Source organism: Cryptomeria japonica, chromosome 9 (genome assembly GCF_030272615.1).
Source record: "Cryptomeria japonica chromosome 9, Sugi_1.0, whole genome shotgun sequence".
In the NCBI taxonomy this organism is placed as follows: Eukaryota; Viridiplantae; Streptophyta; class Pinopsida; order Cupressales; family Cupressaceae; genus Cryptomeria; species Cryptomeria japonica.
Window position 1 is genome coordinate 713,723,614 of NC_081413.1, and position 72,089 is coordinate 713,795,702.

The window sequence follows — 72,089 nt, forward strand, 5'->3', positions numbered from 1 at the left end:
TTGAACTATAATAAATGTAGCTTCAGTTCATTTTTGAATTTAATAGGTTTGGTTTTGCTTTAAAAGGTGGAATGACCAAGAAAAAAGGTTAAAAGATGAATTGACAAACCATATGGTTGAGTGGTTTGGAAATGACACCTTTGACAAAACCAAGCTCCTTGAAAAAGATGGCACATATCAAAAGTATGTGAGGGACCAATACAAGACCCATTTAGAGAAGAACCTAAAGTATGAGCGTCCCCTAATGACTCTAGAAAGGGACTGGAAGGACCTGATTTTGGATGGCAAGGAGAGAATTGAAAGGGAAAAAAAAAATACACCACCAGATGCCAAAAGAAGATATGGGATACTATTAAGAATGTAATTATGTACTAATTAATTACTCTTTATATTTATATAATCTAACATATTTCAAACTTTTCATAGACTGAGTGACACGTCAAAGGCAACCAAGGCAAGACAAGAAAAGCACAAGCAACACAAACTCAGCTCTGGTGGTTATATGAAACTTGCCGCACGAATTGTAAGTGTCTCATGTAAATGAAATATCGCATCGAAATATTTATAAATTACAAATAATTTTTTTTTTATCAAACAATGCAAGCAAAATTCATGATACCAAGAAAAAATGCAGGGCTCTGAATTCAATAGAGTGCCCACAGAAGATGACAAGAGGATTGCCTACTAGCAAGGCTATACAACCATGGTTGATCAGCTAGGAGAATTGAGTGGGCATACACAATATTCTGGTGCATCCGTCACACAGGTAAATATGCTAAATGGAAATTGTTTCAAATTGAATACTTTACCAATAATCTAATTGATGTTGAGTTCCAACATAAAGTGACTATATTTGTTTTAAATAAGCAAGCAATGATAACAATGTGCATGACATTGGAATGCAGCTTGCTAATCGTGAAACACCACCTGCACATGAAGGTCTGGATGTGCATCCCAGTAGTGGAGGTATTCATTTGCTATTAAAATTTATTTATGTAGTTATTAATATAATTAAACATCTTAATTTGTAATTAGAGTTGTAATTAATGTAGCCTTTTTTGTTAATATTTTAGAGCATGTAGTCGGTGGTGACCAAGTGGAGCATGATCTGGTTACACAACATCAGGAACGTGATGTTCCCCAATCAGGTAAAGAGGACCACTGTTATTCCTTTAAACATATATAATTGGAATTGGTGTTCAGCATTAATGTAACCTTTAGTATTTCAACTCTAGATGATCTAGAGGGTGTTCAGCATGTTGAGGTTGAGGCTAGACAAAATGATGTGGCCCCATCAAGTAAAGAACGCAACAGTTATGTTCTCTAAATTAATGAAATACTTGTAACAATAATAAAAAATGTTTTGAATTTAACCCATTTCTTTGTTATTGCAGAGACCCCCCTTTGCTTCAGTGTCCTCATCCTCAGTATAGGACTAGGCATACATCGAGATCACGAGCAGAGGGCGGAACAACTGTAGAGGGGGGAAATGATGAAGAAATCGATGTTCCACGTAGTCTTTTCATAGCTTCAAAGAAAAAAGAAAAAAAAAGAAATGATTGTAATCTATCTTATTTGATAATGACTGATTTTATGTGTTAATGAATGTAATTATGTGCTAATGAATGGTTATGAATGATATGTGTTAATTAATATTGATGAATGTTTCGTGTTAATTAATGTTAATCAATGTTATGTGTTAATGAACGTTATGTGATATTAATGAACGAATGTTATATTTTATTAATAGTAGAAAGAATGAATGAATGAATTTTATAAGATGTTAATGGGGAATTTAAAGTGATGTTAGGAGGGAGGGGTCAAATGAGCTTCCACCTTCACGTGGTTGGCCCTGTTAAGTAGAGAATATTAAACTATTCTTGAAACCAAGCGAAGCTCAATAAGATAACACACTTTTCAATAGCATTATGTTGCACAGTTAATCTTATTGAATAATATATATTGAATCTTAATTGCAGGGTCCAACAGAGCCAACACGAACAACAACACCACAAGTTGATGGGTATAATGAACTCCCATATTGTCTTGTATGTACACTAACAACATGAGTTGCTTCTAGTGTTGATATCCATGGTGGGACTGCAAAAGTTATGAATATGCCTCATCCTTGTAAGTTTTTTTATTACTTGTCATTTTCTTTAGCATTTTGTTACTTCATGAATGAGATGTTTTCAAATGTCTATTCCATGAATACCTCTCTCTTGTATGCTTCATGATCGATGTGTCTTCAGCATGTCCACTCCATGAGAACCTTTCTCATATATGCTTGTACCTTATGTGTATTTATGTATCACTTCATGGTTTACATGTATAGTTCATGCCTCGCATGTATTCATATGTATGGTTTGTGCTTTACATAGCTCCTTCATGCCTTGCAGTCTTCTCAAAATATTGCAAAATCATTCAACAAGAAAAAGAGTAGAGGCTACATACCAAAATAAATTAGATCTCCCTCTTTATTTCCTCACTTTCTTCCCTATTTTCTTCCTCCCTTCTTTATCACTTCCCTTTTTTCTTTATTTTTCCTTGATACAACTAACCTTTTCTCCTTAATGTTCTTCATGAATCCAAAGACTCCTTTACACTCCCTACTTTACATCCATGGAAACTACCTCCATAACTTCACTTAGTGTGAAGTAATTATTCTCTTCTACCATCGCCTTCATATATCTTTCATATATCCTTTCATATATTACCATCCATTTATATATCGACCTCATTCTAAGACTTTGATTATGCCTCTTCTACCTCATTATGTGACAACAAAATGTGAGGATTTAAGAGAAGCTTCAAATCATAATAGCCCTTAGCATTGGTTCAGAAAGAGTCTCACATTATGCCTCCTAGATTGGATGGCTCTAATCCTCATCACACTATTCAACTTTGTCCTCCTCATTAGATTGTTTGCACTCGTGATGACATAATTGTGAAGATTATATTCAACAATTTTTCATTTTTTTTCTCACTTCTGATTCAACGAGAATCGGTTAAGATATCCTTTCGGTGAAATATTTGTGTCCACCTTTGGTCAATGAAAAGAAATGTATTGTCATGTATAAAAGAGAGGATGGATGGTGGACACGTAGTCCCACAAAGAGACATTTAATACAATATATATTAAGACGTACGGTCTAAAAAAGTACACAATATATATTAAACTACCATATGAAATTGAAGAGTAGCAAGTCAATCTTTCCTATCCCTAGCCTATTGTGCCTTGTTACACAATATGAATAGAACCTTAGCATCATTGATCATACTCACCACTTTTTATTTTAAAATTTAAAATCAGCATCCGCCTCATTTCTAATGTTGGTAAGGTTCACTACTTTTAAAAGAGTATTAGATAAAAGATTTGATGGAACAAAATTGGTAGAGGAAAAGAATAACAACATTATATTTTATTTGCTAAACATTTTTTAATATATATTTGCTATATGATAATTAATATTTTGGGAGTAGTTAAGGATAAGGAGATCATTCTTCTATTTAATAGTCTATCGCCATCCTTATGTTATATTGTACTTTTGTTCTAGGAAAGCTTTTGATCTTTTGCAATTAGTGTGGGTTTTTTAAGGTGACTCTTTATATGTCCTAAAATTGTATAAGCCTAATAGCTTCTACTCTTGTTAATAGTTTGGTGGCTCCTAAAAATGGCTCCTTCAAAGAAGCGTGATCCTTGTAATTTTGGCCTTCCATGATGTGAAAAGAGGTTATGTTATGAATAAAGGTCTAGATGATTTAGTTATTTCTTATTATGTTGAGTATGAGTAAATTTGGGCTTCCTTGCCTATGGTCACTATTTTGTACTAACTATTGTGATTTAGAGTGATTTGAGCATGGACTTCAAGTAATCAAGAGGGTGGAAACAATCTTCAAGTGTTAGGGGGTACGCGGCCTTGACCAAGGGATGAAAGTATCGGAAAAGTACAAGTGATTCGTGTGTAGATCAATGTATCATTCACCTATTAATTCCTAGCAAAATTCTCAAATAAACAAGCAAAGAGGTATGTTGAGTGCATATATACATTTTATGTTGCCATGATATAAGTAAGCTATCAAACATGTAAATTAGATTGATTTGCAATTTCATTCATAAATATTAGATCTTCCTTGTGGATTTTTGAATGCATAATGTCTCGTTGATTTCAATAGCTTTATTGCAAGTACTCTTTTCAGCATGAAACTCCACTCATTGAGGTCTCTTACTAAATACAAGTCAGTTATACTATCAATGATGATACGTTTTGCATGCATTTTATGGGAAAATCTTATTAATAGCTATGGTTGGGTTGTTCATTGTTTTGTGAAAATATATACAAGTAGATTGGGACATTAGAGTTATAAACATCGTAAATTGTGTTTGAGATCATTGTCCTAACTGTAACAGTCAACCACCATTGGCCCAAGGCCACACCAACACCGTCATGACACCAAGGTTTGTGCATACTGGTGTAAGGGCTACTCTTAGGACATTTCATTACCATTACATATCCACACCTGGGGTTTCCAAACACAACTTGTTTGAGTAGGCAGTATCACTGGTAAAATTGTGATTGTCACAATTGGTACCCTTAGGACAGTCATTAATATTTGGTCTATGGCACTTTTTATGGCTTCTAAATGCTTCTATGGGGTGTGCAGGGGTCCCACGCATCTCTTCCAAAATTCCATCCAAGGCACTTCACTCTCACCTATCTTATATTCCACTTTCTCTATCCTGCTATCCCAAAGGTCTGATACATGAAGAATATCAGACCAATCAATCAAATCTAGCGTGTCTGAGAGGTTTTGGAGACCTACAAGAAAGAGAAATGAAAATACATATTTACAAGAGCCTTTCCAACTAGTGGTGTGAGTTTTTAATGGTGAAAAGGCCAAAAATACATTTTTTCCCACTCATTGGAAACCTTAGTGAGTGTTTTGATAGTTTTTGGAAAAATAGTGATATCTTCTTTAAATTTCAATGGATATCGATGCTACAAAATATGAAATTAAGGTAATTCACTTCTCTACCATATCCAATCGACTTCCAATGAAAATATGATGAATTTCACAATTAAAAATAATGAGAATCAGACTAAAACGTTTTTCTATGAACAAAAATCTCCAACTTCATTTAGTAAAACTTTCAAAATTCAACAAGACAAACTTGGGTGGTGTGACAAAGGCCTATTTATGCCCATCCAAGTGGGTTAGAATCTCAAACCTCCAAAAACCAATCTCCCAACCAAATTTTAAAAAGTTGTCATGACAATAATGACAACTTTTTACAATTTTTACAATTTTTGCCCAATGGACCTCAAATTTTCCCAATTAGATCCAAATACATCATAATGGCCTCAAATGGCCTTATTTACATGAAATAACACACACACACACACACAAACAAAAAAAAAAAAAACTAAAATCTCAAATCTCAAATTTTGACCGTTTTGGCCAAACCTAGGTCCCTAGGGTGCTCCTGCACCATCAAACCATGTGAATTAGCAAAAACAAATGTGTTTTAGAACTTTTAATGAGAGAAGCTATAAAGATTTCTACCTCTCAATAAAGAAAAAAATACCACAAATGTCATTATTGATAAGAAAGTGTTCAATGATTCATAGAGTTCCCCCAAACCCTTCAACAAATAAATTTAACAATCTCCCCATTGACCTATCCTCAAGTGAAAAACATAATAGACAAGTTGAGAAACCATTCTATATTGTGAAATCAAAATGCATACCTTTTGCATTGGTGAGATGTGAAATTGGGCTTGTAAAATGTTTTGCAAAACCATCCCATGTTTTCACCTTTATTTATTTTGTGAATTGGAGCTTGGTCTAGGAGGTTAGACAAGTTGTTTTGTAGGTTGTAGCAGTAATAAAGTGCTAGAGGAATTTAGAGAGAAGTATTCTTATGAAAAGAACAAAGAAGAACAAAAACAACTAACTTAGATAAAGTAGATAAAGTCAGAGCCTAACGATCAAGCCTTCCTACCTTTGAAATTTTCTTTATGTTTGAATTTTTTTTATTAATCAATCCTAAAAATATGTATATCTAGAATATATATTTTTTGTAACCTTTGATTCATTATAATTATTCTATAAGACCTAACTTATAACATTTTTTCATATGCTAATTTTACTCTCTTTGCTCAGTGGCATTAATTTTTTTGAAAATCCTATATGTGTTTTCATATCTATGTTTAAGATTCCACCCAAAAGTTAACATTGCTTTGATAACTCCAAATTAATATCTAAGCTCATCCTAAGGTAACATGTTCATAGTTAATCAATAAGCTTTCTCTATGTGATTTCAAGTAAGATATTGATCTATATAGTTAATTGTGTGCTTGATTTGAGGGATACATCCATTGTCAAACCTTAAGAAAATTTTGTTCCATATCCTTGATTTATTTTGTTTTAATTCTCAATGAGTAATTTTCAATAGTAATAAAGTGGTATATATCCTTATATTTCAATGACAAAAGATTGGTTATTTGAATAAATACATATAAACATAAAACAGATTTTTCAAATCTTATCTATTACAATTAAATATATTTAACGATACCATTTTATACATATCCCCATTTATATAATGAACAATAAAGGCTTCTTTACAGTATTATATATTCATTATAGCCGATAATGCTTACCAAAAAAAAAAAGATAAGAAATTATATGTTGAACCGTTCTTAAATAGATATGGCTGCAAATTGCTTTATATTATGTATAACAGATTGCTATAACCGAATTTTATTGCTATACTCTTGGATCCAATACTCATGATTTTGGATTTTAGATAGCATGCCTCGCTAGATTACTTTGGACTATAGGTGTAGGTTCATTGTGGTTTATGCTAAAAGAATTCAAACAATTGTACATAGTTTATGGGTAGCTTCACTTAAGAAACTCATGTCTCATCTCTAAGGGTTGAGAAAATTTTCATTAGATCATGTCCTTTTTGGGTAACGCTCGATCATGTGTTTCATGTTGGTTAGAAAGTTACAAACCAAACAAAACAAGGATGCAATCATGTATTTCATAGTAATGCAACATTTCTAAAGCTATTTCAACATGAAACCAAAAGAACTGGTTTCAGTTAAAAGCTCTATCAAATTTTATTGGCCCTTGTTAATACATTTATAATGATTAGTTGGACGCTCTGGATATTTTGTCATCCTCAACATGGTGAGCTCATCTCTTATTCTTTTCGCTTGTAAATGCAATCAGCTCCTAAAGAAGTGAGTCGTGTTATTCAGCAAAGTTGTTGTTTCCATTGGTGAAGACCTATGATGGCTTAGAAGTTAACTCTAATTAAGAATATATACAAGGTTCTCATATAATTTTTTATGCTGCCAATAATATTGATGTAACAAATACTTGATGGTATCCAAGGGAGAAAGGGAAAAAAAATTCAAAACGTTGCATCTCCCCATTAAAGTCCAATAAATGGTAGGACAATTTGAGGTCGATGATGCATATTTGATCAGTGATCTATCATATAATATATTATAACTTCATTTGCTTTCCTTGTGCTAAACATTTAAGGCATTATTGCACTTGCTAGACAGAATTTTGGGCAACCACATTCAGATTGCGGGTGATTTTGCAATCGACAAATTATTTCAATAGGATTCGATTTATGACTAATTTACACCTTATATAAGTGTTGTAGAACCTTAAAATTAAAATTATATTCACTCTCTGTGTATGAGGATAGTCATGGAGTAGCAATGTATATAAGTGTTGATGATAACACTTGATCTTCTTAGCTAACATTGATTTATAACATTAGTTTATGTTGTCGAAACTCATCCTAAGTATGCCATTAGATGGGTCACAGGGTGAAAAGTTAATCATCCTATCTCCAGTGAAGAGGCACTCACCGAAAAACACCTCCCTTGTGATTGTGGCAACCAAAAGAATATGTAGGCCTTCATGTCTTCTATTTCAACAACTGTTATAATTGTAAATATTGTCCAAAACATTAATCTCTTTGCAGCCTTATAATTTCTTTGGCATTCAATCCTTAGAAATCTTGATCTCTCTTTCATCAACATCCTTGACGGTTCTAGCAAGGGCTTTTACCATGGATTGAGGTCTCATAACTGCTCCTCTTTCATGAATGAAGAAATTACCTTGCCTAAAATGCTTCCATTTTGAGCAGAGAAGTTTTGTTCTTCTAAATTACTCTTTTCTTAATAGATATTTGACCAAACGGTGGGGTTTGTATCCAGTATTTTCTCTTTAAATTACTAAATTGTCGAAGCATTCTTGTTGCTTTCGCTTGAAAAGACATTGTTTCCACCCTTTGCATGAAGTAATGACACCGAATGAAAAGAAAGAAATATAAAGTTAGAAGACTAGAGAAATGAAAGAGAAATATCTAGATTATTTTTATTGTTTATGTTTTGAAGAGTATTCACACCATATTTGAAAGGATGGTTTTCTTCAAAACTGTTTCCTTAAAATCAATTCGGGATTACTATTGAGCCTTTACAATATTTCATTTTATATATTATATTATATCCAAAACCACTAGAATGTGGTAAAGATGTAATGAAATGTCAATTTAGATTTTCAACTTGGTACATATAAGAGATTATATAGTTGGATAAAAGATTTTTAAAAGTATTTTTATCTCCTAGCTTGATGAAATTCTATCATTCATGAATATATATGGTTTCACGTATGGGAACCACTTTAAGAATGTGTCGATTCTATTATCTTATGAACCATTGAAACATTGTTACCAAGTCATCAATTAATCTTCCTTGAAGCTCTTGCCATTTTAATATTTTTAGATTTATATTTGGATATCTTTTTTTTTAATCTTACTAAACAAAAAAAAAGATTTGTACAATTTCTTAACAAAAGAGTATCCTATCCTCATCATATCAAAATGAACAAAATAAGTTTACTCCCTTTTATAAAGGAAAAGGATGTCAAGGTAAAAGATAGGATAAGGTTATTATAGATACTAATATTAAACATTTTAATATTATTGATCACACATAATATAAAATACATAAGAAATTACAACAAAAAATATATTTTTGATTCCCTTTCTTTCTACCATGATGAGATCTCAAACAAACTTGAGCATAACTTTAGTAGTGTTAGCTAGCACCCTCTTATACTACAAATTTCTCTTAGTATCATGTCAATTAATTAATATTGGTTTTGTGTCTATTTTGAGAAAATGACTTTACTATGTTTGGTATGTCTTTCAATTTGGGATCATGATTTCTTATATGTGTCAATTTTAAATATATTATGGGCCCATAACCCATAGGTCCCAAGGTCAATTTCATAATTAGAAAATAAGATATCTAAATGAGTTGAAAAAATTTAGGAGTAAACATGTGGACATGTTGAACTATACAGGGGGAGAGATGATGTTTAAAATTTTATTTTTTTATACCAAAATTTAAATTCAAATACCCTAGTTACTTAAACAAAAGAAAGGTTGGAACTATTTTATATCAAGTGTTTTGTGGGTGGTCATAATGCATTTCTATTTTCTTTTAAGATGCTAGTAGCATTATTTTTAGTACTATCTTTCCATATTGTACTTTGCTATTGGACTTGATCAACCCAATAACCTTGTACATGTGATTTATTTTATTAAAGAGGATATTCATGTAGTCCAGAATGCATGATTATCATCTTTGAATATATGTTGAATATATAATAACGAGTGACTACATAGTATGAGATATATACATGTCATTCAATAGGTATATGTCACGTATTGACATAGGATGACACTTTTAACTTTAGTGTTGAAGTTACATGATAAATATCTATACTAAAGAACTAAAGAAAATAGATTACATAATAATACAATTTGATGAAGTTGAAATATATGAGATTATTAATTTGGGATATACTTATAAGAAATATGTGTATATATAGTAGATAAGTCATTTCATGTATATATATAGTAGATAAGTTTTGGTAGCTCCCCAGACTTATGAAAAGAACAAAGAAGAACAAGAACAACTAACTTAGATAAAGTAGATAAAGTCATTTCATCTCCCTTATTGGGTTGCTCTTCTTCCATTGGTGTTGTCCCTTCCTTTTCCAGAAAATTGGCTTTAAAGGCTCTTGTATTTGGGTTAGCTAATTCCCTATCAGCACCATTTTTAACAGGTTTACCAGTACTCAGTGACGTTCATACAATCCTCTTAGGAGTTGGACCATCTCAACCATGGTGCGCCTCATATTAGCTTGAAACCAGTGCCCCTCATATTAGCTTGAAACCTATGCCCCCTATTGGTAGCTGATGGGGATAGAATACCATTTGATGTACATATCAATGAGGTGTTTTTTACGTCTAGATAATAATCAATTTTATTTTTTAGTTTTTTAAATAAATAGCCATCGGAATTACGACGGAAACTAAACTTTGCACCAACGATGAAATCGTTGGGCCAACAACATTCTCGTCGGTGCAAAGTTTTTGGCTGTCGACGCCTACTAAACAAACATCCGACAAGGATGTTGTATGTCAGACAACACTTCCTTGTCAGACAGTCGTCGATGCATATTACTGGACCAACGACCAAACCATCAGACCAACAACATTCTCATCGGTGCAAAGTTTATGGCTGGCATCGAAATTCCGACACCAACTAAACAAACATCCGACGAGGATGTTGTATGTCCAACGACATTTTTGACCGGAATGTTGTAATTCTGACGTTCAATGGCATCGTCGGAAAGTCCGACGACGAGTTTTCGACAGCTTCATTTGTCGGCAGTCCGACGAAAAGTAGTCGCAATTCTGACGACCGACCGTCAGAAATTAGCCCCAAATGTAGTAGTGATTATTTCTCACCATTTGATATGTTGCATAGATGCATTTAGTTGGGGAAGATTCTTCCCTTCCAATACGAAATATTTTATATCTAATACATTTAGAAACACACTTAACTCTACTATCTCTAATTTGTTGACACTAAGAAATCACCCATCAAATGTGACACTAGTGAGTGTGTTCATGGAATTATTATCAACATGCTTGGGTATTTTCCCTTTGTCCCATAGTCATGTAACTCTGTGGATTGCTCCTTCAATAAACATTAAGGTTTTATCCAAATATATGAATTCACCATGAATTCAACTCAACACCAACCAAATACATTTGTGATCAATGTAAAAGTAGAAAATTTTCCCAAATGTCATATTTTTTGAGCTTACCAATATTAGCATATTAAGATAGAAATTTTCCACTTGATTGATCTCTTCATCAAATGAGTTATTGATTTGCATTGTGTGTTTTATCTCACCCCTAACTAAGTATATAATGTGGGTCTTTTTGTTAATACAATTGCTTCTTACATGTTCAACTATTGCCTACTTGTATTTTTACACAAGAGCCTATCTCCTTTTCTAAGTCTTTTTATAGTATATTTAGGATTCATAAAATTTATTGTATTTTGGTTCCTTACTTCAATATGATTCATAGTAATGTTTTAACCATGCTTCATTGATGTATCCTTTGATAATTTCATTGTCTAAAGTTTTAAGTCGAATTGAACAAATTGGATTTATATGGTTTATGTAGTAGGGTCCTTACCCACTATATATTTAACTTGCCTAGTTTCTCAGTTTAGTATCATATATCAGTACTAGATCTTGTGGTTAGAAATGTTTACTTCTTATGTTATAATCATGACATGCCTATCATTTGCATTTACCTTGTGTTTGGTTGTAGACTAGAAGTAACTTTTGCTCTTTTAGCTTCACTAATTTTGGTGTGTAATGTAATCTTCCTCACTAGTCTTTTAGTGATTTTAATTCTCAAATTGTATTCTATGTTGAATTGGTAAGGCTTCATCTAACCCATAGACTAATTGAAATGAGAAAAACTTTGCTAAACACTTTAATGTTGTGTGGTAGGCTTAAAGGATTATTAATATCTTTGTATCCTAGTCTAATTTGTCTTCATTATAAACTATGATTTGTGCTTTACCTAAAACTTTTTTAAGTAGTTGACTCACCCAATTGGCTTGTGGTGATATGGTGTGCTTTTAATATGCTTATTATGAATTTACTCAAGAATCGTTGGATAGTGTGCTTGATAAAATTATTATGTTGATAAGTGGTGATGTTTAGAGGGCAACCATATCTTGTAATGATGTTTGCATAGATTAGTTTAGCTAATATCTTTACAGTTGATATCTTTTTATTTTAACTTATGCTTAGTAGAATTTGTCCCTAGCCACTAAATCCCTCCAAATTTAGAGCTCTCTTAATAGCTTTCTGCAAAGAACTTGGATCAAATAGCCTTACCAACCCATTGAGTGGTTCAAATACAAAGAGAACTATAAGTCTCATTTTTGATACATTCGGAATCATCACTGATTGCCTTTGAAATTTTGTTACATAGTGCTCCATCGTACCCTCTTGCTTCAATTGCGCTAGCTCCCTAAAGTGAATCTCTAGATCCTTCCTATCAAATCCTTTTATCAAATCTTTGGTTGAATTTCTTCTAAGGTAGTGATTCAGTCATGTCCTTGGGTCACCATGCCATGGTACCCCCTTTTGTGGGTCACTCTCTCTAAATGCAAGGTGGCAAAAATGATGGCCTCTTCTTCAAAAAATCGGATTCAAGGAGAAGTACATGACGAATTTCTACAACCAAACTTTTGTTTAACAACTTCTTGACCCATCAAAAGTAGGGATAGTAATTTTCCCCAAACATTGTTATATATCCCTTCAAGGCTACTCCTCATACCTTCTCCTCCTATGCCCATTCCTTGTCATCATCTCATACTACTTAGTAAAAGACATGTCTCATGGTTGTGCTTAGGGCATTATACTCACAATGAAGTCTTGTCATTTCATCTCCTTGAGTAGGTTGCTCTTCTTCCATGGGTGCTGCCATTTCCCTTTCCAAGAATTTGGCTTTAAAGGTCCTTCGATCTGGGTTAACAATAACCATGTCACCACCAAAGTTAGTCCCTTTGATATCATTCTAATAGGCCTACCAATAGTCAATTGTTGATTCAAATCTCTTGGTAGTTGGACCATCTTAGCCAAAGTGTCCCTCATATTAGTCTGAAACTCTTTGTTTTTGTTGATGAATTCTTTAGAATTGTCTTCATCTTTGTCGCCCATGGTTGCCTCTTTCTTCCGCTCCATTTGTTAACACCTTATTTCGCCCATGGTTGCCTCTTTCTTCCATATCACTCAAACTCATCAATCTACAATATACACATAGGCTAGCAAGATGTAAAGGCTCTGATACTAATGTTATATCCTTGGGTTTTGACAATAATTATAGTAGATCAAATTGGATGAAATTTGTGATGAAATCTATAACTAATAACAATGAAACATTGACTAGCTTAGACTCCACTTCACATGGAACAACAACAACAATAAAATAAATCTAAAACTCTTTTTATTTCTATTCAAATGTAAGCAATTGCTTAAATTGGCCCTAGGGTTTAAGGGCATGCACACAATATTCGTAAAAAAGGATGGCACTAAAGCAAGAGAGGGCTACCCTTGAACTAAGCAAATTAAATTCTTCCAATATGAATTGCCCAAGTCTGGTGAATCGCACCTACTGCAAGCTATAATGGTTGTTTTGAGGCAAGAAACCCTCAATAAATCACCTCCAGGGTGCAAGACGCTAGATACTATGGATGACCCTATGAGGTATATCTTGTGCTCAAATCTAGACAGAAAATTATTTTTGTGACTCGAATATGTTATGAGTTGTTGGTAATGATGAATATGTCACCCTAAAATAATGAGTGTCTTCTTTCCCTTATAGAGTCCAATAAATTAGGTCTTTTAGTGATGTGTACTTAACCCTTGTGATGCTCCCTACCCCTTTATGAACTTGGTTGGGTTAGTGGTATTTTAGCAAACACAAATGTCAAGGATGTTCCTCTTATCCAATGTTCCAGATAATCCAATTTAGCTCAAATTTGTGCAAAACATAATGATGACAACTTAGGTAAGACTATAGAGAGTTGGGTAGAATTTATTGTAAAGGGTTATGGTTTCATCTAACCTTTCCACACTTGCTAGTAGTGTCATCCTGCAAGTGCCACAAATGGAAAAAATTTGCCAAACTCATGCATGATCTCCAATAGCTCACAAAAAACCTTAAATACCCACACCCCAAAGAGGCGTATAGACCAAAAAGGGTGCCAAAATTTGGGAGCTCAACAAAATTAAATGTAAAAGTTACTTTAATATATATTTATTACTTAAATGTAAAAGCTCTACTAGCAAATTAGAGGGGTGTTGAGAAATAACTTGGTTGGGTCGACTATAGCTAAAATCACATTGGAAGGATCACGACAAATAAATAAAGACCCCCAACAGCTTTAATACATTTTGGATCACACCCCCTGAGCCATCATCAAGAAGGATAATCACAAAGTGTGATCCAAAATATGAATACAAAAATCTACAAAATCACCAACAAATATTTGATTCTTAAAACAATTTAAAAAATCTATGCAATTGTTCCCCTTTTTCTTACTCCAAGGAGCTCAATTTACACTTATTTCAACACCTTCATATTGACATATTTGAGGGTACTTGTAGTACCCCTACCGTAATCGATCTCTAACCTTGGTTTAATCTTGATTAGTTAATCATAATATTATGTTATAATCAGATGTTGATTTTACGCATAGCTATTGATGTGGTTTTCTCACTAGTGTTATGCTAGTTGTTTAGTGTTCTTATTTCATGGTATTCATCGAGCTAACGCATTAATTAAGTTATTATATATGTATGCATGTATGATCGTTGGTTGCAGGAGATTTCAGGTACGAAGTCGCATGAGTGCGAGGTTCGTCGTCACCTGGTTTTGGAGGTTTGAGCATACCTTTTTAATCCTTAGAGTTGGATTAGGTGGTCGTAAGACCTTAGTCGACCTTAGTCGTGCTCAAGTGAGCATCGCCAGTCGTCGTCGATATCCCCTTTTTGTTTGGGTTTGCGAGTCGTTTGTTTGGTCGACCTTCTCGGTTTGCGTGCCTGGTGTGTTTGGTTAATTGATGAATTAGTCCTTAGTAATTCTCTTTATTAAATATATGCGTTTGTGCATTGAGGATTAATGGATTAAATTAATCAGGTATTCGTCATGCGATTTTCGTTGTTAATGAATTCCCTGTTTTAAATTTGGAGTAAGTTTGATTAAATAACTGTTTTCGAATATTTGATGCATTTTATATATGCTGATGAAATGAAGTTTTATATTTTATCGCAATAGACGTAATTGTATTCTGTTGGATTATTAAATTAGAAAGGTTAAATTTGATTAGATGAGAAATCGAATTTTGAATTGAAAAGGCAAGTTATTTGTTGTGTTTGGGAGAAAGGATTAATTTTTAAGTATTATTTTTTAAATAAAAGTTTTTATTCCAAAAATGGAAATTTTGGGTCAACTCTTCCATATAACCCAAATTTGGGGAAAAATGGAAGGGGGGACATTTTGGAGGAGATTTTGGTTGGAAAGATTTTTGGGGGTTTTGGAGAAGAGGCAAGTTGCTGAATCTGGCAGGTGGGCTCTCCTTCAGCTACTCCAGGAATGCGTATGAAGGTAGGATTTACCGCATTTGTTCTTCCTCGTTCTTATGAAAATGGTTGCTTGTTGCCAAAATCCAATCTTTGATTGCTTTCAGCTTTGATTTGGATTTAAGGGTTTGGATCTATGTTTAATTGCTTATGATCTTCAAGAAAACAATATTTAGTTGCTTCATTGGGTTAAAATGGATCCTGTTGGCTCTATATGAGTTTTTGTTGAAAAATTGGGTTGGAGTTGGGAGAATTTACCATGCTGGGAATCATATTGTTAGTCTCTGTATTGGACTGTGTTTTAGTGGAAAATGAAAAACATTTATTTTTATTTTGAGCCTGTGCGTCTTTAATCATTTATTATCATAGTGTGGGCGTTTTGGTTTTCACCATTTCCGAACTGTGTTAAAAAGAAATTTATTCATTTTTTTTTTTTTGAGCTGGGCGTTTGTCTTTGTTTCGGGACTGTGCGCTGTTTTTTTTTTTTTGTTAACTGTGTTTTGGGGTTGGAGGGCGTGGAGCGGAGCTCCACCCGCTCCTCCCCCCCTCTCCCCCGCACGTTCCCCTCTACCCTCCCTCGCAGACCGTTGCCTGCGGCTCACGGCGGTGGCCGCAGGGGCCGCGGTGGCCGCAGGGCGCCGTGGCACCTGCGGGCACCACCGTGGCGCCGCCCACGAGAGTCCCCTGCGCTGCGGCTAGGGTTAGGGCACGGCTGCCCTCGCCCTATTTTATCATGCGTTTTTTTTTTTTTTTTTAAATCATAGTTTATAAAAACGTTTTTTTTAATATGTTTTTTTTTTATAATTCAAAAAAAACATATGTTATGTAATACCATTTTATTGTAGGTTGTTTTAATGCTGAGTTTTAATTAGTTTTAATCTTGATTAAGGTGGCATATAGTGGTAAATGTTATTGGATACGGATTAATTTTATATTGGAGTTCATAAGTGGATTAATTATCCAATCTCATTTCTTGTCTGATGCTCCTTTCCTGAGTACGTTCTAAAACTATTAACTTCGCAACTAAATATCATTGAATATATTCTGATCGATCTTGGATTAATGAATCTAGATCTTAATCGTTGATATACGATGTAATTACCGATTGATGTTGTTAAATTTTATCGTAGAACATATCATTTGAGTAACTGTAAAGTAGTGAAATATTTATCGTTGGGCATTAAAGATTTAACGATATGCATTGGAGATTAAATATCTTATTTTAATTGTTTAATGGCTGTCTGAATTTGATTAATATGAATTGGTTAAAACTCATTATGGCTTAATTTGCCTGTTCGATGCTTGAACCTTACGAGTTAGAAAACCAAGAACGACTTAACCCTTGATGAGATAGATAACTGTAACCTGTTTTTAGAACATGTAGAGAACTTGATCGATTTTAATGATTAAATCAATTTGAGGAATATTGTCCTTTCTGATTATTGCCGTGCGAGTTTAATTTCTGTATTCGCCTTTATTTATGAAATGGCATGTTTTGCTTTGTGTAAAAGGACCCTGTCGTATGGATGATTTGGTGTTCCTGTTTTAGTCCTCGATTTCCGAGTTGACTGTTGTATTGTGATGTTGTCATAATTGGTCATATCCTCTTTGTGTGAGTCGAATGCTGATTCATGGCTAACCTTAGTTGTCAGGTCTCTAGTTAGAGTACCGTCAGTAAGTGATTCCCCTTGAGTCGTGTTTGACGAGATGATTTTCTCTTCTTGAACTCCATTCGTCTTGCCATGTGTATTCCGTAGTTTGAGTTCGTCTGAGTTAGTCTAGTGTCGTATGGGAAAGTGGCTTTCGATTGGGGACCGCGCCCAAAGTGGCTGCTGGGTAACCCGTCGAAAGTGAGTCTAATAAGTGATAACCTAAATAGATTAGAATGAAAACTCTAAACAAGATAATGTGCCTCACACATGGGACGAATGCTATCATAGATTTGGCATGTTGTGAGAAGGCCTGAAATGGCAAACCATCTTCCTTGTCTTCACGAGAGGATGTGTGGGTCCACATGAGGCTTGGATGGGCCAGAAGTTCGGATTAGGTTGCCAGGGTTACCAGTGTATGGGCCGGGACCTATGAAGACTTGCCATGGTATCCATACCAGGTTGTGTGATGACACTTGTCCCTGCGTTCGCTAGTGTGTTGTCGTTTGTCCTGTTTCGAGTACCTTGTGAGTCGTCCTTTTGTCTCTGCCCTTGTGAGTGTCGGTTTCATGTTAGACCCTTGGGTGGTGATGGTTCAGTTTTATGGATGCTCTCATGGACTCTTATGTTATTAGCTTTGATTATGTTCAGCTGGATCCTGTTCCGTGTAAGGATCGTTTATGTATTTATTGACCGATGTGGTCGCTTGTATAATGTTTATGTATCGCCTTGATGGCTGGATTGTATAGTGTAACCTCTTGTACTCTTAACCTTATTATTTATCCGAGGGGGTCTTGCAGTTGAGCAGACCCGGAGATGTAGCCCTTTAGGGGTGAACTCCGAGATCATTATGGTGTTATGTGATGCGTTCTTTTACGTCTCTTATTTCAGCTTTATCATGTATGATTAATTTATGTTAGAATGGTTAAGTGGATAATGGAATTAACTCTAAATGCTTATATTCAGTTCTATCTTGAATGCCATGTGGATCGAATGCATATTTGGTTGAGATGCGATTTATCGTAATGCATGTGTGAAATCGTCCTTTAAATGTAATAAGTTGGAATATGGAATAAGGTATCTTAGAGTAATAATTATACTCAGTGGTTGTTAAGGAATTTAAATATGCTTGGAAAGGTCTCTTATGTTATGATGAAATCCTAGTGTATTAGAATGTTCGATGTGTGACTTGTAATTTTAAATGAAAAGCTTGAATGAGGAATCATGAATGGATCTTAATGATGAATTCTTGCTTGTGATTTATATTTCCATCTTTGAAAGAAATTATCCTGATTGTGAATTATCTCGTTATTAAGATATTCAGCTTAATGGATTAATTGTGTGAGCTAAGTGTATTGTGAATATTTAAGTAATCTCGTTGGGAAACTCTTTAGGAGTTAGTTGAAGTCTTCCGCTATGTAATCTGAATCTTGTTATCTTGTTGCATCTTATGTGTTGTAACTTTAAAAAAAAAAAAAAAATTTGCACTCTATTCTTGTTATTTTAGCTTATCCCTTCGGGGTTTCCTGGCGGGGCATTACATTTGGTATCAGAGCCCATGTTGCAAACATTGGGATCTCTGGTGTCGCGTGTGCCCTCTATTGGTGTGAGGTGTATCGACCTTATGTGTATGCTTGTCCTCCTTTTGCATGTGAGTGATTGAGCAGACCGTGTTGGGTGTGTAACGTGTGTGTTCACACCTGGTTTTCGCCTTCTTGATGTTGGTGGTTGAGTGCTTATATGTGCATTGTGTGCTTATTGATGTCTGGGTCTACGATTACTCTTATTTTGAAAGAGAGTCGTATGTACCTTCCTTTTTGAGTGTTGTACTCTTTAGACTAATCCGTTTGGATTGGTCCGTGCTTGTCTTGAATCTGAAAGTGCATTTTGTGTTGTTAAAGATTATGATCTAGCTTAGTGTTATCCTCTTGAAGGACTTGTATGGCAATTATTGTATGCTTATTATTGTAGAAAATTAAATGATCATCACCATTCCTCTTTTAATTCTGGAAATTAAAATGATTAGGATATGTGTGATTATCTTTGATTTGAGTTTCATGTTGCAAGAGAAAAGAGTGTGACTTCTTGAACCCTTGCATGAGCCTTATGTCGTTTATGTTTTTAGATTATTAAAAGGGCTATGGGTTTAAAAAAAATTATTTATTTGGGTGAATGGGAGAAAAATTGCATGTGTACGTTTAAAGAATTCTCCATGTGTATGTTGTAGGAGTAGCATGATTAAATTCTACCTTAGTAAGGTGCATTGCTATGCAAATAGTCGAATTATGTGAAACTGCTTGATTGGTAGAAGAAGTGTTAAAAAGAGCATGTTATTGTAGCTTCGAGAAAGTGTTAATGTGCTCCCTGAAAGATTGTTTAATGTGTTTTCCGAAAGATTGTCTTATGTGTTTTATTAAACCAGTTGATTGAGATATACTTTAGCAAATGCTCCATTGAACTCGCTTTGGGTATGTGTAATTACCTTAATGTGTTTAGAAAATGCGAATGGAAAAGCTTGTTTGATGTGCGTGCATTAATATGTTTTATTTGGTTAATAGCTCTTTGCTTATCTTTGATCGTAATGTGATCTTTTCTAATAGGTTGCGATTATGACATGTGTCTATATTGTATTATTTGTGTGAGTGTTCTTAAGAGGTCTTGCATTATCGGAAATATTGTCTCTCTTGATCTCTGCTTTGTTTGTAAACTAGAACCTCCTGTTGCAACCATAATTATTGGAAATGTTTTGTGAGACTGATTGTCATCCTTCTTAACGGTAGCGAAATGAAAACCGTGTAATTGAATTGATAGGCTTATAAGTGAGAAATTTAATATTATAGCGTGATCTTGATGGATCTTGTGTCTTTGTAGGAAATAGTTTGGTTATCAAACTCTCTTTCCCTTCTCTTTGCCTAATCATAAGATTTTTAGAAATGGCATTAAAGAGTGCATTGATTTAAATAGAGTGTTTATAAAACATGTGAAATTGTATGTTGCTTTTGGCTTCATAGTGATAGATGAAAGTCTTAAGCTTTAGAAATGAATTTGCTTAGCTAGTAATTTGATTATGAATGCTTAGTGAGATTCAAGAAAGATGTAGGAATAATGTTATTTCCTTATGTAATTGTGAATTGTTAATAATTGCAGTACTTGGATCTAGAGTAAACTTGATTCAGTTATTTATATAGAAAGCATAATTGAAATCTTCCTTGTATAGATGTTAGCGTACTGAAAAGTACTCCTCGTAAATGTGACTAAACCAGTACTGGTGTATTTGTGTGTATTGTAAGAAACCAGTGCTTATATTATGTGCCCATGGATTGGTGATGTAATCAACCATGGAGGATATGTTGCTTATGAGTATGGGAAACCATACTATTTATGTAATGTTGCTTATTTGTTCCCTGCTGAGTACCAAACCTCTGGTTGTGGGTAACTCAGTATGTTAAGGGGTAGTATTCGAAGCGACCGTTCCTTGAATAGTATGGATTGGCGTACGAGTAATGTCGGCGCGAAGTGACTTAGCTTCTCTACTTCGAGGAATGATATAGTTGTACTACTAAACTGTATCAAGGTGTACTCAATACTTTCCCTTTGATGAACCTATTTATAGGTTTATGTGTGTCAGCCTATTCCTCGTCTTTATTTGAGCATTTTGGATGGTGATTCTTGTGTATCGTGATGGTATTATTTGGAGGATCCTTTGCCTTGTCTTCACGAAAGGTAGGTTTATTCGCATGTGCTGCCAGTTAGTATGTGTTGGTGGGCATGTGGGTGGACCAGAGTCATGTATACCTCTGACTTACGGCGAGTATCCTTCTAGATACTTCGCTATGCGGGATGTGACTTGCGTGTGCTTTTTCCGCGAGGTGCACTACCATGCGGGATACGTCCATTGTGTGTTTTCTCCACTTGGGGTATTGCCATGCCACGTGACGACGTGATGCGGGGTGATGTCGAGGTGCACACCGCCATGCCATGTGGATAGTGTGACTAAGTCGCACCACATGATGAGCTACTGCAATAGCTAGTCAGTTGTTCCTTCCTTCCTCGTTGGTGGCTAGATGCTAGTCACACAGTGCTGTTATGTGCAGTTGTGATATTCTTTATATTTCTTTGGGGATCAGCAATTTATTTTACCTTGACTTTGAAGGTTTGGCCACGATCTTGTGATCTTTTGCACTTTGATTTGGTGTTGAAATTCCGGATTATTTTCTTACCTTATTGTTGGAATTGATGATTTAGTATCTGTATTCTTCTGTTCTTTGGTGGTTGAACTGGTTTATCCTTATTGTTTTCGGATGCTGATCCTGTGTCGAAATGTGAAATTCCTCTCCAAGGACGTATGATACGGAATTGGTAGAGTGTGTGCGAGGAAGTTGTTGTAGGGAACCGTGAGGATGGGGGTATGTGAGGCTGTGATGCAGCTAGTATCCACTACCTACCTATGTGTGGTGACTATCTCTTGGAGGCTAACCACCTTGTACAACAAGGGATATTCACAAAGGTCTTGTATGGAAGGTAGCACCGCTATGGTGTGCCTAGCACCATCAAGCCTTTGAGTGAGATATTGGATTCTTATGATCTTATTGCTGTTATGAGATCAGGCATAGAGATGTTGATCGTGCATGTTATCATTGACCGAGCATTAGACATGCTCACATGTGGCCTTTTCTGTTATGCATTCCAGTTATGTGGATGGTTATTATTTGTATCATGGAGTAAATTGTGTTAGCTTGTCACTATGTTATGGGACATAGTCATTGGAAAGGTTTTCTTATGCCTGGCAAGTGTAATCAATTGAGTTATTTTGTTGCTCTTATTTCATGAAAGCTAATTTGGCTGTAGAAATTGATATTTTGAGCTAGTTCTATGTTATTAAATCTTATGATAAAGATGGATTGGTAAAGGAAATTGATCTTATGGCATGTTTTTCTGTCATTTTGATCGATGATTATGGTAATTGTTGTTTACCTCTTTGTAATGCTTTAATTTGGTGTAATGAAAGCAAGTAAATTTCTTGTTTCTCTGCTATGATTGTGGATAATTCCTAGAATATTTTAAGGAACGTATGGTTTAGATGTATCTTGCCAATGGATAATGGCGTTTGTGAAGGATTTTGCAATTATATTTCATTTATTTATGGAAAGTTTTCTATGTGCAATTTGATCTTTGTGGAATGAGTTTCAGGGCTGATGCGTACGACATGTTCTCCATCTAGCTTTACGACTTCCAGGAGTAAGTCGGAACCTAGGGGGGGAGAATGCAGTACCCCTACCGTAATCGATCTCTAACCTTGGTTTAATCTTGATTAGTTAATCATAATATTATGTTATAATCAGATGTTGATTTTACGCATAGCTATTGATGTGGTTTTCTCACTAGTGTTATGCTAGTTGTTTAGTGTTCTTATTTCATGGTATTCATCGAGCTAACGCATTCATTAAGTTATTATATATGTATGCATGTATGATCGTTGGTTGCAGGAGATTTCAGGTACGAAGTCGCATGAGTGCGAGGTTCGTCGTCACCTGGTTTTGCAGGTTTGAGCATACCTTTTTAATCCTTAGAGTTGGATTAGGTGGTCGTAAGACCTTAGTCGACCTTAGTCGTGCTCAAGTGAGCATCGCCAGTCGTCGTCGGTATCCCCTTTTTGTTTGGGTTTGCGAGTCGTTTGTTTGGTCGACCTTCTCGGTTTGCGTGCCTGGTGTGTTTGGTTAATTGATGAATTAGTCCTTAGTAATTCTCTTTATTAAATATATGCGTTTGTGCATTGAGGATTAATGGATTAAATTAATCAGGTATTCGTCATGCGATTTTCGTTGTTAATGAATTCCCTGTTTTAAATTTGGAGTAAGTTTGATTAAATAACTGTTTTCGAATATTTGATGCATTTTATATATGCTGATGAAATGAAGTTTTATATTTTATCGCAATAGACGTAATTGTATTCTGTTGGATTATTAAATTAGAAAGGTTAAATTTGATTAGATGAGAAATCGAATTTTGAATTGAAAAGGCAAGTTATTTGTTGTGTTTGGGAGAAAGGATTAATTTTTAAGTATTATTTTTTAAATAAAAGTTTTTATTCCAAAAATGGAAATTTTGGGTCAACTCTTCCATATAACCCAAATTTGGGGAAAAATGGAAGGGGGGACATTTTGGAGGAGATTTTGGTTGGAAAGATTTTTGGGGGTTTTGGAGAAGAGGCAAGTTGCTGAATCTGGCAGGTGGGCTCTCCTTCAGCTACTCCAGGAATGCGTATGAAGGTAGGATTTACCGCATTTGTTCTTCCTCGTTCTTATGAAAATGGTTGCTTGTTGCCAAAATCCAATCTTTGATTGCTTTCAGCTTTGATTTGGATTTAAGGGTTTGGATCTATGTTTAATTGCTTATGATCTTCAAGAAAACAATATTTAGTTGCTTCATTGGGTTAAAATGGATCCTGTTGGCTCTATATGAGTTTTTGTTGAAAAATTGGGTTGGAGTTGGGAGAATTTACCATGCTGGGAATCATATTGTTAGTCTCTGTATTGGACTGTGTTTTAGTGGAAAATGAAAAACATTTATTTTTATTTTGAGCCTGTGCGTCTTTAATCATTTATTATCATAGTGTGGGTGTTTTGGTTTTCACCATTTCCGAACTGTGTTAAAAAGAAATTTATTCATTTTTTTTTTTTTGAGCTGGGCGTTTGTCTTTGTTTCGGGACTGTGCGCTGTTTTTTTTTTTTTGTTAACTGTGTTTTGGGGTTGGAGGGCGTGGAGCGGAGCTCCACCCGCTCCTCCCCCCCTCTCCCCCGCACGTTCCCCTCTACCCTCCCTCGCAGACCGTTGCCTGCGGCTCACGGCGGTGGCCGCAGGGGCCGCGGTGGCCGCAGGGCGCCGTGGCACCTGCGGGCACCACCGTGGCGCCGCCCACGAGAGTCCCCTGCGTTGCGGCTAGGGTTAGGGCACGGCTGCCCTCGCCCTATTTTATCATGCGTTTTTTTTTTTTTTTTTAAATCATAGTTTATAAAAACGTTTTTTTTAATATGTTTTTTTTTTATAATTCAAAAAAAACATATGTTATGTAATACCATTTTATTGTAGGTTGTTTTAATGCTGAGTTTTAATTAGTTTTAATCTTGATTAAGGTGGCATATAGTGGTAAATGTTATTGGATACGGATTAATTTTATATTGGAGTTCATAAGTGGATTAATTATCCAATCTCATTTCTTGTCTGATGCTCCTTTCCTGAGTACGTTCTAAAACTATTAACTTCGCAACTAAATATCATTGAATATATTCTGATCGATCTTGGATTAATGAATCTAGATCTTAATCGTTGATATACGATGTAATTACCGATTGATGTTGTTAAATTTTATCGTAGAACATATCATTTGAGTAACTGTAAAGTAGTGAAATATTTATCGTTGGGCATTAAAGATTTAACGATATGCATTGGAGATTAAATATCTTATTTTAATTGTTTAATGGCTGTCTGAATTTGATTAATATGAATTGGTTAAAACTCATTATGGCTTAATTTGCCTGTTCGATGCTTGAACCTTACGAGTTAGAAAACCAAGAACGACTTAACCCTTGATGAGATAGATAACTGTAACCTGTTTTTAGAACATGTAGAGAACTTGATCGATTTTAATGATTAAATCAATTTGAGGAATATTGTCCTTTCTGATTATTGCCGTGCGAGTTTAATTTCTGTATTCGCCTTTATTTATGAAATGGCATGTTTTGCTTTGTGTAAAAGGACCCTGTCGTATGGATGATTTGGTGTTCCTGTTTTAGTCCTCGATTTCCGAGTTGACTGTTGTATTGTGATGTTGTCATAATTGGTCATATCCTCTTTGTGTGAGTCGAATGCTGATTCATGGCTAACCTTAGTTGTCAGGTCTCTAGTTAGAGTACCGTCAGTAAGTGATTCCCCTTGAGTCGTGTTTGACGAGATGATTTTCTCTTCTTGAACTCCGTTCGTCTTGCCATGTGTATTCCGTAGTTTGAGTTCGTCTGAGTTAGTCTAGTGTCGTATGGGAAAGTGGCTTTCGATTGGGGGCCGCACCCAAAGTGGCTGCTGGGTAACCCGTCGAAAGTGAGTCTAATAAGTGATAACCTAAATAGATTAGAATGAAAACTCTAAACAAGATAATGTGCCTCACACATGGGACGAATGCTATCATAGATTCGGCATGTTGTGAGAAGGCTTGAAATGGCAAACCATCTTCCTTGTCTTCACGAGAGGATGTGTGGGTCCACATGAGGCTTGGATGGGCCAGAAGTTCGGATTAGGTTGCCAGGGTTACCAGTGTATGGGCCGGGACCTATGAAGACTTGCCATGGTATCCATACCAGGTTGTGTGATGACACTTGTCCCTGCGTTCGCTAGTGTGTTGTCGTTTGTCCTGTTTTGAGTACCTTGTGAGTCGTCCTTTTGTCTCTGCCCTTGTGAGTGTCGGTTTCATGTTAGACCCTTGGGTGGTGATGGTTCAGTTTTATGGATGCTCTCATGGACTCTTATGTTATTAGCTTTGATTATGTTCAGCTGGATCCTGTTCCGTGTAAGGATCGTTTATGTATTTATTGACCGATGTGGTCGCTTGTATAATGTTTATGTATCGCCTTGATGGCTGGATTGTATAGTGTAACCTCTTGTACTCTTAACCTTATTATTTATCCGAGGGGGTCTTGCAGTTGAGCAGACCCGGAGATGTAGCCCTTTAGGGGTGAACTCCGAGATCATTATGGTGTTATGTGATGCGTTCTTTTACGTCTCTTATTTCAGCTTTATCATGTATGATTAATTTATGTTAGAATGGTTAAGTGGATAATGGATTTAACTCTAAATGCTTATATTCAGTTCTATCTTGAATGCCATGTGGATCGAATGCATATTTGGTTGAGATGCGATTTATCGTAATGCATGTGTGAAATCGTCCTTTAAATGTAATAAGTTGGAATATGGAATAAGGTATCTTAGAGTAATAATTATACTCAGTGGTTGTTAAGGAATTTAAATATGCTTGGAAAGGTCTCTTATGTTATGATGAAATCCTAGTGTATTAGAATGTTCGATGTGTGACTTGTAATTTTAAATGAAAAGCTTGAATGAGGAATCATGAATGGATCTTAATGATGAATTCTTGCTTGTGATTTATATTTCCATCTTTGAAAGAAATTATCCTGATTGTGAATTATCTCGTTATTAAGATATTCAGCTTAATGGATTAATTGTGTGAGCTAAGTGTATTGTGAATATTTAAGTAATCTCGTTGGGAAACTCTTTAGGAGTTAGTTGAAGTCTTCCGCTATGTAATCTGAATCTTGTTATCTTGTTGCATCTTATGTGTTGTAACTTTAAAAAAAAAAAAAAAAATTGCACTCTATTCTTGTTATTTTAGCTTATCCCTTCGGGGTTTCCTAGCGGGGCATTACAGTACTTCAAAAGCACTAATGCTTTGGGGAAATTCACAACTTATTTTTTATCAAAGGTGACTTTCTAAACGCATTAGATGATAGTTTAACTCCATTGAGAATATGTTCAAGTATAACCTAATTATTGTAGCATGCACTCCAACTTAGTTACTTATAGTTCTATTGCATGTTATCAATAATTCCATCTTTGTATCCTCATATCTATGACATGTAAATGGATTGAAAAAAACAATTGTAACACCATGGATCCACATTAAATGTAGCAAAGTTTGAAGATCATTCTTAATGAAGGAAATACAAAATTTAGGCATGAGAAATCATGGGTCCCAATAAAGGTGGATAGATAAATGTCAAGTCTAAAAGCAACAATTTTGTAACCGTAGTGTTGGTGTACATTTTATCATATACCAAACATTAGAATAAAATACCCAAGGATACTCTATCCTCTCTTGAAAAACCACCACTTATGCTAAGGTTGCAAGAAGACTATATGGCAATTCCAAGGTTTCTTTGGTCAGGTCTTGACGTGTGGATAAGCTCAATGGGCGTTGTGATATGTTGGTAATACACAAAGGGACTTACGCTTGGCCCGTTCAATTCACAATGGAGATTTATCGTTTGGGTTCAAGATCATGGACTTCAAGAAAACTGAAAATGAGGTGAACAAGAGACAGGTAAGACTAGGTGAAACTAATAAACAACACTTTGTTTCGCCACTCTTGGTAACTACGCAAAGCATGTGCAATCTCCTAAGATTGTGCTCAATATTTTCACACTTATGAATAACACCAAAAATTGAACAATATTACTCAAAGTAGAAGTTAAGTATCCACATCAAAAGCTCGGGCTAACTTTACATATCGAATGAAAATCATCCATACAACAAAAGTATGAGCAAAAAGTTTCACCAATCTAAACTATCAAATCCTTCATTCATCTAACATGCATGAAATAAAATCTAAACTGTGATGAGGGATAAGAACCATGCCAACTCCAAAATAAAAGAGGTAATCACCATCAATTTGAACAATGCATTACTGATTACTTTGGCAATTGTATGCAACAATTGCTTATCTCAACATGTTTTGCAACATGCTCCCATGATTTACAAATGAGGGGTGAGCTCAATTTATAGGCTCCCCAGTTACAATTCAATGGCCAGGATTGATTTCTAATCAACGATCGAGATTAAAACAGCCTAACCCTAATTAGGGTTTTCCAAAATAGATCAAATATTCGTCGGATGATAGACAAGTGGCACAAGATGCTATCTTTTAGGATTGCACCCCCTTCTTCTGCTGAGAGGTAGTGTGTTCAATGAACCTAGACATGTTGACTTGAATTCCCCAATTTGTGTCGAAAAAATTGCCTAAAGTATGGAAATATGTCTGGAATACTCTTCTTGCTGCCAATTTATGTTGCACGTGGGAGCTTGTCTTTGACTCTTCAGAAATGAAATCCTTCAAGAAATCTAGAATTTCTTTCCATACTTTAGCTGAGTTTGAAGGCTTTTCTTTCTTGATGCCTAGAGACTCTTTCAGGTGCCTTGAATTTAGAGAAGAATTTGATTCATCTCCTCTTTATTTTCTTCTTTGTTCTTCTTCTTTCTTCCTGTTTCCTCTCCAACATTTAGTCAAAATTTAATTCTTTTGGTTGTAGAAAATTCCACACTTTGCCATTTTTCATGTATCAAACTTTTATCAACCCATTTGTTTGATTGACCCTTGATTTCATGTGCTTGTCAAATTTATTTTCCTGCTTGATTGTTGGTTTGATTTCATGTGAATTTGTCAAAATTTGTCTTTCCTCATAGCGTGTCAGCTTGATTGTCTTCTTGTCTAATGGATCAAATTTGAGGTCATTGATCCGACATCTTCACATATTTCATTTATGCCTTGGACAAATTTGTGTCTGAGTTTGATCAACTTGTTTGGACAAAGGCTTGGACAATTTTCAGTCATGTCTTATGTCCTGCCTGTGAATGTGCCAATTTATGTTTTCTCCCTCTTAGGCTGTCTTAAACCAGGAACTTGAATGTGTCTAACATATTAAGGTTTGTGTCTTGGAACAAATTTGTCTCAGTCTTTATGTCTTGGCATGCTTCATGTCAATTGACTTGTCCTCGAACTTGAAATATTCTTGGACAATCATCCTTCATGTTTGATGGATCGGAAAAGTTCGGACAGTCACATGTACTCTTGTCTTTGGCACATTTCGGAAATATAATCAGACAATTTGTCTTGCTCTTTGTCATGTCATCTTGGCAGGCTTCGGAAGTATGATCAAACAAATTGTCTTCCAATTTGTCAGGCCATCTTGTTCTTGGAAAGAAAATTTTCATGCTTTGGATTGTTTGGCATGCTCGAAGGCTTTCCTTTTGGCAAGGCGAAGTTCACATATCCTTGGACAATTTTTTTATTTGCTTTTGATTTAATTAGACAAATTTTGGGCTTAGTTTCTTTGGACAAAATCTTTTGACATGTCTTATTCCTCAACAAATTTTGGATGACTTTCTTCCTTGGATATGAAAGGGCGGACTTTCCACATCTTTGGACGGATTTTGGTTCATGCTTCATTTCAAACTTGGAAGGTTATCACATGTATATCATATATAAACAATCTTCCTCTTCCAAGGCGGGTTTGGAGATGATTAAAACTTCCTTGCTGACCATGATAGCAACAGTTGGACAATGTGAATTTAGATTACTTTCTTTTGACAGGGCAGAATTTATTCTTCCTTAGGCAAGTCCACTTTCAATTTGTTGTTTTGGACGATCTTGGATGAATTTTTTTTTTTGCAGATTTGAAAGATTTCTAAGAAATATGTGTAGATTTGAATTCTTTTCCCAAGGTAGATTCAAGGATGATTAATCGTGAACTTGGAGTTTTATTAGCAAACCTTGGTGATGGCGAACTTGAATCTTTTGAATGTCTTTTCAAACCCTTGGACCTACTTTATTCTTTCTTTTGGAAATGATCAAAACAGAATTTTCACCTTTAAATTATTATCAATGGCCAATTTAAGGATAATATCAAACTTATTTTCTCCAAACCCTTGATTTTGTTTTATTTCTCATCCAAATTTTTCTGAAACTTTGATAATCTAGTTTTGATTTTGGAGCTACTTCCTTTGAAGAATTCGATTTTTTTTTCTTCAAACCCTTGAATTTATTTTACTTCTGCAAAGGTAATCTGATAAAATGATCAGATTTTGGCATGAATCTAATAATCTTTATACCTAAGAGCTGTTCACTTTGATCTCCAAACCTATAGACATGGCAGATTTTGAAGTTGGATAGTTTGATCATGCATTGAAGCCACTAGCAGCTCTCAACTTTGGCGAATTTTGACAGAGTTTTGATGCTTCCTTCTTTGCTATACAAACTTCTTCTTGGCAAACAAAGTATTAATGAATGGGCATCATGTCTTTATAGCTTCTTAGCAATTTCTAGAAGCTTTGTGTTTTAATCTATCTTTAGAAAATTGAAACCCTTTGCCTACTAGAAGGAAGCTTGGAAGATTCTCAAAAATTAGAAAGTTGTATTGTTTCATCCTCCCTCTAAGAAGTTGGAATTTTATCCTTAGAAGCTTCCATCATGTTTTAGAAAATTTTATTTGTTTTAAATCTCCTTCCAGAAATTCGAATTTGAAGAAGGCATGTCACAATTTATTTTTATTTTTTGGACTTTAATTGTTTAAATGCCAATTCATCATACTTGCCATCTTTAATTCTCTTGGAATGCCTTGTCATCTTTTATTGCCAACTAGGAAATTTATATCATTTTTATTCTATGTCATCTTCAATTTCGCCTAAGTAGGCCCTACATTCTTTCTCAAGCTTTGGAGAATTCTGCACATCTTCCTTATGCCATGTTTTTAAAGTGGACTTGGAGGGAATTTCTTGCTTGTGCCATGTTTTTAAAATGGACTTGGAAAGAATTTCTAACTTGGACATGAGGTGCACTTTGAAAATTGTCAGACATGTTTGGTGCATGAATAAGTTTAACCTTAGGCAGGAGTTAAGTAACCCTTGCCATGAGTTAGTTAACCCTCGATAGGAGTTTAACACTTGTCGGACAATTTTTCTTGGACAGTTTTTAAAATGATCCTGCTCAAACTTCTTCCACTTTTTAACTGATCGTCTACCATTCTACCTTTGAACCTTGTTGAACTTGTCTACCGTTTTTATTTCTTCAATCTGGACAAAATTTTCGATGTGCCATTCTGCTTGCCTTCTTTTGACTTGGTCAACAGTGTTCATGCCATGTTCATACCTTGCTAGTTCATCTAGACAAAAACCATAATCTGGATTTCCATTTTGTTTTTTGCACTTGGAGACCTCATTTTTTAAATCTGAGAACATGAGTAGGAATAATTCGGCATGAGGATCAAAACCCTAATCTCAGAAATAATAATAATTAAAAAAAAAAAAAAAGCAAAATTTTTGAAGCTTTGCTTTTTATATCTAGAGGCAAAATTTTCAAATTTCGACAAAATGGGTAGTAATAAATTAACTCAAATAACAAAACCCAAATGCCAATTTTAAAAAAAGAATAAAAAAGCAGAAAACAAAAAAAATTTCTAAAAATAGCAAGTTGCCAGAAATGACTCAAAGCAATTGCAATTTTCGTCCTCCAGAGCTTCTGAATACTTTGGAAATGTTCAAATTCAATTCTGGGCATAAATTCTCAATCTGGCCCGAAATGACCCCAAAACTCAACTCCTCATTGTAAAAAGACTGGTGATTAGCAGATGCAACGCCAAAGCAAAACCCTAAAAAGCAAAAATAGGGGGTCCCCATTTGCAATTGGGCGATGTTTGAAATAGGTCACAACACATAGGAGAAATTACACATATTGATTTGTTGAAGGTGGTAGTTTCACCTCACATTCGAAAATGGTGTATAGTGATTTGAATTTCGGATTTTTTTACTTCTCAATGCCTTTTCATCTTTGATCTAAGCTTAGAAAAGCATTAATAGGCATTGCAAATACAAAATAGCATAGAGAGGAAGTATTCAAGTGTTGTATAATTGAATCTTTCATCCATTTAGTGAGCAATTATGACTATATGTAGAACATACAGAAGTGTTGTGTAACTGTTTATTATTAAGGGCAAATAGTTTTGATGAGCTCCTAAAACCTAGTTACATAAAATTGTCAATAAAATAACTATTAACCAACAATAAAATATCAAACAGCTATAGTAGGTTTGAAAGGGCATGGAACCTTGTACATCAACCATACTATACAATGGCATTTCCTTTCCTTGCAATCTGTGCCCCCTTAACTAGAGATGGGACTCTGAAACAAATTTAGGAAGACCTCTCTTCCTTATTTGTATTACCATCTGAGCCACCATTTTCAAGTTCCTCCAATCAAGGAGAGAGGATGGAGTCATCTACTATCACCTCAACCAAAGTCCCCTACAAAGAGGAAGAAAGTCTACCCAAAGAAGTTGTATGCAAAGTGACTAAGCAAGACCCCAAATCCTTGAACAATCCACAACCGAGGCAAAATAGTCTAATGCATGAAACCAAAAAAGTTTCCAAAGGAGAATCCACATCATGGGAGTACAACGCTACCTAGGTCGTACTATCTCCAAGGGAGATCACCATAGGAGAAACATGAACCGACACCAAGGAGGTAGGGCAATGATCCTTAGTACACTAAAGGGGTAGGGACAATATAGCATCCACAATGAAAAGGTCAAGGAGGGCATTCCTCCACCAAGTAATTGATACTATAGTCCTATGTTGAGAGCAAGGAGACTTAGAAACAAGACGATTGGTAGTGAAGCACCATCTACACAAAACGGTAGGCCATCATAAACAATTGTCCATGTCCAATGAAGAGCCTTGGAAATATCAATGTCCATCGAGATATGAATCAATTGTGGAACTAAAAGCAAAAAACCACAAGTTAAGAGACAAAAATTCTCCCCCCACCCACAACTTACCATTCAACACCACCTCCAGATCCTTCGGAAGTTGAAAAATGGTAAAGAAGCCCCTAGCACAAAGATATAGCTCAATTGGACCACCAATGAGAGGCCTCCAAGACTCCAAAGCCTCTTTATGTAGGTTCAAGAGAGAAGACCAAAAATGATTAAATCTACAAATCAAACTTTGCCAAGCATAAAAATTATCATTATAAATTACCTCCTATCCACAAACCATTGACAATGGAGGAATGTGTGCATGAGAGAGTTCAAACTTTTCCCCTCTAGGAGAGACAAAAAGAACCAAGAGCCTACAAGCTCACCTCAACCGCAAAGGATTGAGCATGAACCACCCCACTCGCACTAGTACCCATTGGACAAAAGCTAGGAGCCACAACCCTACCCATGACATGCCCAAAATTTGCAAGAGCAAAGGAACTAGAGATACGAGCATTCGAAATGTTCACGCAATCATCAGTTACACCACCTAAAAAGAGATGGTCATTCAAACCATGCATAGGATCCATGGTGCAACCAGCAACGTCGTGAACAGTTGACCCCACCAAAGTCACATGAGCACTAGGGATCCGTGGCGAGGAAAACACAGACAAAAGAAAGTGTTGATCTTAGGGGTAGAACATTGTATATTGGTGCTGCTTGTTTGCCCAATAGGCCTAAAGATTGTAAGTGGGTTCAAGATATATTGGACAAGCAAGCCATAGAACTCACTATTGCTGAAGTTTTCTCCCATAACTCTGGTTCTCCAAGGTAAAACCCTTCATGTCTTCTATTTTGTGTTTGCTTACACTTAATATATCATGCTCAGTTGCTTATTTGATTGCTACAGTGTTGTATTCCTCTTTGAATCTGTCTTTATGTAGTAGGTTTACCAAATACATGGTACAACTGAAATTTGAATTTTCTTGATGCCACATCCTTATCCATTCTTGTAAATGCTGATGTGCCTATTGATACAAAGTACAGGATAAAAATTTTCATTTACAGCTGATTTTCTAATAAAAGGGTCAAATTTACAATAAAGAATTTGTCCAGAAATTATTAACAGATAAAATGCATTTATTTAAAATTACACTAGTTTTAATGTTTGCTTCGCAAAATATTTCCCCAGTGTTGGGTAGCATAAAAATCCTACAGGTTTTATCTTTGACAACCATCAACCTTCTCACAAATTCATTTTATACATGATAACAGAAGTGCCTGCTCTTCCTTTGCTGGGTTGGAAAAGAGTAATCTCTTATTTTGGTTCAAACCTAAAACTGCAAATCAAGAAATACAATTTCAACATTATGGAAGCCCTGCATAACTATTGTTTCCATGATAAATAATTATATTAATATCTCACCTCAAAGATGGACAATAGATAAATTTGATTCATTGTAGCCTCCAAAGAGAGCAAACCTACATGGGTGTCATGGACTGATGCAATACAAATCATTAGTACCCCTTAATTTTCCAACTGATATATAAGAATAAATAAGAAAACACAAATCAGCAACCCTCTTATCAGATACCAAAAATAAAAACTCTCATGGGGATAGAGGCTGTCATACCGGTAATGAAAAATAAACTGTGAAGCTAGTATGTCAATTAGTATATATATATAAGAAAGATTCCACTAAAATAGATTTGCAATTGACAGTTATGTGAAACAGAAAAACTAGAATTCAACATTAGAAGGCAGATTAAACATAATGAAGTAGAGGAATGGAATGGGAAACAACTGGAAACGTTTAAGTGAGAAAAAAAACAATTAAAAAAGTGCCCACAAATAAAAAGAATAGGTCGATGAAGCTGGGGATGTACAGCTAGCTGAAAACAGACTGGAGCAATCTGATTGTTTCATAAGCGCTTAAATTAAAAGTTAAAAAAGATAGTATCTTCGCTAAAAAGGGCTTCAAGTTGCATGGGATCAGGTTCAAGCTACAGTGGATATAGAACTCGAGTGCCCACAAAGCTGTATGCTTACTGATGAAGAAAAATGTAAAAGAAACAGTGAACTATGCCATTCATATGAACAGCAGTTTGATTTAAAGAAAACAAAACACAAATCCCATGGCTGTACCTGCAGTGCACGGTTCTAGAATATTACAAACTTGTTTATCAATATACTAGAAATATTTATGCATCCTGATGCTATATAAGAAAGAATTCGCCAGAATCTATTAACCTGTGTTTAATTGTTCAGGCACTAAATTATAAATACTTTCAAGTTCATACTAGATCATATGAATTAGCTCAGATATCTTAAATATAGGTATCTGGTATCAACTTCAAGGCCCTTATCTTAAAAATAAACCATTCTTCTTCGGTTTTGTTTGCCTATCCTTTTATATCACATGTAAATGTATTTATGTTTTAATTTACATTGTTGGTTTGCATGCAGAAAGGCTATTTGAATTTAGTTTCATTTATGCGTTATTTAATAATTCAAGGTTATTTGTGGTTAATTTTCTCGAATGTGCAAATATTGTAAAATTCCTAGGCTTCAATATGAATAAAAATGGGCTTAAATACATGTTTACTTCTAAAAATGTAGGCTCGATTATTTATTCACTTCATGAAACGACAACTTTATAGCCTTCACCCCCCGGCTCCTACTATAGAACACCTTTCAGCATAACAAGGGCCATGATATACATTTCTCCAAAATATTCAAATTACATGGTAGTATGCCACTGTAGCGTCATAAAATTACGACCTTGCAATTTTCGACCGCATTTGGGTCTTCACATTGGCGAAACGAATCCCTAAGCCTGATTGGAGACCCGAGACATGCTCACATCTCCCGAAACCTGCATTTCCTCGCATCCAGCACTTCCCTTTGCTGTTTCATGTCCTGAATTAGGGCAGAACAAGGGCGTGGCGCCCGGCGCCCCTGTCCTTGCCCTATTTTGGGCCCCCTTTGCATTAAACTTGCATTGGGCTTGTCAAATGGGAAGCGGGAAAAGTTTCCCTGTCGGCCTAAGACAAAAAATCAATCAAATAACCCTAATTGACGAATATATAAGATGCATTCTCTCCTCCTATTCATACAGATACATACATGAAGTGGAAATTGCAATCCTAAGCGAAATCAAGCATTCAAGCATTCAAGCTTCCATTCAAGCATCCATTGAGCATCTCAAGTTTCCTTTCAAGGCTAGGTGTTGCATTCAAGTCAAGGATTCAACCATTGAAGTGGAGATCTCTTTTGACATTCAATTCTACATATCCTTTCAAACAACTCTATCAACATTTCAATTGCACCCTCTCTTGAGGTGAATTCTATTTCAGTCATTTACTTTCATTTCCTTGCAAGTACTTTTCATAATTTGGTTAATTCCAAAACCAGGGTTTGACCTGAAGGCAAACCACCAATCCCAACAACATTTCCTCTCTTTTCTGTTTGTAGGTTGCAGTGCGCAACTGTATTTGCAGATTTGGACTTCATTTTCAAAGACGGAAAAAACCTTTTCGGCTCGCGGATTTTTCAGAGGACCAAGTACACTTTCAACACGGTCCCAACAACTTTCGCCCAAATTTGCAAGGGAGCTTTGTCTCAACCTTTTACTGCTAATTCCAGGTGCATAGCTTCATCCCGCATTTCTATCTCAAGTTATAATCATTTCTTTGTCGCTTTTACACTTAGTCTTAAATCGCACAATTCAACTTATCCATTCTAAAAGAGGGATTAATTTCACTTTCCAAATTCATTGTCAATTCACTTAGCATTCAATCTCTTTCTATTGAGATTGGATCTAGTGAATTCTCCCCCCTTTTAAATGTAATGTGTGTGAGAGGTTGAAGGGAATCTTTTTGTGAAACTTTCACTCCTTTTCTTGAGGAGAGAAAAGCTTTCCTCTTAATTTCCCCATCACCATGTTTCACCATTACAACCACAAAGAAGTTTTGATCTCAAAAAGACATTTCTGACCCTCGTCAATTGACTTTAAAATATCAAAAGAAAATTCAGACAATTGATAATCAATGTCTAGCATATATTAACAAGTGAGCATCAAAAGAAAATCATGGAGATCGAAAGTCAGAGTGATATTCCAAACAATGAATAAGGAGCGTGTAAGGATATTTCCTGGTCACAAAGTTGTTTTGTCTTAAGCAAAGAGATGACCATGCGGGGGAGAAGCCTATGGACATGTCTAGAATTTAGCACAACTTAATTAAAAGAAAACAAAAGACTAGAGTGAAATATTTAGATACTAGCATTTCACAAACATCTTGCTTGAAACATAGTTGGCAATAGAAAGGTACTTATTATGAAATAATTAGATAAGATTCAATTTCTCAATTAGTGAAGATGTGCACATCAGTATGTGGACAATTAGGAAGTGTTGGTAAAATTTTGAAATTTAACACCCTCAATATAATAAAAACAATAATGAACCTTGGGGACATATCTATGGAATTTTTCTCATGTTTTCTTATGTTCCCTAGAATTTTTAGGGAAAACCTCCCCAAGTCGTCTCCACAAACTGGGGGATGTTTCCTAAGGCGTCCCCCTACCATCGGAACTCTGTAGAGACAGCCTTCTATCTTTGATGTCCTGCTGACTTCAATATGTCCTCTACTCCTGTCAAACTTGAGAACCTTAACAAAACACTAAAAACAAAAGAAAAATGTAGTTTTGCTCCCAAAAACCCTAGCCACAAAGCCCCCTAAATAAAAATTTGTTATTTCACTCCCAAACACTCTAGCCCACATTTATTTTTATGTTTTCATCATTTGCCATTTGCATTGTTACAATTTAATTTTGCAAGAATTATAAATGGAAAATGATGTTTTGTTCTTCAATTTTTCCAATTAACTCCTAAGTACTTGAATTCCACTTATACTTTTGTTTTGTTGATTCAATCCCAATTTCGAGTTTATCATAAACATTTATGATTTGGCAATGGACAATAAATTATCAACTATCAGCCACATTGGCAATTCTGTATTCAATTTTGTATATTTTATGCAAATTATGGTTATTCAATTCTATATTTGCACAAAATGCACAAAACTATATATAGAATTGAGAACAACTGATAGCTGATAATTCAAAATCAATAATTTATATCATAGATGGAATACTCACAGAGTACTCAGCGAATTTTGAAAAACTCGCAAGTGCTTTTGCTCTGCGAGTATTTACGTCATTAACTCGCACAAGAACTCACAGAGTTTTTGGGAAAAACTCGCCAAGTTTTTGGCGAGTTTTCAACAAAAACTCGGCAAGTCTTTCGCAAAAACTCGGCTGCATAAAAAAAAAAGGCCCCAACATGTCAAAAATTTATCTAATTTTTTTTTTTCAGGTTAGTCTCATTCTCTTCATTGGAATATATACATGAAATTTAACATTCAAGTATAACAAAGGAAAAAGACATATTTTCCTTTCTTATACTTTAAGTTATATTTCATGTATATATTGGCAGGATGTTTGAAAGTGGTTTCAGATTTGTAGGAGTTATAATGCAAATTCTAGGTTTTAGAAGATCTTTTAAATTTTCAGACTTAGTCAAATTTCAGCAATCAGTAGGGCTCCTATTAACATTCTCTCACTCTCTCTATCTCACTCACTTTATCTACCCCAAGTTCTAGACCTATCTATCTCCCTATCACTCTTCCTCTATCCCCTCTCTCCACCATTCTCTATCTCACTCTCTCCTCTCTCCCTCAAGATCTAGATCTATCTCTCTACCCCTCTCTCTCTCTCACCCTCAGACCCCCATGAGGGGTGCTACCCTCCACCTCATTTTGGCGAGGTGGAGGAGCCGCATCGGACTCCTAGGACTAGACCCTCTAGTTCTATCTCTCCCCTAGTTTTCACTAGAGCTAGGGAGAGGAAGATGTAAAATGCTTTCATGTAGTATTTATTTTTAGTTTTACAAAAACAATTTGCTATTTCATTTTGTTTCCTTCTATTAGACATCAGCATTCCACAAGAGAATGTCATTTTGTACCCAATTTGCATTTAAATCAATCAAATATATCTAGACTCAGCTTGTTTCTTTTGTTTGACTCATTGGATGCATCTCCTCACTGAATTTTGCAAAAAAAAATGCATTTCTAATTAAATTCAAGCAAATTTTTAAGTTGCCGAGTTTTTGCTGAGTTTTTTTTGGGCCTTGGCAAGTTTTTGTTTTTGGCGAGTAGTTCAACTATGATTTATACCATATTGGTATCGCTTGAAATTGGAATTGACTTGCAAACCAAAAATGTAATTAGAGATCAATTACTCAAAGATTTAATTGACAAGAAATTAGGAATATATATGCCGCACCCACGCTCTTGCCAAAGTCAAGGAAAAGGTTTACCATCCCCACACTGTCACCAAAGTCTAGGAATTTTTTACATTCCACACATCCCCCCGCCCTAGAAACTTGAAAAAATGATGAAATTCATTTCTATCTTAGTCCCATGTATTCCTGCTATTCAATTTTAAGAAATATAGAAATATGTTGTCTTTCTACATGATTAATCCCTTTGGCAGATAATTAAAGATAAGAACATCTAATATCAAGAATTTTTCAATGCAAACAACTCCTAGGTTGCTCACCTCATAGACAACAAAATCTGCAGAAAGCGCCGTTTAAAACTGATGCTGCTTAATCCTGGTCAAAAATCAGCTTTCATTTGTAAAGAACTTTGAATATGACATGGTCATCCTCGAGGCCGATGCTTCCTCTTCCTTTGATTCTGCTGTTTATACACTAAGGCATATGATGAGTGTGAATAAGGAGAACTAGCAAGTTCCCGAGGAATGGGTGCTTTAGCTGCCTTTAGAAGTGCAATGAAATCCTTGAAAATAGCCTTGTCCTCGTTATTAATAAAAACAATCGCTGATCCTGGGGTTCCAAGCCTTGATGCTCTTCCAACCTGATGAATATACTCCTGCAATGAATTTGGCATATCAAAAACAATAACTTGACTTACTTTTAAAAGATCCACCCCTCTTCCAAGCACTCCAGTGGCCACAACAACCAAAAGCTCTCCTGTGAGAAAAGATTTTAATATTTGCCTTCTTTCCAGCATTGTTTTTTCCCCGTGTATAGATGCTACTTTCAATCCAGTCGTGTGTTTTATAGCATCAGACAGGAGATCGGCACCTATTCTGGAATTCACAAACACTACAGCAGGTGGCTGAAAGTGGTGATTGCTTGACAAGATGTCAAATAGTTTCTGCTTTTTATTCTTAGTTTCAACCCAGATCACTGTCTGTTTGACTGCTGCATTAGGAATGCTTGGTTTGCCTGCAGATATAAGAAGAGGATTTTTTAATATTGTTGATGAAAGTTTTTCTATGTCACGTGGAATGGTTGCTGAGAACATCATTATTTGAGGTTGAGACAAAGCCTGAATGATCTGCATGACTTGCTCACGGAATCCTTGCTGAAGCATGCAATCAACCTCATCCAGAACAAGCATACAAACATCACCCAAGTCAAAGTCAATCTTTGAAAGAAGATCCACTAGTCTTCCTGGTGTGGCAATAATCAACTCAATTCCTTGTTTAATTCGATAAATCTGTCGAGGCATGGCATCCCCTCCTACAATGAGGGCTGTCTTGAAAGGCAAACCTTTCCCCAGTGCTTTGGCCTGCTCTTCTATCTGTGCACAAAGTTCCCTGGTGGGAGCCAAGACAATAGCCAATGGTTTTGTTTGCTCAGAGAGCTTGTGGATGCGAATCATTACACACCGTGTGACAATAGGAATTAAGAACGAAGCAGTTTTGCCAGAACCAGTGTCTGCTGAGACCAAAATATTTCTACCCTTCAAAGCAGCTGGTAAGGTCTGCATTTGTACAGGAGTAGGAATGTCATATCCAGCAACTTCAAGATTCTCATTAAGCTTTGGATCAAATTTACAGTTCGCAAAATCTAGAATAGGAGGCGGTATATCCTCTCCTTCCACATGAACCTCTATCTCTCTCCTCAAAGATTCAACCTGGTCATTGTTCATTGTTTTAATTATTTCTTCTGGCTCCCACCAAGGAAGGCTAGACTGTCCGTCCCTAACATAAGTGCACTCATCCTCAACTGGAACCTTGATGGCATGAACAATTGGTCCTGGTTTCTTACATTCTGATTGGTGCTTCTGAAGAACAGAATTTTTGCATTCCAAGCTGCAAACATCATCATCAGTTTCATCACAAATGTATTGCCCATACCTACCACAAATTACACAGCGAGGCTCCCCTGGCTCTGCTTCTCTCTGTTCCCAACAACGTGCCTTTACTGGACTTCCTGTAAGACATGTCAAAAACCAAAATTGAATCCCTCTTAAAGAATGACATTGATTGAACAGGAGCGTCAAATGAATCCTAACAAAGTGGTTAAGCAAGCTAACCATCTCAAACACTAACCAAATAAAGGAAAATAGAAAGAAGCTCATAAAAATTTCCTATCAAGAGAATAGTTAACATAGCAAACCGTTTGGTTCCATGCTTAATGAAGTAATTATAGAAATAAACATCTACCAAGCTTCTGAATTTGAGGGAACATTAAACAAGGAAAATTGCATATCGAATTTACTAGAGTTCGTTTCATTATAAGTACTCAAAACAAATTAAGGTGAACACCTAGTGTAAGAAACCTGAAGCATCCAGACACAAGGAAAGCATTTATCAAACCCTGTCAATGTTGCGTGTATCCAACCAGCCACCACATAATTCACATCAATTGCAACAATTTCTGTGTCTTCAGTAACACTTCAAAGACCCAGCGCTAAGATAATAAGCAAGATTAAAATTGTAGCTTTAAAGCTTAAAAAAATTACATAATGCTACACATTCTCAGGAAAAGGCCTTTACAAAGTTGCTACAATTCAATGCAATTTGCATGTCAAAACTCACAATTTAAATATGAAGCATAGACAGGACTCAAGCTGATAGATCAGGCTCATGTAACTATTTCTAACTTGGACAATATGCCAAAATCGAGGGTATATACATAGTTGCAACCAAATAAATAGAATTTGAGCATCAATAATGTTTTTGGGTTAATTTTTATACGTACATAATACATTAATCTTAATTCTTTGGTTTCAGGTTTTGTTAACATACTGCAGAACAGTCGCAGTTGTTTTAGATATCTTACGCTACAGGTTTTGAGGTTGTGCTTAAGGGTATGCTTAACAGTATTCCCCACAATGCTATTTCCTGAGAGAGCGAAGTTTCAGGAATGGGGACAGAATGTCTGGGACAGCCCCACCCATTCCCTTTTTTTTCAAAAATTTGGGGACATCCCAAGGATGCTCCTAACTATGGGGAATGTCTCCTTGGAACATCCCCTAAAGGGGTGTGTCCTTTAGCGGATGCTAGGGCATCACAGGGACATCTTAACATCCCTTGCAGATTGGGACTTTTTAAACATGAAAGACAAACGAGATCATTCCATGCATAGTTGAACTACTCGCGACTCAGCTCGACTCGCCAAGCCCCTGAGAAAAAAACTCGGCGAAAACTAGGGAAAAACTCGGAAAAACTTGGCGAAAAACTCAGCAACGTAAAAACACGCTTAATTTTAATTAAAAAAATGCATTTTTTTTGCAAAATTTAATGAGAAGATGCATCCAATGAGTCAATAAATGATAACACAAAAGAAACAAGCTGATTCTAGATATATTTAAATGCAAAGTGTCTACAAAATCGCATCCTCATGAGAAATGCTGATGGCTGGAAGCAAAATAGTAAATAGTTTTTGTAAAACCAAAAGTAAATACAACTTCCTCTTTCCAGCTCTAGCTAAAACTAGTTTCAAACTTTCATCATATTTGAAATTTCATCATTCATACTCATAGTTTCAAACTTTCAACTCTAAAATGTATAATACCAGGATTTCTTCAATGCTAATTATGTTGTTATATGGAGCCTAATCAAACTCGGAGGTTAAATTTTCCCTACTTCCATCAGCGCAGTTTCCCCCTACATTTTTCGACAGGGGTTTGGGGGCAGCGCCCCCAAGTTGGGGTCAAGGGGCATCGCCGAAGGATCCTGAAATTTGACTAAGTCTGGAAAATTGAAAAATCCTCCAAAAACTAGATTTTGCATTATAACTCCTGGAGGTCCGAAACCACTCTCAAAAATCCTGACAGTATATATGGAATATAACTTAAAGTATAAGTTTCTTCTTTCTTATACTTAAATGTTATATTCCATATATGAATCCTGACGGACACACCAAAAAACTTGGCGATTACTTGAGGGCATAGTGGGCTCTCGGCGTGGCCCTTCCAAGTGAGTTTCCCCCTTCTCAGCCCAAAACCATATCGAAAAACAAAAAATGCATGTATTTTTTGCCGTTTTCGGCTGTTATGCTAACGCGGGCGAGTTTTTCTTAAAACTCGACGAGTTTTCCTGGCGAGTCGAAGTCATTACTACTCACCAAGTCCAAAAACTCAGCGAGTTTTCGGCGAGTGTGTCATCTATTTCCATGCTTATCTCTGTCATTCCATCATGTCAAATTTCTGCTACTGCTTTACAAACACCCTTTTTCTGCTCTTTGAATGCTACTCCTAGTGTTCAGCTGTGGAAGATGTCTCTTTATGCATTCAGAAGACTGAAACAACAGCCTTCATTCTGCTATTCGCTGCTGTAACTGACATTATTCTCCTGTTACATGCTGTAAAAGGTGAATGAATGTGAAAAAACGGTGACTTTACCTTGAATATATAGCATTTCTACTCATAACCTGATCAGGTTAGTTCAAATTCTGCCCTTATACAGCTAGGCCAGGACTCTGAAATTGTATTTGAAAATTCAAAGTAATGTAACAAGTTGAAATGTATTAAACCCATTTTTTTTATCTATGGCGTGCGCTGAACTCTAAGTTCTATTAGAAATGAGTGTTGTGCACCTTGCATAATGTTCATAATGTTAATATATTATTATGTGTGTGGTAGACCTAGGGGGTCCTAGAAGCACAGGAATCACTAGGAGTTAACATTCTTGGTGCCACTTTATATGGTGTATGTAATATTGGGATGTATCTTGAATGCAAGTTATAAAATTGTATTCATTTAATATTGGAGAAAGTTAATTAATAAAGTACCCAAAATTAAATGTAGGGTCGATGGTTTTGTAATCTTATGGTTTTAGTCATATACCAACTGATGGTTTTGTGTGAGCTTGCTTCTATAAAAGCAAACGAGGGTAGTTGTTTAAGATTGGCTAGTTGGGGTTTTGCATCTTCTTCTGAAAAGTGTATATGTGAAGCATAGCATGGGATGTGTGGTTACATGCTTGAATACATGGAGAATGCATCGCAGAGGCTTGATATTTTAAGTGTTCATGGAGGTCTCTGAAGATGTATTGTAATGTTTGTATTGCTGAATAATACATGAGCTACGTTACCCGGGGTTACGTCCCCGGTATTTTTTTCAGGCATCCCCGTCCAGGAGACGTCCCGGTGGCAGGGGACTCCTAGGGGATGTCCCCATAAATTCTGCATATTGACAGTGAATTTTGACAATGAATTCTATAAGCAATTTGACTTTGACTCTCAATTTAACACAAATTTGGCACAAGAACTCTGCTGGTTCTTATATGTTAAGATTTTATAGTGTATATGCGCATGCTTTGTCCATGTTTTCATATGAATATTTTAAATTTCCCTATAGATTTTAATTTTCCCCATTTTTATATAGCTGTCCCCTTTGCCATCAAATTGGCAAAAAATATCATCATCCCAGAAATGCGTACCCACATCCCCTATTGTCTCCGTCCCGGAAACTTGAGGTAACATAGTACATGAGTGATGGATGCTTTTGGAGGCCGAATTTTTCACTCTGTGAGGATTTTCCCAAGGTAAATCTTGTGTCATCTTTTGATGGTATTTTGTCTATTCTCTTACATATGGATTTTGAATACTTGTTTCATAGATTTCTCTTTTGGGTTATGTGTAAAGTGTCATTATATGGCTGTAAGTTTTCTTTCAAGTTTGATCTATATCAAAAGGAAAACAGGAGTGAGTTCCCTAAATAGAGAGATGTGCATGTTTTTAAGAATATATATATAGTTAGTTAGTTAGTTTCCCTGCCATCTCCAAAATTTTAGAAAAATTTGCCACCCACCATCCTCACACCCCCCTGCTCCACAATATCAGAAAAACACTGCTTAAATATCCAAGAATGGATCAGAAAATGAGTTCATGTCGCCCTAAACTCCATGATAAAGAGGGTTAATTCAAATTATGAAAATGTGAAAAGAGCATCCAAAAGAAAGTAATGCCCCACTTTGTTTTTCCCAGGGGAAGATGAAATGTTCCCTCATTTTGTCTCTTCATTTCCATATAGGAGATGAAACGTCCCAACTTGTCTCTTCATTTCCTAAGGCAAAGATACCTCTTGTCTGGAGAGTTAAGCACCTATTTACTTGTTATCGACTGATCTTAGGAGCAGAATACTTAATGTTCTTAATTTTATACACCCATGGGGCCTGAGATTGTAGTCACTCTTGTTGGAGGTTTTCCTCCTACAATTTGGGTTTCCCCAGGGATATTCCTCATGCCTTTCATTCTTTTGTTGCTAACTCGTGTTCTTTCATGTTAGTTGTTTGTTTGAATGCCTAAAGCAATAGAATACTTCAATTATTCTTTAATCCAAATCCACAATTGAGTTACAGAATGGAATATACATCCTAGTTTATAGATCACTTGAATTCAGACAGCCCACATAAAGTCCTCTTTGTGAATTTGTATGATCAGTGTTAGACCCAAAAAGTAAGATCATAAGCTTTGAACAATTTATATGTTTGAAGTTTCCTAAAGGGTACCTGGATCTTCTTCCTCGTCTCGCTCAGAAAATGTTTCAGCATGTCTGTTCTCTTCATCCATGACAGCAATCTGCAAAATCCCAAAACCAAGATGGTATCAGAACACTAGAGAAGTATCATGTCACCTTTTTTGGATTAAAATAAAACTAGCAGTTGCACACTTTGTGCCTGCAACAGGAAGCCGATAGGCGGAGTTTGTGTTAATGGAAGATGGGCACTTTTGAAAGTGTACCATTACATTTGATCTTTTTTATTTATTAGGGAAGTAGAAGAGAAGGAGAGAAATGTATAAAAGGAGATTGTTAATCAAGCGTTTCAAAATATTTTAATATAGAAAAGCAATTTTCTTGCAAAGTGTGTCATATCCATAATCAGGCAGAAAAACAATGGTCTAACATGAAAAAATATGTTTTTTGAATCAGTAAAATGGAACAGTGGGAAGTGGACATTGTATGACAAAGTCTAAACAAGTGAATAGAAATTCAAAGATGAGAGTTGTTCTAAATCGTTGAAAATACAAGTTGGAACTGTGGAGTGTTGTGTGGATGCCATTTAAAAAAATGCGTAGAACAAAGTAATATGTCCAAAATTAAATATCATTAAGATTGACAATGATACATTATAGCAAAGTATGCATTTACAGAAATCAAACTTACAGAGAATGCTTCATTTATCTCATAATAGTCTATTTATTTCCCAGAGAGTGGTTTTCCAAATCCCTAGAGCAGTTTCAAAAAAGGAAGTTCCAGTGAAGATTATAAGTTACTGGAATAAAAAGTATATTCATTTAAAAGCGACTTTTATTAAATATAGTAACATTCTAATTGTATGCCTAGGCACAGCTACATCATGACCAAAACCAGAAGCAATTTCCTGAAGTGAAGATAAGCACCCATTGTGTATTTGAAAAAGAGGTTATCTATGAACAAAATATAATTAAATACTCGGTGCTCACCATCTCAAGTAGTTCGTTAGACTCTAATGTGGTAATAGAAACCATTTTTGCAAGCATACCAATTTATAAAATAATGAACTATTGAATTTATGAAACATATATTTCTAAGTGCCAACCAAGTTTTAATTGCTAATCAATGATAGGATCTCTTGTTTATTTATATCTTAAGGATTCTATCTAACCATACAGTATGCTGTCCTAAAATCATCTCTAAAGTTGGAGGTATGTTCGTTACCATTTTAAATGAAAGGTAGGTACACCCCATTTGTAATGTGAATTTATATAGCCAGAGATGGAGCATTCTGAGAATATTTAAATAATAACAATGGAGATTCTTGAACAAATAATCCTTGAAACAAATAACATCTTATTAAAAAATTACAAGTAAAACTTATATGGGAGTTGGAATCCACTAAATAATGAACTCCACTAAAAGAGAGAACACTAAAGTTAACACATGGGACTTAGGTTTGTACAGCACGATAATACCTTGACGTAGGCAAAACGTCATAAAATAGAAAATTCGAATATAATAGAATCGAGAAGAGGCAAAGATTTGAAAACCGAGAAGAGTAGTGTGGTGGTGGTCGTTCACAAAAGAGAAAGGTTGAGAGGGGGCCTGTAATGTTATTTGTGAAACAAAATGACAATAATTAGTTATACTACTGATAAAGCGAGAAAGCAAGTAATGAATTGAAATAGGGAACATCATTAGCAGAGCAGAATAGTTAAAAATGAGAAAGCAGAATGCAAAGAATCTTATTAATGCAGAGGAGAACGGAATACCAGTTGATTTTGGTCTTGGAGAGGGTGTTGAGCATCAATCTCAGGAATCTGTTGTATGAGATGAGCAGAACTTGTGACATCCACCTACAATTGTCAAAATATTCATCAGAAATCATGTATAAAATGGAAATATAAACACGATTGAAAGGTTGTATTGTTTATTGAACAAATTTTTAGTGCAGTGAACTGTGAATTAAAGGAATTTGTAATTAGGCCTCTTTTAATAGATCTAATTTGAAAAAAAAGTATCAAGTTGTGAACGACTATTTTCTTTGTATGTAAATTGGAGGATCAATTCAACATGTTTTTTTGTTATTAATAAAGCACAAGCAGCAAAGTAATCATACGAATGGGAGGAAGTGTAATATAGATAAAGAGATACCTCAAACAGTAAGGAGGCAATGGAAAATTAAATGGTGTTTCCCTGGTTAAAATAGAATCCCTGAAGGGTTACCCACCTCATTTGAATAATATAGATGGTAAACAGAAAAACAATTCCATTGTGAAATGCTTACATAAAGGCAGCCTCATATATCTAAAGAATGTCTCTGTTGACCACAACCCAAAAACTGCCTTTACCGTTATCTATAAAGTAACATCTCACTAATTATCCAATCCTTGCAAGTCTTATAAAATATCATAATTTAACACACTTAAAAAAATGTGTTCTACTTCTCTAAGTATCCAACAACACCTGTCTTTACGAAATTAATCAAAATAAAAGTATATTTAAATTTCACTTTGCCCATATAACAGCCTCTCACTAATTATCCTATACATATCACCTTTACCTTTACCTATAAAACAAATTCTCCATAATCCAAATAAAACTATATTTGCCTCTGAATATAACCTTTCGGTAAGTCTCAAGCAAACCCCTGCCTTTCAAAAATCCGTCAAAACTACATTTAGATATTCCTTCACGTTATAAAACAGCCTCTCATAATCATCCTGTAAATCTCTGCCATAAGAAAATCACTCAAATTAAACTGCCTTAATCTATATAAATAACCTCACTCATTATCGAGCAAACCCCTGTTTTTGCAAAACTCATTTAGAATTAAACAATCATTATTCAGCCAAACCCTGCTTTGCAAAATCACTCGGTATAAAATGCACATTATCCAGCAAAATCCCTTTCTTTGCAAATCACAGAATAAAATGCTAATTATTCAGCTAACCTATACCTTTCCTAAATGATTCAAAATAAATTAAATATTATCCAGCAAACAGCTGCCCTTGCAAAAATTAAATATTATACAGAAAACAGCTGCCCTTGCAAATTCGATCAGATTAATATGCTAATATGGTCATTTCACTAAATGCTACAATGCGTTACATACTTCTCTACCAATATATAGGGCTCAAATATTTGGTGACAGAAAAAATTTGGCAAGAGATTGACTCTGATTAGATGACAATTTGTTGTTTAGGAGAAAATTTGGAGCGATCATGGCGAAAAATATTCTGATGAAAAATTGGTTATTAATAGGAACTTAACATTGTGAATGCTGACTTAGGGAAATTGTAAGTGGGCAACCACGGCCATTCACATATGGAGGAATAGGCTTGTACCCACTATACAATAAATAGCAAGCAGCCTGTGTTTTCAATTGATACAGGGATCAATGCTATGGGAGGAGAAACTAAATTGAAATAAAATCAGAGAAGCAATGCCTTCAATTAACAGATAACACAGTAAAAAACGATCTGGCCACATACAGATACCCAATAAAAAAAACACACCAAAACCATGGCAAGTGAATTGCCTTAAGATTCTGCAGAAATTGTGTAATACTATCAACCATGCCAATGAGGAAAAATGGGCAGAATTTGAAAAATACTATGGAATCCTACCAAATCAGAAATTTTATAAAAATGAGATGAACCAAAACCAATCTCCCTACAGCTTCTGCTTCAATAAATTCACAAGCAACAAATAGCATATTCTAAAAAAGTGGGGTTTAATATCTTTCACTTGCTCAATAATCCACCACCCATTATAACAAATCCCAGTTTTTTTGCATCCATTTATCAATCGAGTCCTCAAACACAACAAATAGTTTGCAAAAACATTTACACTACTCAGAATTACCTCCTACCTCCTGCTCTCACATTTCAATGCAAACATACCCTAGCCAATGAAAGGTGAACGAAAACAATCCTTGTACCATTACTAATCTAGATTCTAGACCACGAAACTAAAACCCATATGTGAAAAAACTCATTTATGATCATCAAGATATCTATCAAGCCCTCAGATTTAGGACCTATTTTACAAATCCCTATTCCAAACAGACGGGCTCAAAAACAAATCCTTGCTTTCAGTAACAATCTTACCAGCAAATTTGGCCAATGAAATGACATTGAATCCTACCCATTTCACATCAGAGTATCTAACAACATCTCCAATGCAATAAACACTTTATCAAACCTTGTACTTACTTCAAACATACCCTTACTCTCACATTTCAAAAACAAATTTATCGTTACCCAGATGAAAGAGGTTAAAAAAAAAAGATGTCTTGTTTCAGTCCCATACAAGTCAGAAAGTTTCCCATGAGAGTGATGAAACGACAACCTAGAATTGAAATGATGAGAAATTATACATTACTCTAGAATTATTAACAACACAAAATTCAATGCTCACAGAAATGGCGAACAATGGATCTATTGTCAAGTGGGGAATGAAAAATTAAAATAGAAGAATTGTTTTAGGATGAAATAAAACACAAGGAAAAAAATAATCCAGCCGTGTACAAATTCCGAAAGATTAAACTCACTGAAACAATGGCAAGTGACTTACCTCAAGATTCCATCAACAATGTCGATGAAGAAAAATGGGCAGAGTTTGGATGATAAATTTACGAAACCCTAACACGCCATAATTATTTTAAACTAAAACGAACAAAAACAAATCTCCCTAGAGTTACTGCTTCATTCTATTCAATCCAATTTTCCAGTTTGATTCAGAGATCTGACGGTGAAATTTGTTTTCAAGCATGAGGCAAGGAAAGTTCCGTCTGCTCAGGAAAAAATACACAAAAATATAGGTATCGCCGATTAAAAAGAAGACCAGAGAGGCCCAAACCGTAAAGCCAAGTTACGCATAGTTTTGAAAACTAATATTGCACATGCCCTAGCCATGGCAAGGTTTTGAAGAAATTTGATCAAACAAACGCATTTCTTGGTGCATTGGTGCTTGAAAAAGGCAAAATTCTTACCCAGATCTCCAGACGATGTTCTCAGCCTGTGCCGCTTCGCTGGATTATCTGCATAAGAAATATTATTTACTAGAGCATTAATGTGCTCTAACTTGGCGCATTGGTGTTTGAAAAAGGCAAAATTCTTACCCAGATCTCCAGACGATGTTGTTAGCCTGTGCCGCTTCGCTGGATTATCTGCATAAGAAATATTGCTGCATTCCTCATTTCATTCTTGAGATGTATTGAGAATATATATATATATATACTGATATATGCACAACGTGAATGATGAGCGGAATAGAAAATGAATTTATTAAAGTAATGACAAGCTTCTATGCCTACCTAAGGATCTATAAAATTCCTTACCTGTCACTCATGTACACTGAACCACGCATAGAAGCATGGACAAGGCACTTTGTAAACCCTAGCAGGAACAATTTCTTCACAAACCCTAACATGACAATATGTTTCAGCATGGCCTCCGTTAACAGTATGGAGCAAAACGAACAAAAAATATTAAAAACAACAACAAAACAAAAAACTCAAGTTCTGTCAGCTCACCTGCAGCAAATGCAAATGCTCTTTTCGCAGCATTTTCAAGCCATTGTTACTAATTTTCTTCTTCTAAAGCCCTAAATGAATTTTTTCTTCCTCATTTCCAGAATGATCTTTTCCTTTTGCATTTCCCAAATGATCTTGTTTAGAGAGACTTAGCAAAAGAAGATGGGAACAACTGCAATAACAAAACAAACTTTCTATCCCAAGCAAACGAACCCATAAATGCCAGTAACAAACAAATAAAAGCCCTAAAATGCAGTTTACAGTATATACATGAACAAAACAACCTATATTTCCGCAGTGCTGAATAATGCCTACTTACAGGGTCGGTACCTCACGAACAATGTGCAGGCCTCTCATAGAGATTAAATTAAACTGTAGATAGAAAATATAGCAGACCAACCAACGAAACCCAAATGTAGATAGCGAAAAGCCTTTGAAAACCTTCTTTGCAGGGTTATCAATGTTCAAGGCAAGTCAAGATGTTTACCATGTGCACAACCATCAATGTTCAACTCAAATGAATTAACTTCGCTGACAAATAAGGAGGAGTACTACATACATCTCGTTGTGCCTTCGAATTTGCAACCTGTGAAATATCATTCCAACTGGCAATTATAAATGTGTGTCCGGTCAAATAAATGTCATTGCCAAGCAAGGCACAACTTTCCGACAAGTGAACTATAAGCCGGCTTTTTTTCCGATTCCTTTTCCGGATGGCTGACACTTTCCCAGCAAAAAAACCTCATATTAAAAGCCTATCGGCTTAATAAAATAAAAAATGAAGGGCCCAAAAAAAGCAACTATAAAAGGAGCACTTTTCCTCATTTCATCATCAAAGAAGTTATCCTCTTTGCATTCAATTTTCAAATTTGAGCAGTTTATTCAATCGAAGGCTACTAAGGATGAAAAGCCCTGGTTTGTTTGGAGTTTGAGAGTATAAAAACCTTCTTGAATTCCCCATTTGGTATTAAGGACAAAAATCCTCGTTTCCAATCTTGGGCGATTCCATCCGGGAATCACAATTGTGCTGATTTGGTTTTCACTAGTGTCACCACAATGTTTCGAGCAAGCAAAAATCATCATTTCATTGGACATAGGATAGAAGAATGCATCAAGAACAAGAAATTCAGCGAAGAATCCAATGAAAAATTGAAGAATGACAAAAGAATCTAATGTCCCTATGTAATGTCCCCTTCTTAGGCGTAATGTTTCAGTTGGCCGATGGCCTATTTTGGAGACCCGTAGGCTACTCAATGGGTGAAATTAGGGTTTCCAATTTTGGAGTTTGTTGTTGCTCATGAATTAGAGTTTGGATCGCGGATTCTTTCTGGGTTTTCAAAGGGCTTCGCAGTGGTATGTCCGGCTTTGCGTTCCGAGCACTTTTTGGAATTTACTATTTTTAGTAAATTCTATTTCTGGCAGTGGTCCTGATTATTTCGACACAATTGGTTCCCTTCTTCAGTTGGTTCAGTTGGCTTCGTCACTTTTGGCCTTGGGATGTTTTTGGAGAGATAAGTTCATTTCATTTAAATAATGTTATGTTTTAATGTTATATTTTAAAGTTGACTCCTTGGCCTAGCTTCATCACTTCAAGTTGTTTTAAAAGGTGGGCTTCAAGGGTGGACGCATCATGGAAGGGATTTAATATTTCCTAAGGTCTAAAATCTTGCTTATGAAAAAGGGTGCCAACTTTATGAAGAGAAGTGAATTAAAATAAAGGTTAATTAAGCTTTTAAAAGTGGCGCCATCTCTCGGAGGAAAATTCAAATGTGAAATTAGGGCGCACTTTCAAGAAGCCTCTAGAGATCCCTTGTTAAGCTTATAAATGGAGGCCTCTTCCCTTCATTTGGCATCTTATGTCTATTATAATGTTACTCTGCCGGAATGGTATTGGGGTTGCTTCGAGGAATGAATGCCTCCTAGCCTTGGCATTGCTTCTTGCTTGAAAGATAGCAACTAGTGGTGATTTAGTGTAGTTGTGAGAGTTTGTAGTGAGGATTGCATTGTAGCTTGAGTTGTGCTGGAAGTTCAATTATTTGCATTTCATTTCATTTTCAGGAGTCGCGGTTAGCAGGGCAGATTTGTAGTTTCACTCATATATTTCAAAACAAAAACATATTCATTCTAGGTATTGCATATTTCCTCTTGTTTTGGCTGGGCACTCCTTTGTGCAAATTTGCAGATTCTAATATGAAGTGTTTTATTTTATAGAGAAGAATCGACATTCTTGCCTGGCGTCACTGCTGGGAATTGCCTTGAGGTTCGTGTTAAATAATCTGTTGGGTTAATGTCTAATTTCCTGGTATTGGTTTGGTCGCCTCCTTCATAGGAAGCCATTGCTTTTGATTTTGGGTCATTCGGACTAGTATTGAGAGAGTAATGAGCATTTTAGTGATTCCATGGTGTTGCTGATTAAGCATTTCAAGTGCAGGTCTGTCATAAATCAGAATATTAAGATTGATCCTTGAGAAGAATTTCTTGGACTTATCATTTTTGTTAAGCCCGGGAGAGTCTTTTATATTGTTGCAGCATTACATAGTCTTAATCTTATGATCTTGGCAAGCATTCACTATCAAATTGTAAGTTGAACAGTAGTACTGGCAGCATTTCTTCTCCTTTTCATTTCACGCTTGTTATTTACATTTAATTCCATTTCTAAGTTCTTAGCATCTCCGCCATATGGTAGCTTCATTCCCACCCTGGGTTTGAAAGCACATGCTTGGTGTCGAGTTTTCCTTTCAGCAGTTGTAATTGTAAAGATCCTCTGACCATATGTTAGTCCATCTTGGGCACATTCTTGGTTAGAGTTGCTTTCAGCATGCACTAAGATCCTCTGACCATATGTTAGTCCATTTTGGGCACATTCTTGGTTAGAGTCACTTTCAAAATGCTTTAAGACCCTCTGACCATATGCTCACGCCTTGCCCAACCCCGGATCCTGGTGTACATTCTTGGTTAGAGTTGTATTCCGCATCGTTTTGGTTTAAGTGCTAACCCTAACGGATGAGTGTTGCATTACTTTTTGTAATTGAAAAATTGAAAAAATTGGTCTAGGATATTTCACCCTATGATTGAGATTGACCAACCAAAATCCATAGAAAAAATGCCAAAACAGGAGGAGGAAAGAACAAGGACAGAAATTAGATCATCCAACAAATCACAAAGGAGAATCCACAAACAATGACTCACAATCCAATTGAAGAAAAGTCAATGTTTCATCTGACTTTGAGTTTGGGCTTTTCAGAATGCTAAAAGAAAGGGAAAGTCCCCAAGACAGAAGAGAAAAACAATGAATCAAATGATCAGAGTAATGCTAAAAGGGTGCATTACTGTGTGACAATGAAACTGGTTTGAATGACCCTGTATATAGCCAAAGTGTTATGATGTAGTGGTAAAGGATTATAATGTAAAATTAATATTTATTTGTGATTCACCAAGGGAATCTAGGAATGTGTGCATCACATGGGTTATACATTATTGGAGACATTGTATGTTGTATGTAACATTGAGATAAATATCTAACATGGGTTACAAATTACAAAAATTTTAATATTGGAAAGACTTAGTATCAAAAGTAAATGAGAGGGACATGATTTTGTAAGCTCATAGTTTATAGACACGTGGTTTATGTAACACTGCTTGGTGATTTCTGCAAGATTGTCTCTATAAAAACAGTCATATGAGTTGTTATTAAAGTCGGCTATCATAACCTTTCACTTGTTGGCTAAAGTTGATTGAGCATTTCTTTTAAGTTGCATATATGAAGAGATGAAGAATGGATTGAGATGTGCAATTGTGTGATTCTCATTTTCTTGTTCACATGGACTGCAGGTAGGGAGCTTGCTGTTTCAGAAGCCTTGCATGAAGACTTTGTAAAATTATATAAAATTTGTTCAACAGATGATATTTTGAGTGTGTGAATGCTTTTTAAGGCTTGGTTTTTTGCTTTGAGGATTTTCCCGAGATACAAATTGTATCATCTTGATGGTATGTTTGTCTATTCTTCTACATTGTGGATTTTGAATAATTATTTGCATATTTTCTTATCTTGAGGTTATCTGAAAATAATTTATCCTGCAAATTTCCTTTCAAGCTCAAATTGCCATTTCCTAAAAAGGCCACCAATGGGGCATTTCAAAGCCTATGGAATATTAAAATATAAGTGAGCTGATAAGAATTCAAACCCCACAATAAAGCTACAATAGTTGGGATATTTTTAAAGGCTATTTTTTGCCAATTGAATAATCTTGCCAAAATTACAAATAGGAAAGTTTCCACCAAAATCCACCAAGCTTCAATATAAATTTTAGACAAAGTAACTTGATTCACCAAAACATGCATGCATCCATAGTAACTCCTATACTTTTCCTCAAAACTAGACCAAATTAACACTTTTTCCTTTGAAAAATCAAGAGATCCTGAACAAGATCCCTAAACCATGTGTCTTAATTTTTTTTCTTTCCCAAAAACCTCTTTTTAAATTCTATTATTTTAAATACTTCCTGGGTTAGAAAGACTCATTTATCACTCTACTTTCTAGAAAATTCATGTTCTTTTTAGATTTCCCTTCGACAGTCTCACTCCTGTACTCCTATAAAGCATTCCACACTCTCAAAGCCAAACCCTATTTTTTTTTTAAATAAACATGTTTTTAGAAAAATTACCAGAAAAAGACAATTATGCATTAAAAAAATATCCTGGCCAATACTTCTATCTTAACTAGAAATCAATTATAGCAATTCTAACCAAGCTTTAAATAATTTGTTTTCTAAAAAGAACAAAACATTACAACTAACAAATCTGCGTATGATTTTGTAAATTTATAATTCCCTAAAACCTATAACAAAGATTACAAGTTTGTGGTATAAGAAGCTAATAGTTGGCGATGACACGATTTTATAACAGAACCAAAAAAATCAAATAATCCATGCAATCGAGAGGGCAAGGAGGAGGTGCCTGGGCGATAGGGAGAATAGTATTCCAACCTCAAGTTGACATCAGCTGCTGAATGTGTTCATCCCATACCATACGGCAAAGGCTCCTTAAGAAATAGATTGATGTATTATGGATCCGAGAGCCCTCGGACGTATTCTCAGGGTATTGCTTGTAACCACTGACCTTTAGCGCCAAAGCTTTTCTTTCTGGATATTCATGAATACAGGGTAGGTTTGCTAGTTTTTATTATGTGGTAGTGTAATTAGATCTCATCGTCATTTTTCATTTATGCAAAGAAACACCACATTCAGAAAAATTTCGTTTACGAAGTGGTTTTGGTCTGAAAGGTTTCGCTATTTATTTTTATTGAGTAGGAGGTTTTAAAATATATATTTATTGAGTAGGAGGTTTTAAAATATATATATATTATATAGAAGTTTTATAAATTCATTTTTTATTCCGTCAAAAAATTTTAAAATATGATTCTTAAAATAATAATAATAATACTTTTTTTTAGAGAGTAAATTAGAATTTTAAGAAGGTTATGATTTGTTCTCCAAATGAAACAATAAGATGTGACTAAATTTTTTTGTGTATATTTTTATTTATTTTTTAATATTAAAATTAATTTATTTATCATTGGATAATAATTGTGAATGTATATTAGTGTGAAGTAAGCAATGAAATTTTATAATTATTTCATTTTGATTATAAAAAAGTTAATAGTGTAAATTTATTTTTTTTAAATTGGTCAATAAATGCGATTTTCTTAAGACAATTTTAATTTATTGAAAAGATAAAATAGAGAAATTATGAGAGATTGTAGTTTAAATAATTAATAATGATTAAATAATTATTATTATTTAGATAATCAAATAGTATAATTATCGAACCTACTTTCGGTTATGACTTGGTTCTCCTAGGAACCAGGAAACCCTGGTATAAGGTTGAACAGTTGTTTTAAAACTTTCTTGATAATTCACACAAGCCGGTACTCTTGGACTTAGATCCTTTATACATATGCATATATATAGCTTCACACACCTTGTCTTTGAAAAGGATTTGGTGGTCATCCTTTGTGGAATGAAAATGAAATCTCCTTAACGAAAATTAAATAGGAATGAAACTTGTTGGGGATTAGTGATATGGTATTTTAGATTAAAGGAGGATAAAATATCCTTTCTCTTCAGGCCCTAGCTATGTTAATATTCTGTTTGACTTAATGATATAGAAGGTGTTATCCTAGAACTAATGATAGACAAGGCTTTGTCAATGATCTATTGGATAATCACGACAGAGTCACTTCTCACAATGCTATTGTAACCTGGGTAATCTTTCATCTTGCAGTCAACATAAAAAGGATTTCTTTGTTGTTTCAATATAAAAGATGTCATTGTTGTAATAGCAGTAGTGGAAAGTGTTATGCAAACAATGATATATGAGAATAGTTTGCTTTTACATAATTGGGCTAACAAATCATGAAGTGGTATGTTGTAGGACTGTGTTGAGATTATTTTGCAAGTGATAGAACTAGCAGAAAGTCTGGTAGTCAAGATAAATGAGGAAAGACACTAGCGAGAGTGAAGGCAAAGTGCTGACAAAAGCATCCCCGTGTTGGGAAACTTTCACTACAAAAATTAGATGTGAAAATATTTGGACCTGTATGAGTATGCTTAATCCAAAAAGAAAGATTCAAAAGGTTATGATGTAATTATAACTGTTGTTGAGTTTCAGATTCATTATCTAATTGGACTTAATGTCCTGGGCAAGGCTGGAGGTTTTCTCCTCTCCGCTCTTTCCTACCGGCGCCTGCACTGAGCAGAGATTGTAATCTTGTTTATAATTTAATAAAATATTTTGGCCTCGGTCTTTTACCGATCAAAAAATTATTATTATTATTATTATTTAGATATTAAAATTAATTTATCTATCATTCTATTGGATAATAATTGTGAATATTATTATTAGTGTGGCTCAAACTTATTTTCATGTTAGTATTTTGTATAAAAAAAAATTATTTTTTTTGGTTAAATTTAAATGATTGTGTGTCAATGAATACAACCTTTTTTAATCATATTTGAGACATTTTTAATTTATTGAAATGATGAAATGGAGAAAATATGAGACACTGTAATTAAAATAATCAATAACATTATAAATACAAGAGACGCGTAGCGTCATGTTCCTGCGGAGTGTTTGAATTTTGAAAGAAGGAAAAGTCGAGGTTCGTATAAATGAAAGAAAATTAAAATTGAAATCAGAATCACAAGAATCATACCAACAGTTCCTTAGACCTAGAAAGAACGCAGTATTCAATTTGCTGATTTATTCTAGGGCATCAATCAGAGGATTTTAGGTTCATACATTTATGTAGTCTCTAGCGCATAGCATGTGAAGTGAATACAGTTACCATGGTAAAAAGTGATTAAATAGTCTCTGTGTGGACATCTCTTATGTTGGCCCTGTCTGTATAGATGGCTACAAGAGCCCTCAATATCCAAAGAATGCGCTGTTTGCAAGGCCACTGTAGTGGAAGATAAGGTGATACCCTTGTATGGAAGGGGCAAAGTGGGATCTGTTGATCCAAGGACAAAGTCGGTACCTGGTTTGAGTATCCCCAATAGACCCTCTGGATAGAGGCCTAATACAGTTAGGACTGGTACGGACCACCATTACCAGTCCCATGGCTTCAATTTTATGGCAGGGCCAGGTCATATGCCTGTTGGGTCCTTCGGAAACATAACATTTTCAGCGGGGTTTGGGCTGTTTCCTTCCCTTTTTGGATTCCAAATGCATGGTTTTGCCGATGCACCTTATGGCAGTGCAGGTATGCCCAATGGGTTTCATCATGGAGGTCTGCAGTATCCATTGAGACGACATCAGCGGCAGGAGGCCTTCCTGTCAAGGTTGTTCGTATTCTTGCTTTGTTGTTTAGTTGCTTGTCTTCTGTTTCTCTGAGCTGATTTTTTCCAGCCCGTTATTTACTCAGCAAGTTTTAAATAGGAGATTCTGGGCTTCGTTGGGGGTATTGAAAAACTACACTTATGGTTACAGTGCATCTAATGTAATTGTTATTTTGTATTTAATGCAAATAAGTGCTTGGATGAAGATATGATTCCTCTTTTGATCATGTTTTGATCTGTTCTTCCTCATGGAATTGTCTCTACGATTGCAAATATCTGTTTGTTTTGGAAAATAACTTAATCCACATCAAGATCAGGAAGACCATGCAAATGTATGATTATATAGAAAATTAGCTTAATCCAACGCATATCTAAAATAGGAAGATGGATAGGCTTGATCCCGCTCATCCGCAGAAGACCAGATTATTTATTTAGAGTTGGTAGGGCTCAGATCTGGAATTGCACCACACTTATTAGGATGCTTGGTTTAAAGTTCTGGTGCAGAAATTTCCAGCAGGGGATATGCTTTGGTTCTGGATGCAAATGTAAATAAAGCCTAGACTCTGTTGAATTCTTACTACTTCTGCGACTGTTGTAAGAGTTGTTTAATCTAGCACGTTTGTGGCCACTGAACATGGTTGCCGATATATACAATTGTGATCCAAAACTATTGCATGAACACCACAAAGATCGATCGAAAGTATAATATCACTGTATATATACTCCCTCCGAGTTTCAGCTTTCAAACGGTTAAAAATGTGATTTGCATAAGAAACCATGATTGCAGGATGTGCACAAAATGGATCTTTTGGAAAGGCTTTAGAAGCCTTCAATGAAATGCAATTGGCGGGTATAGACACAAATTCCACAACGTTTGCTACTGTCCTCACTGCCTCTCGAAAATAGGAGCTTTCAAACAGGGTATAGACATGCATAGAAGCATAAAGGACTTTTGTAAGATGTTATAGTTTCAATTGGCTTGGTGGATAGGTATACAAAATGTAGAAGGATAGACGAGGCATGTGAACTGTTTGACAAAATGCCTCACAGAAATGCGGTCTCATGGAATGCCATGATCGCAAGGTATGTGCAAAATGGGTTTTGTCAAATGCAATACGATCATTTTATAAACCCATATGAAATCATTCCACCAAATGGTATAATCATAACACTAGTACTCATAATAGTTATAATTTAGGCATGCATATACAAGGTAAATATACTACTGATTTAATCTAGATTACAATTTTCAAGAAATTGAGATGATAAATTGAATAAAAATTGACTCATGTTCTTGTTACTAACATTGCAGTGCAGATGTGTTACATGTGATCAACAGTAGAAAAAGTAGTCCCCATTACAGAAAATAATCATGAAATATCTTTTGAATCATACAGTACAGGTGCTCAACCAGTGATTAAACCAGGACGAGCAGCCACTACTTTTGTTGAGTTTCAACATTTAAGTTGCACCATTGAATAACATTCTGCAGGAATAAATTTATAAATATTACTGAACAAAGGTGTAATAATGTTGTAATGAATTTGTATATATTTTTGAAGAAAAATGTGTAATAATTTTCGCATAGAAATTTTATATGAATGATAGATAGTAAATCTATGAGGAAAAAACAAAACTATATTAAAACTTAGCAAGATGCATGAATTTGCCACTATAAAGGGGTTGCTGTTTACAAGAACTTATTGCCATAAAGTATGTAAAAAAGGTCATGGAACCCTGCTACTAGCGACCTTTGGCCAGAAATTTGCATATGATTAAGTAGCAGAAAAGACCCAACAAAATTTAATAATCCAACAAACAACCGTATTAGCAATAGCACCTACAGGTGGCAAGGATGCGCTCATCACAATTATGAACGAAACTGTGTTGGAGTTAATGGAATGAAAAAAGTACAGAATATTCATCTTGTTATCGAAGTATTATTCAAAAGACACTTTTAAGCAATAGTAAGAGAAGGGGAATTCAATTAATTCAGATAAACGAAATTGTATTTATACTAACGTTGTGTAATATGTTTAAGTATGTACATATGAGAATGGAAATTTTTAGTGCCTTGACATAATTGTATTTAGTTGAACGAGTATTGATCAGCTTTACACAACTGATGAAATTCCAAAATAGAAATCGTGAAATAAGAAGACATGATTGTTTTTAATTTGTGGAGTCAAAATTCATGCTATAAAAGTTGCAGCTGCTGGCATTTGTTGTGTTCGTATTGAGATTGTAGCAGAGAGTCGGAGACCTGCGAAGTGGGTAGACGAAATTTAATAATATGAAAGAGAAGTGTAAGAGGGTAAATTTGAGAATAAGGGGAGAGAAATGTATTATTTGATGAGGGTGTCGTAAGGAGGAGTAGCGGCTTACCTGAGTTGTATGTTTCTGGATCAGTGTGTGATGGCAGAAGTGTGGATGATTGTATTTGTTTGGTTGAGAGTGAACTCTCCTTGGGCAGAGAAGTCACAGAGAACTTCGATCACTTTTGATTTGTCGGTTATGTAATCCTGAGGTGATAACTCGTGTAGAGTGGGCATTAGTTGGACTGCTATAGTCTTCTCTATTATGCAATTGATTTTCTGGTCACAAGTTGTTGTGAGAGTTGACTTAAGGTGCAAGGAATATTCATACTTGATGTCCTTTTGGCACTTTGGACAGTAGGCAATGTTGCCATGGAGCATGCCGAATGTGTCAAACTTGTATTTGCAGCCAGTGCAAAAAGCAATGAAGGGGTTGGAGAATGCATTTGTAATAGTTAATTTGCCTGTGACCTGCAACCATAAGAAGGAAACAATTATATAGTCGCCAAGACGATGGTTTGTTGTAGACTATGTAAAATTTGGTTTTGCTTACCTTGGTGGTTGATTCGATGAGTGCAGTTAGCTTTTGCAGTGTTCTTTTGTCTTTGAGTCTACAAATGAATGTAGCAATGCCTGTGCGGAATGCATTTTTGAGATCAGTTCTTTTCACAATGTTTTTGAACAACATTTGTGGTAGCTCATTACTTTGTAGTTTGTTCTCTATTTCTAAATAGTGTTGTGTGAAGTTGGCATTCATCCATAGCTGCAAAATAGGAGAGAAAATAGATAAGTATGGTGGGTAAAGGGAAAGTAAAGAATGATGGAGGTTGGTTTCAAAAAAAGTAGAGATAAGGGAAAGAAGTGTGAGAGCTGTGAACCTGAGCGTTATCATTGTGTGCGTCTTTGATTTCCAAAGTATATTGTACACCAGATCTCTTTGCTACAACTACCAAAGCGCCTATTGTGCCAATAGGATAGTCACTTGTGTTATTTAGCAGGTGCCTGATTGTGGTGTTTGGGATGAAGTTGTAGTCATGTAAAATACGTGGAATTACTTGAAGAGTGCTTGTGTCCTTGAGGAGAAGAATACAGTTAGAATCTCCTCTATCGTAGTCTGTGCGTGGAACAACGTCAAAATTTGATATAGAGAGGCCCATGCCTAGGATGATTTTGTCCTCGAATTTGTGTAGTAAGTTGTTGCTGACAGTGAGAGTTATTGTCATTTCACCCTTCAAATCTGTGAGGTCTGCACGAAGAACTTCTCTAGTCTTGTTCACTTTGTCCAATGTTGCTTTGTAGACGACAAGAACATCTCCTCGGAAATTGTTTCCAGCTTTTCTGGCATTTAGGTCGTCGATTGATAATGAAATTTCATTGTTAATTTTGGACCTGTGCAAAGGATCAAGAGTGTTAGTACTATAGCAGTAAGGAAAAAGAGAATGCGTAATGTTTAGATAGGGCATGTATATTACCTTTTGCCCGTGTTAGTGTCCATTATCTCAAACTTTGGTGTTGTTGTTGTATGCTGGTGCATTCGTAATGCTGCAGAAAAATAGTAGAGCGTTGAATAATGATCATGTTATTTGGGTATTTTTGGAAAGGAAAAAAAAGTTGTAAATTGTGAGTGTTGAATTGGAAAAGTGAGTTTTGTGAAAAGTTTTGTTGAATTTAGCTTGTTTGAGGCGGATTGATTGAATTTTAAGGATTGTGAATTGTTAAAATAGCTGTGAGGTGGTCAGTCCAATATGCTTCCATCCTATTAATGGTGCATATGTTAGTAGTTGAGTTTGACCATATGTGATCAATTAGTGGCTTATTTATGGTGTGCGTTTGTTTTAAGAGTAAATGTATATTGTACTTTTGCATATGTTCTTCAAGCACTTGTTTGGATTTGGTTTGTGTGGACATGTCAATATTGAGGTCGCCAACAATGTAGAGTAGTGTATTAAGATCTATGATGTTTAGTATTTCATCAATAATTGTTGTAATTTGTGTAATTGGAGTATTTGGCTTTGCATAAATATTGCAAATGTTTAGTTGAGTAGTTGATAATATTATTGTTAATGTAATTGCTTCGATATTAGTGGAATGATGTGTTTTGGATTTGGAAATAGAGAACTTTGTATTTGTTAATGTTGAGATTCCATGGACATTATACATTGTATACATATTAAAGTGGTTTGCTAGAGGATTTGTTTGAGATGGATGTATGTGTGTCTCTTGTAGGCACAAGATGTCTAAAGACATTAAGACGTTGTCATTGAGTATGTCCAATGTGTGTGCCTGTAAGGTACGGGTGTTTAGTGTGCATATGTGTAGGTGGTCAATGTTGTTGGAACAAATAAGTTTGTTGTCAATATTCCATTGTGCAGTTGAAAGTAGACGCAACATTTCTACGTGCACTTTTTTTTTAACTTTAAAATTTGTTGGAGTCAGTGGGTGTAGCAGGTATAATTTATCAAGTGTTTTAGTTCGTGATAATGTTGTGTATGTTAAGCCATGTTGTTTAATGCCAGTTGGGTCAAATGCCATAGCATCCATTGTAAGTCCTTGTGATCGATGTATAGTACGTGCACATGAAACTTGAATTGGAAACTGTTTCCTTATTGTAGTGTGTGGTTGTTTATTTAGTTTTTGTATTGCTTTAGTTATACGGAGTATTGGAGTCCAGTTTGTTTGAATGGTGGTATTGTAATAGGGTGCAAGTTTTTTGCGTTGTTGTATTCCTACTATCGGGTCATTGAAATGAATCCAAACGATGTCAATGTCATTGTGTTTTGTATATATTTTGAAGATTCCATCAGATCCATTGACAAGGCCATCTTGAGTATTGTAATTGCCAGCATATATTTCAACTAGTATATTTGGTTTGATGTGAATTTGGGGAGGCAAAGTAGTTGTGTGGTCATACAAACGAATTGTGTCTGTATTGGTTTCTTGGTCATCTAATGCATGGAGGACAATTGTGTCTCCTGGAAGTTTTGTTAGCATTTTATTATTGTGCTTGTCTACATCAGCTTTTCTATAGAAGAGGTGAGGTAGTGTTGGGTCAATTGGTGGTTCCTTTAAGCAATGTTGATTAAGATAGTCAATGCCATCACTTGTTTGTGCAACGACGCGCATTTTGTTTAAGATAGAGATGAAAGTTTCATCTTTTTGTCGCATTGTTTTTGTTAGTGGGTAGCACTTGACATTGTCTATCCAGAAATTGTATGGCAACAATTCTGTAGAAGTTGGTTTGTTTTCAAAGACAATGGAGTCGAGTACTGGTAGTGCTTGGTAGAGGTCACCACAAAATATTGTGTCCAACCCACCAAAGGGTGTTGTGGGTGTTTGCATTATGTCACGTAAACGTTTGTCTATGTAACGGAGGAATGTTGAGCCAACTAAAGATATTTCATCAATTAGCAAGACGCGTAATTGGCTGAAGTGTTTTGACATTGTATCTAGAGTGTCAGTGCTAAGCAGTACAAAGTTTGATTTATTAAAAGGTATGTGGAATGTTGAATGTAGTGTAGTTCCACCAACATTGAATGCTGCTTTTCCTGTATATGTAGTGATTAGTCCTTTTGGTTTATCTGGATCATTGTCAATGGAAGCACTGTAAAGGCAGAGAAGTGTTTGGTAGATAGCTTTTGCTGTGAATGTCTTTCCAGTTCCTGCTCCACCAGTGAGGAATAAATGCAATTGTGTTTGCATGTTTTTCATCTTTTTAATGGCAATGTCTTTGACAATTGCTTGTTGCTCTATGTTTAGCATTTGTCTTAATTTGTAGAATTCATTGTTATCAATGATTTGTGTGTGCTTTGCAATTTCAAATGCACCATGGACAACTGCATCTGTAGTTTTGAGGCTTTTTTTTGTGATATCAGGTCCTATGTCGTATTGCTCTTCTTCGTTGAATTTGTTTCGCACATGGACATCATTAACATCGTTAGGATTTTCTGTATTGAGTTCATCAATGGCTTTGTCAATGTCTCCCCATGCAGGGTTAATAGTAAATGTAAATTTTGCACGGTTTGTTAGTATTGTTTTCTCATGGTGTGTGTATGCACTTTCCCATGAGAGGAAATTATCTTTTAGGGTGGTTTCATTGAGGGTAAATGGTACATATAGCACTAGTTGCTCTCTACAATAGTTTTCTATGTCAATATGCTTGTTGTAATTGATAGACCTTATTATGTTTGGTTTTGCTTTTTGCTTGATCTTGGTGTCATCTTTGTTATAGGTAGCAACAAATTCAGCAAGGCAAATAGTAGCGATTGTGGGTGGTCGTTCTATGTAGTAGTGCATCAGGGATTTGCAAATAATATCTTCAGAGTCATCTACTTCTTTTCTTAATTGTTTAGGAGGTTTTAGTATAAATGTCCTTTCGTCATCCGGCCTTGTGTCAATGAATATGCATTTGCGTGAGCTTTTATTCAATGGGAGGGAGAGGACAATGTGGGCAGCTTGTTGTGATGACATTTGTTGTAAGTTTAGTAGTGCATTGCCAAGTTTCCTTATCATTTGTATTGCATCTATGTTTTCATGTTGATTCTCTTGACGTATTTTGTTGAATGCTTGTGTCATTGACTTGTCGACTTTTGCAATGTAGGAACTGCAATACATTGCCGCTGCATATGCATTTAGTATGAATTGTGCATTTGTATTTGCGTTCCATAGCAAGGGCATTTGTTTGGCAAAACTATTGTTCCATATTTGTGAGGGCTTTCTTTGTAGTAGTAACGTTGGCCTCTGGATTGTTGACCTTAGTGCTAGGATGTATTCATCGTCAGTTATTTGGATTTGATCTAAGAAGTCTTGCACGGTGCAAGAGGCATCGTAATTTTCTATTTGCAATGTGGAATATATTTTCATAGAATTTGAGATTATTTTTTCATTTTTTTCTAATAATGGTTCAAGTATCATTGTGTTTTGCATTGGTGGAAATGGGAAATTGTGTCTACAATTTGTCTTTTTGTTTCTTCTACATTGCTTTGTGTGGTGATGCTTATGTAAACTTGCTAGTGCATTGTCTAAATGTTCTGTGCTACAAGTAATGTACTTATCAACAAACTGTACTATATCTTTAGTTGTGGCTTTCCCGTAGATGGGTGCATCTTTAGTCCATATGAGGAAATGGTCATGTTCATTTCCTCGATTTTGAAATTCAGTTACTGAGAAGTAGTCTGTGATGTCTCCAAAGAAACTGTTATCAGAGAGTATTAGTTTTTTCATTGCATTTATCCTATGCCTATAGTATCGTGCACATGTCACTGGATCTTTTTTAACAAGTTGGAATTTATGGTTTCCAATTTGAGTAATGTCTCTTTGTTCATCTAATTTAAAGTAGTGTAAATCATGCAGTTGTTGAAGAGTTGCCATCAAGGGTTCCCAATTTTGCTCCGCGCTAGTGAATGTGAGGAAAAAAGTTGGTGGCCCTAGCTGTCGGATCATTGCAAAGACATTTTTTTTTAGCTGATGGGTGTAATCTGGAGAAATTCTAATTCTTTTAAAGTCAATGTAACCAATATTTGATTTTAGCATTCTTTCTAGGTTTGGCTTTTCTTTGACATCTTTTGCAATTAGTTTTCTGCCTTTAAGTTGCCCTTTCCGTATTCTTACCCACATTGTTGAGATGACTTGTTGTATAAGGACTTTGACAGTTTTGAAAAACAGGTTAGTTGTGTGATATGCAAATTGTCTTTGTGAGCTTAAGAGTTCCCATTGTGCAATCTTTTGGTATGTAAACCTTTTCGTAATGTCATCGTCACGTGCGCTGCCAAAAAAAAGTGTTGGGAAGTTCATTTCTTCAGCATATTTGTCTTGGAAAATGCCTATGGGATAATTGTCTTGTGCAGGTGCGATTTCTAGTATTTTATCCTGCATTTGGTGTATGCACCTAGATTCAGTGAATCCGTGTATCAGAGTTTCTAATGGTTGTTCTTCTTCCGTGTCACTATCTGTGTCAGTATCGGTATTATTTATTTGTATTGTTTCTTGGTTATTTGAATTGTGTTGTACGATCGCTTGCCAATCTTGCTTGACTTGCACATTTTGTAATTTGTAAAGCGGTGTGCTTGATAGTTGCAACAAAGCTTGCATTATAAGGTTTGGGCGCACCATTCCTTTTTGGAATGCGTTTTTGTACTCCAAGCGCCCCTTTAGCGATACTGCAATTGTTGTTGTGCTATCAATAGATTGTGGTAGTGCTGTTTGTATTATGTCCATATTTGCTGGGACATTAATTATTGAGTCGGTCAAGCCTAGTTGTGGTCTTCTATGGCCTAGTTCCCAAATTTGTGCAAATGCAATTCTTAGTGAGACCAATCATTCTTCTAGTTGGGATAGATGTTGTACATGTCACAATGGTTTATTAGTGCGAATATTGTGTGGTGTTGAATATTTTGGCAGCATATGTTGTTGTAATGCATTGTTACAAATTCGACATATTGTATTTCCTGTTGTAGTACCATCAAATTGCAATAGAGTTTGATAAGTGTTCTTTTCTTTGTCTTTAAATACCCTAGTGTCTTTTTTAAAGTGTAACATTAGGCAAATTGAACAAGTATACTTAGGAGTATCTTGTATTCTTTTTTAAAAAATTCCTACCGGTGATAGTGAACTAGTCCTTTTATTAGTTTTTCGTTGAAATGATGGGTTGATGGCTATTGGTTTTGGGATATTGTAATCTTTGGCAGCTTCAATATCTATAAGCTTTTCACTTCTAATTTGTTTTTTTAGTTGACGAAGTGTGATTGTTGAGGAGTTTGTATTGGTTGATTTTGCTCTTGTACTTATTGTCATATCACCTATTTTGGTTTGTTGAGTTTACCGGTGATAGTGAACTAGTCCTTTTATTAGTTTTTCGTTGAAATGATGGGTTGATGGCTATTGGTTTTGGGATATTGTAATCTTTGGCAGCTTCAATATCTATAAGCTTTTCACTTCTAATTTGTTTTTTTAGTTGACGAAGTGTGATTGTTGAGGAGTTTGTATTGGTTGATTTTGCTCTTGTACTTATTGTCATATCACCTATTTTGGTTTGTTGAGTTTCAATATCTTGCCTTAACTGATTACTAATAGCTAGGACTTGTTCCAATTGTTTTTGTGTAGAACACGAAGGCACAATCTTATCTTTGAGTGTTCTTTTTAATGTGCGCAGTGTTAGCTTTTGTGTGCATTTGGTATTTTCATTTCCTATCTCTAAGAGTGGCTCAAAATGCCCTGAAAGTGGATTTGTGTCATGAAAGAGTAAAGAATAGCATTTTGTGTTTGACAGTTCTTTGAAATGCAAGTACTTTTTCCCTGTTGTTTTTGACCAAACACATATTTGTATATTGAGCCAGTTTGACATCCAATGGATGCAAAAAATATCTCCCCATAGTCCTGTTTCTTTTTCGTTTGTGGTTGGCATTGCAGACAATCGCATGCGTTGTAGATAAGTGTTTCTATCTCGAATATGGTGCATTTCGTACAAACTTTCGGGGTTGATCTCATCGTTGTATGACTTGATTGCTTCTGCTTCGCATCTTGCAAGGTAGTTTAAGAAATGGTCAATTACACCATTTCGCAATTCTATGGAGGTGAATCGATTTTGTAATAGGAACTCTAGAGAATCGAATAAGCAATCGCCACTATTGTATTTGAAATTCGTAATTCGACATAAGCCATTGCCTTTTAACACTTTGTCAATGTCACAAGTATTAGCACCCATCATACGTTGAGATGTTTTGGCTTCTATGACTTGTAACTTTTGTTGATTCTCTTTTTGCTCAGAGGTTTCCATTTTAAAATTGTCAAGTTAGAATTAATTGCAATTGTTCAATTCCAGATTTTGAGGACTATGAGTACTGAACACTATATACTGCACTTAAATTTATTGTCTATTTACCAAGTTTGTAAGCTACAAAGTTCATTACCTGCAATGCAAATAAATTGCAGATTGTCATGGAGAATTTCAAAATTCTTGTAAAGCTGAGTGCAAACTTACTTGACGACATGCTTATAAGTAGACTAATGGAGAACAGTTTCTTTGTTTTTGATGCTATGGTAAAGTATGTAAATGTACTTCTAGAAAGATATGTTTGTGTACATAGATATTTTTAATCATTTATGGTTAGCTAAAAAAGTACTTGTAAATACAATTGAGACAACTTTCTTTATATAACACAAATGGAGAAAACAATATTTCCTTAAAATCCTAGGTCATAATATACAATTTGCCTTTATGTTTTAGGAAAAAGACTATCATGTGAAACTATTTAACAATTAAAATGTTCTATGACTAACAATGGAATGCAAATAGAAAACGAAAAAATATGTTGTATGTATAACAATGGCATGCAAATGAACAAAATTTTGAGAATGTAATAAATTTGCATAAAACCATTTAACTTGCGAAACAAATACTATTTTGTGGAAGTATTTGACATACCTTCAATATTGCCAATTTATGTGGAATATTTGTATATGAAATCCTGGAACAATTGAATCTTTTACATATTAGTATTAACATTAAAAAGAATTGAATTTTATAAAACAATAATATTTCTTATTGAAATTATTGATTTCTAAAAATATTTTTTTAATTTTTCAAAACAAATGCTTAATATATTCAAATTATAAATCTGTTATTAAATATATAAATAAAATTATTTAAAATTAAAAAAAACTGGTATACAAAATATATTATTGTTGTTTGAAAACAAATTTGCAATCACATAATGATAGTTAATTAGTAAAAATTTATAGTGTTATTGGCATCATTTTGCAAGTTTGTAAACTCAATAGTTGATATACGGATATAGAGGCATGGTGTGAAAAGAGGATCTAAGGGAGAAGTCAAAGATTCCAAGGAAAAATATCGTGGATAATAAGCAGGGCAGCGAGAGGATATCAAGAATGACGGCACGAGGGACAGACTATTTGTTGCTAGGAAGGGTTTGCAGGGTGTGGGATAGTTTGAGATCAAAGGCTGGGATAGTTTGAGATCAAATCCTGGTGTAGTTATTGCATGCTTAATAATTATAGGGGAATCTTTGATCATGACTCGTGCCTCGCAATCCCATTGAATGGGTAGAATTCTATTCTGGCAGATTGTAATATTGTGGATCTAAAAGATAATCAGTCATTTCATTAACAATCTTCAAAGAAAATTATGGCTTATTAGAATTGAAGCAATCATTCATTTGTTGATCTAAAACAACTCGACACGCATCTGCCTGATTTGGAAAGGGAATCTACGAAAATAAACACTATCCATGAATTCAATTGAATGGAGAATAAAAATCTTTGTCCTATATTTGGGCAATCACCAATCTGATGATAATTGACTGACCATAATATGAAATAAAAAAGAATTTGTAAGATAAATAGTGATTTGTGCTTCTAGCAACTTCAAAGCATCTATAATATAGAAATCATTCTTTATATTGTAATCCCAACTAACTTTTACCAGAGTCTTTGAGCATTTTGAGCTACTTGTTAGCATGTCAACTGGTTAGTAAAATAGTAAAAATAAAATTAAACTAATTAAAACTTACAAATAGAATCAAATTTAAAAAGTTAAAAATAAAATAAAATCTATTAAAAATGTAAAAAGTAAATTGTCAATTCTTTTGAAATTTTAAATTTATTCAAAATAAACAAATATTTATATTTATCAAATTTTTATTTTCTATTTTAATGATAATTATATTTGTGATTGTATTGTATGCATAAATAAAATACTATGAAAATACTATGAGAGATGAATCAATAATTTTAAAATATTAGACGTAAAAACTAAATTATTTTTTTGACATTAATGGTCAATACATGATAAAGAATTGAGTAAAGAAATTTATAATAATAATATTCTAATTGATTTGAACGTGATCATTAAATGAATAACTTAAAAATATTGAAAGTAAAAACCAAAATCTCTATATTATTTTTGAATTGCAAAATAACAATGAGCTTAAAAAAAAAACCATAGTAACAATATACGCTTCATTGTTCTCTGTAGTTCTCTCCCGTGCCCAGATTATTTGAGAAATGCATAATCGTATAAGACTATTGTTGAGTAAACATCACTTGAACACAGTTGTATAATATTCTTGTCAGAGAGTGCATTCGTCTGGAGCCAACCTTGCCTATGTATTCAAGCAGAAGGGAGATTATCAATCATGTTCATTTGCAACAGGTTTTTTATATTTGTCGCCCGTTTAGCATAACTGAATTGCTGCCAGGTGTGTTTTTTTATGATTTTGTCTCTCTTTTTTATTATTTTCAGTGTTTAATTTTGTTGAATTAATTGTTTTTTATGGGTGAATTCGCTCTATATTTGTTTCCAATAAACTGAAATGCATGAAATGATTTGTATTGGACAACTATTTATTTGGAAAAAAAGGACTGCTTTGAAGCTGTGAAACAAAATAATGAAATATTTGTATTACACCACACTAAAACTATATATACAAATCAAACTAAAACTAAAACAAAAAATCTGAAACCATGTAACAATTAATATGTTCTATGCCTAACAATGGAATGCAAATAGAAAACGAACAGAATGAAAGATAGGTACACAATTTAGTAACAACTTGGAGCATATCAATAGGTGATATAGATTACATTTATCAAAGTAAGAATTACAAGTAAGTCGTATGCATGGCAATGGCATGTAAATGAACAAAAAATTGAGAATGCAATAAATTTCCATAAAACTATTTAACTTGTGAAACAAATACTATTTTGCACATAAATTTAAAATTTCATATATGGAACTTCAATATCACCAATTGATGTGGAAATATTTATATATGAAATCATGGAACAATTGAATCTTTTATATATTAGTTTTAACATTAATAAGAATTGAATTTTGTTCAACAATAAGATTTCTTATTAGAATTATTGATTTTTAAAATTAAATTATTTATTTATGAAAACAATTCCTTAACATATTCATATTAGTAATTTATTACTAAAAATATAAATAAAATAATTTAGAATAAAAAACTAATATACAACATATATTATTGTTTTCTCTTAAAACAAATTTGCAATTACATATTGTTAGTTTAAGATTTAAACCTTTATATTAAA

General features: G+C 35.0%; 1 protein-coding gene across 6 annotated transcripts; it reads right to left on the reverse strand.

Moving 5' to 3' along the window:
• Window positions 1-33,642: 33,642 nt before the first annotated feature.
• On the reverse strand, window positions 33,643-56,159 carry LOC131048533 (DEAD-box ATP-dependent RNA helicase 41). 6 transcript variants are annotated; one of them, XM_057982509.2, is made up of 11 exons: window positions 55,849-56,159; window positions 51,183-51,449; window positions 50,864-50,976; window positions 50,669-50,753; window positions 50,450-50,497; window positions 50,321-50,368; window positions 47,097-47,180; window positions 45,356-45,425; window positions 39,143-40,829; window positions 33,950-34,023; window positions 33,643-33,863 (listed from the first exon to the last, which is right to left on the reverse strand). In XM_057982509.2, exons 8-9 carry the CDS (start codon window positions 45,414-45,416, stop codon window positions 39,247-39,249), a joined length of 1,644 nt encoding a protein of 547 aa, XP_057838492.1. In that variant the 5' UTR covers window positions 45,417-45,425; window positions 47,097-47,180; window positions 50,321-50,368; window positions 50,450-50,497; window positions 50,669-50,753; window positions 50,864-50,976; window positions 51,183-51,449; window positions 55,849-56,159; the 3' UTR covers window positions 33,643-33,863; window positions 33,950-34,023; window positions 39,143-39,246. The 6 variants fall into 6 exon arrangements, with proteins under 6 accessions (XP_057838492.1, XP_057838494.1, XP_057838491.1 ...); XM_057982511.2 differs by lacking the exon at window positions 51,183-51,449 and having other exon boundaries at window positions 50,321-50,359; XM_057982508.2 differs by lacking the exon at window positions 51,183-51,449.
• Window positions 56,160-72,089: the final 15,930 nt, after the last annotated feature.

Bases quoted from the DNA above. Each gene is read 5' to 3' on its own strand.
- LOC131048533 (XM_057982512.1), bottom strand. From the start codon at position 45,416: ATGGATGAAGAGAACAGACATGCTGAAACATTTTCTGAGCGAGACGAG. The intron at 40,830-45,355 runs GTACCCTTTAGG...CATGTCTTACAG, and splicing joins AGACGAGGAAGAAGATCCAG to GAAGTCCAGTAAAGGCACGT.